Source organism: Pseudophryne corroboree, unplaced genomic scaffold (assembly GCF_028390025.1).
Source record: "Pseudophryne corroboree isolate aPseCor3 unplaced genomic scaffold, aPseCor3.hap2 scaffold_1760, whole genome shotgun sequence".
Taxonomy (NCBI): Eukaryota; Metazoa; Chordata; class Amphibia; order Anura; family Myobatrachidae; genus Pseudophryne; species Pseudophryne corroboree.
The window spans coordinates 13,365-85,453 of record NW_026968398.1 but is presented as its reverse complement, the minus strand read 5'-3'; the positions used below and the strand labels follow the sequence as shown (position 1 = coordinate 85,453).

The window sequence follows — 72,089 nt, the reverse complement described above, 5'->3', positions numbered from 1 at the left end:
AAGCTAAACACTGCAAGACTGTTTTACAGTCGAAGCAAGGATAAAATATAAATTCTAGTGATGAGACACTTGCTGTAATGACTTCTACCCCATATGGAACTTGGACCCCCTGTCTTAGGAGGGCAGTGACTTATCCATTATGCCAGTGGTGCTTACTGATGTTCTTATTTAAGACTGTTAGGTTTTTAATAGTCAATTATTTATTTTTGAGGAAAAAGTGAAGCTGTTTACTGTGTTCTTTGCATTACCAAGTCCAGCAAGAAATGTGCTGGTACTATCCAGAGCTGTCAGTATGGATTATCATGCTATATTGCAGAAAATCAATTTGATGCAACTGCTTTACCAACAGTATGTTAATCTTTTCCATTTCTGTTTTGTTGGCTGACTGAAGGAAGATATGCAGTGCATTTGAACCAAAGCAGATGTGTGCTGACAACTTAAATGCACAATCATGTTTGTGTTTTTTCTTTCTTTCTTCCATCCTTTGTAATATCATATTAAATATTAAGGTAGCAGTTTATAATCAATGACTACTAATGACATAAAAAAAGGAAAAAAAAACATTATACAAAGCTGCTCCAGGAGAGGCTTGAACTCACAACCTCGGTATTGCTCAACAGATACTGTATTATAAGTACCACGCACTGACCAATTGCGCCACTGGAGCACTTTGCAGCATTAATTGGTTATGCTAGATGTGGATTTTATTCAATACAATCAGTACAGTCATAAGAATTGAAAAAGAAAATCATTTTTGGTGATGAATGATGAGCAACAAAGGAACATGCATGCCAGATGGCACTTGAATAAGCTGTCCACTGTGATAGAAAAGGTTTAAAAAACAACAACAACAACAATGTTATCATAATTAATGTCATATTTTAGCTTCTGTGGTCATTTCTTACAAGCTAAACACTGCAAGACTGTTTTACAGTTGAAGCAAGGATAAAATATAAACTCTAGTGATGAGACACTTGCTGTAATGACTTCCAACTCAGACGGGACTTAAACCCACAACCACTGGCATAGGAGAACAGTGCCTTATCCATTATACCAGTGGTGCTTACTGATGTCCTTATTTAAGACTGATAGGGTTTTAATGGTCAATTATTTATTTTTGAAAAAAAATTGAAGCTGTTTACTGTGTTCTTTGCATTACCAAGTCCAGCAAGAAATGTGCTGGTACTATCCAGAGCTGTCAGTATGGATTATCATGCTATATTGCAGAAAATCAATTTGATGCAACTGCTTTACCAACAGTATGTTATTCTTTTCCATTGATGTTTTGTTGGCTGACTGAAGGAAGATATGCAGTGCATTTGAACCAAAGCAGATGTGTGCTGACAACTTAAATGCACAATCATGTTTGTGTGTTTTCTTTCTTTCTTCCATCCTTTGTAATATCATATTAAATATTAAGGCTACAAGTTTATAATCAATGACTAATGACATAAGAAAAGGAAAAAAAACAGTATACAAAGATGCTCCAGGTGAGGCTTGCACTCACAACCTCGGCATTGCTCAACAGATACTGTCTTATAAGTACCGCGTGCTGACCAACTGCGCCACTGGAGCGCTTTGCGACATTGATTGGTTATGCTAGATGTGGATTTTATTCAATGCAATCAGTACAGTCATAAGAATTGAAAAAGAAAATAATTTTTGGTGATGAATGATGAGCAACAAAGGAACATGCATGCCAGATGGTACTTAAATAAGATGTCCACAGTGATAGAAAATGTTTAAAAAAAACAACAACAACAATGTTATCATAATAAATGTCATATTTTAGCTTCTGTGGTCATTTTTTGCAAGCTAAACACTGCAAGACTGTTTTACAGTCGAAGCAAGGATACAACATCAATTCTAGTGATGAGACACTTGCTGTAATGACTTCCACCCCATATGGAACTTGGACCCCCTGTCTAAGGAGGGCAGTGACTTATCCATTATGCCAGTGGTGCTTACTGATGTTCTTATTTAAGACTGTTAGGTTTTTAATAGTCAATTATTTATTTTTGAGGAAAAAGTGAAGCTGTTTACTGTGTTCTTTGCATTACCAAGTCCAGCTAGAAATGTGCTGGTACTATCCAGAGCTGTCAGTATGGATTATCATGCTATATTGCAGTAAATCAATTTGATGCAACTGCTGTACCAACAGTATGTTAATCTTTTCCATTGCTGTTTTGTTGGCTGACTAAAGGAAGATATGCAGTGCATTTGAACCAAAGCAGATGTGTGCTGACAACTTAAATGCACAATCATGTTTGTGTTTTTTCTTTCTTTCTTCCATCCTTTGTAATATCATATTAAATATTAAGGTAGCAGTTTATAATCAATGAGTAATGACATAAAAAAAGGAAAAAAAAACATTATACAAAGCTGCTCCAGGAGAGGCTTGACCTCAAAACCTCGGCATTGCTCAACAGATACTGTATTATAAGTACCACGCGCTGACCAATTGCGCCACTGGAGCACTTTGCAGCATTAATTGGTTATGCTAGATGTGGATTTTATTCAATACAATCAGTACAGTCATAAGAATTGAAAAAGAAAATCATTTTTGGTGATGAATGATGAGCAACAAAGGAACATGCATGCCAGATGGCACTTGAATAAGCTGTCCACTGTGATAGAAAAGGTTTAAAAAACAACAACAACAACAATGTTATCATAATTAATGTCATATTTTAGCTTCTGTGGTCATTTTTTACAAGCTAAACACTGCAAGACTGTTTTACAGTTGAAGCAAGGATAAAATATAAACTCTAGTGATGAAACACTTGCTGTAATGACTTCCAACTTAGACGGGACTTAAACCCACAACCACTGGCTTAGGAGAACAGTGCCTTATCCATTATGCCAGTGGTGCTTACTGATGTCCTTATTTAAGACTGATAGGGTTTTAATAGTCAATTATTTATTTTTGAAAAAAAATTGAAGCTGTTTACTGTGTTCTTTGCATTACCAAGTCCAGCAAGAAATGTGCTGGTACTATCCAGAGCTGTCAGTATGGATTATCATGCTATATTGCAGAAAATCAATTTGATGCAACTGCTTTACCAACAGTATGTTATTGTTTTCCATTGCTGTTTTGTTGGCTGACTGAAGGAAGATATGCAGTGAATTTGAACCAAAGCAGATGTGTGCTGACAACTTAAATGCACAATCATGTTTGTGTGTTTTCTTTCTTCCATCCTTTGTAATATCATATTAAATATTAAGGCTACAAGTTTATAATCAATGACTAATGACATAAGAAAAGGAAAAAAAACAGTATACAAAGATGCTTCAGGTGAGGCTTGCACTCACAACCTCGGCATTGCTCAACAGATACTGTCTTATAAGTACCGCGTGCTGACCAACTACGCCACTGGAGCGCTTTGCGACATTTATTGGTTATGCTAGATGTGGATTTTATTCAATGCAATCAGTACAGTCATAAGAATTAAAAAAGAAAATCATTTTTGGTGATAAATGATGAGCAACAAAGGAACATGCATGCCAGATGGTACTTAAATAAGATGTCCACGGTGATAGAAAATGTTTTAAAAAAACAACAACAATGTTATCATAATAAATGTCATATTTTAGCTTCTGTGGTCATTTTTTGCAAGCTAAACACTGCAAGACTGTTTTACAGTTGAAGCAAGGATAAAATATCAACTCTAGTGATGAGACACTTGCTGTAATGACTTCCAACTCAGACGGGACTTAAACCTACAACCACTGGCTTAAGAGAACAGTGCCTTATCCATTATGCAAGTGGTGTTTACTGATGTCCTTATTTAAGACAGTTTGGTTTTTAATAGTCAATTATTTATTTTTGAAAAAAAGTGAAGCTGTTTACTGTGTTCTTTGCATTACCAAGTCCAGCAAGAAATGTGCTGGTACTATCCAGAGCTGTAAGTATGGATTATCATGCTATATTGCAGAAAATCAATTTGATGCAACTGCTTTACCAACAGTATGTTAATCTTTTCCATTGCTGTTTTGTTTGCTGACTGAAGGAAGATATGCAGTGCATTTGAACCAAAGCAGATGTGTGCTGACAACTTAAATGCACAATCATGTTTGTGTTTTTTCTTTCTTTCTTCAATCCTTTGTAATATCATATTAAATATTAAGGTAGCAGTTTATAACTAATGACATAAGAAAAGGAAAAAAAACAGTATACAAATATGCTCCAGGTGAGGCTTGACCTCACAACCTTGGCATTGCTCAACAGATACTGTCTTATAAGTTTTGCACGCTGACCAATTGCGCCAGTGGAGCACTTTGCAGCATTAATTGGTTATGCTAGATGTGGATTTTATTCAATACAATCAGTACATTCATAAGAATTGAAAAAGAAAATAATTTATGGTGATGAATGATGAGCAACAAAGGAACATGCATGCCAGATGGCACTTGAATAAGCTGTCCACGGTGATAGAAAAGGTTTAAAAAACAACAACAACAACAACAACAATGTTATCATAATTAATGTCATATTTTAGCTTCTGTGGTCATTTTTTACAAGCTAAACACTGCAAGACTGTTTTACAGTTGAAGCAAGGATAAAATATCAACTCTAGTGATGAGACACTTGCTGTAATGACTTCCAACTCAGACGGGACTTAAACCCACAACCACTGGCTTAGGAGAACAGTGCCTTATCCATTATGCCAGTGGTGCTTACTGATGTCCTTATTTAAGACTGTTAGGTTTTTAATAGTCAATTATTTATTTTTGAAAAAAAGTGAAGCTGTTTACTGTGTTCTTTGCATTACCAAGTCCAGCAAGAAATGTGCTGGTACTATCCAGAGCTGTCAGTATGGATTATCATGCTATATTGCAGAAAATCAATTTGATGCAACTGCTTTACCAACAGTATGTTAATCTTTTCCATTGCTGTTTTGTTGGCTGACTGAAGGAAGATATGCAGTGCATTTGAACCAAAGCAGATGTGTGCTGACAACTTAAATGCACAATCATGTTTGTGTTTTTTCTTTCTTTCTTCCATCCTTTGTAATATCATATTAAATATTAAGGTAACAGTTTATAATCAATGAGTAATGACAAAAAAAAGGAAAAAAAAACATTATACAAAGCTGCTCCAGGAGAGGCTTGACCTCACAACCTCGGCATTGCTCAACAGATACTGTATTATAAGTACCACGCGCTGACCAATTGCGCCACTGGAGCACTTTGCAGCATTAATTGGTTATGCTAGATGTGGATTTTATTCAATACAATCAGTACAGTCATAAGAATTGAAAAAGAAAATCATTTTTGGTGATGAATGATGAGCAACAAAGGAACATGCATGCCAGATGGCACTTGAATAAGCTGTCCACTGTGCTAGAAAAGGTTTAAAAAACAACAACAACAATGTTATCATAATTAATGTCATATTTTAGCTTCTGTGGTCATTTTTTACAAGCTAAACACTGCAAGACTGTTTTACAGTTGAAGCAAGGATAAAATATAAACTCTAGTGATGAGACACTTGCTGTAATGACTTCCAACTTAGACGGGACTTAAACCCACAACCACTGGCTTAGGAGAACAGTGCCTTATCCATTATGCCAGTGGTGCTTACTGATGTCCTTATTTAAGACTGATAGGGTTTTAATAGTTAATTATTTATTTTTGAAAAAAAATTGAAGCTGTTTACTGTGTTCTTTGCATTACCAAGTTCAGCAAGAAATGTGCTGGTACTATCCAGAGCTGTCAGTATAGATTATCATGCTATATTGCAGAAAATCAATTTGATGCAACTGCTTTACCAACAGTATGTTATTGTTTTCCATTGCTGTTTTGTTGGCTGACTGAAGGAAGATATGCAGTGAATTTGAACCAAAGCAGATGTGTGCTGACAACTTAAATGCACAATCATGTTTGTGTGTTTTCTTTCTTCCATCCTTTGTAATATCATATTAAATATTAAGGCTACAAGTTTATAATCAATGACTAATGACATAAGAAAAGGAAAAAAAACAGTATACAAAGATGCTCCAGGTGAGGCTTGCACTCACAACCTCGGCATTGCTCAACAGATACTGTCTTATAAGTACCGCGTGCTGACCAACTGCGCCACTGGAGCGCTTTGCGACATTTATTGGTTATGCTAGATGTGGATTTTATTCAATGCAATCAGTACAGTCATAAGAATTAAAAAAGAAAATAATTTTTGGTGATAAATGATGAGCAACAAAGGAACATGCATGCCAGATGGCACTTGAATAAGCTGTCCACTGTGATAGAAAATGTTTTAAAAAAACAACAACAATGTTATCATAATAAATGTCATATTTTAGCTTCTGTGGTCATTTTTTGCAAGCTAAACACTGCAAGACTGTTTTACAGTCGAAGCAAGGATAAAATATAAATTCTAGTGATGAGACACTTGCTGTAATGACTTCTACCCCATATGGAACTTGGACCCCCTGTCTTAGGAGGGCAGTGACTTATCCATTATGCCAGTGGTGCTTACTGATGTTCTTATTTAAGACTGTTAGGTTTTTAATAGTCAATTATTTATTTTTGAGGAAAAAGTGAAGCTGTTTACTGTGTTCTTTGCATTACCAAGTCCAGCAAGAAATGTGCTGGTACTATCCAGAGCTGTCAGTATGGATTATCATGCTATATTGCAGAAAATCAATTTGATGCAACTGCTTTACCAACAGTATGTTAATCTTTTCCATTTCTGTTTTGTTGGCTGACTGAAGGAAGATATGCAGTGCATTTGAACCAAAGCAGATGTGTGCTGACAACTTAAATGCACAATCATGTTTGTGTTTTTTCTTTCTTTCTTCCATCCTTTGTAATATCATATTAAATATTAAGGTAGCAGTTTATAATCAATGACTACTAATGACATAAAAAAAGGAAAAAAAAACATTATACAAAGCTGCTCCAGGAGAGGTTTGAACTCACAACCTCGGTATTGCTCAACAGATACTGTATTATAAGTACCACGCGCTGACCAATTGCGCCACTGGAGCACTTTGCAGCATTAATTGGTTATGCTAGATGTGGATTTTATTCAATACAATCAGTACAGTCATAAGAATTGAAAAAGAAAATCATTTTTGGTGATGAATGATGAGCAACAAAGGAACATGCATGCCAGATGGCACTTGAATAAGCTGTCCACTGTGATAGAAAAGGTTTAAAAAACAACAACAACAATGTTATCATAATTAATGTCATATTTTAGCTTCTGTGGTCATTTCTTACAAGCTAAACACTGCAAGACTGTTTTACAGTTGAAGCAAGGATAAAATATAAACTCTAGTGATGAGACACTTGCTGTAATGACTTCCAACTCAGACGGGACTTAAACCCACAACCACTGGCATAGGAGAACAGTGCCTTATCCATTATACCAGTGGTGCTTACTGATGTCCTTATTTAAGACTGATAGGGTTTTAATGGTCAATTATTTATTTTTGAAAAAAAATTGAAGCTGTTTACTGTGTTCTTTGCATTACCAAGTCCAGCAAGAAATGTGCTGGTACTATCCAGAGCTGTCAGTATGGATTATCATGCTATATTGCAGAAAATCAATTTGATTCAACTGCTTTACCAACAGTATGTTATTCTTTTCCATTGATGTTTTGTTGGCTGACTGAAGGAAGATATGCAGTGCATTTGAACCAAAGCAGATGTGTGCTGACAACTTAAATGCACAATCATGTTTGTGTGTTTTCTTTCTTTCTTCCATCCTTTGTAATATCATATTAAATATTAAGGCTACAAGTTTATAATCAATGACTAATGACATAAGAAAAGGAAAAAAAACAGTATACAAAGATGCTCCAGGTGAGGCTTGCACTCACAACCTCGGCATTGCTCAACAGATACTGTCTTATAAGTACCGCGTGCTGACCAACTGCGCCACTGGAGCGCTTTGCGACATTGATTGGTTATGCTAGATGTGGATTTTATTCAATGCAATCAGTACAGTCATAAGAATTGAAAAAGAAAATCATTTTTGGTGATGAATGATGAGCAACAAAGGAACATGCATGCCAGATGGTACTTAAATAAGATGTCCACAGTGATAGAAAATGTTTAAAAAAAACAACAACAACAATGTTATCATAATAAATGTCATATTTAATCTTCTGTGGTCATTTTTTGCAAGCTAAACACTGCAAGACTGTTTTACAGTCGAAGCAAGGATACAATATCAATTCTAGTGATGAGACACTTGCTGTAATGACTTCCACCCCATATGGAACTTGGACCCCCTGTCTAAGGAGGGCAGTGACTTATCCATTATGCCAGTGGTGCTTACTGATGTTCTTATTTAAGACTGTTAGGTTTTTAATAGTCAATTATTTATTTTTGAGGAAAAAGTGAAGCTGTTTACTGTGTTCTTTGCATTACCAAGTCCAGCAAGAAATGTGCTGGTACTATCCAGAGCTGTCAGTATGGATTATCATGCTATATTGCAGTAAATCAATTTGATGCAACTGCTGTACCAACAGTATGTTAATCTTTTCCATTGCTGTTTTGTTGGCTGACTGAAGGAAGATATGCAGTGCATTTGAACCAAAGCAGATGTGTGCTGACAACTTAAATGCACAATCATGTTTGTGTTTTTTCTTTCTTTCTTCCATCCTTTGTAATATCATATTAAATATTAAGGTAGCAGTTTATAATCAATGAGTAATGACATAAAAAAAGGAAAAAAAAACATTATACAAAGCTGCTCCAGGAGAGGCTTGACCTCACAACCTCGGCATTGCTCAACAGATACTGTATTATAAGTACCACGCGCTGACCAATTGCGCCACTGGAGCACTTTGCAGCATTAATTGGTTATGCTAGATGTGGATTTTATTCAATACAATCAGTACAGTCATAAGAATTGAAAAAGAAAATCATTTTTGGTGATGAATGATGAGCAACAAAGGAACATGCATGCCAGATGGCACTTGAATAAGCTGTCCACTGTGATAGAAAAGCTTTAAAAAACAACAACAACAATGTTATCATAATTAATGTCATATTTTAGCTTCTGTGGTCATTTTTTACAAGCTAAACACTGCAAGACTGTTTTACAGTTGAAGCAAGGATAAAATATAAACTCTAGTGATGAGACACTTGCTGTAATGACTTCCAACTTAGACGGGACTTAAACCCACAACCACTGGCTTAGGAGAACAGTGCCTTATCCATTATGCCAGTGGTGCTTACTGATGTCCTTATTTAAGACTGATAGGGTTTTAATAGTCAATTATTTATTTTTGAAAAAGAATTGAAGCTGTTTACTGTGTTCTTTGCATTACCAAGTCCAGCAAGAAATGTGCTGGTACTATCCAGAGCTGTCAGTATGGATTATCATGCTATATTGCAGAAAATCAATTTGATGCAACTGCTTTACCAACAGTATGTTATTGTTTTCCATTGCTGTTTTGTTGGCTGACTGAAGGAAGATATGCAGTGAATTTGAACCAAAGCAGATGTGTGCTGACAACTTAAATGCACAATCATGTTTGTGTGTTTTCTTTCTTCCATCCTTTGTAATATCATATTAAATATTAAGGCTACAAGTTTATAATCAATGACTAATGACATAAGAAAAGGAAAAAAAACAGTATACAAAGATGCTCCAGGTGAGGCTTGCACTCACAACCTCGGCATTGCTCAACAGATACTGTCTTATAAGTACCGCGTGCTGACCAACTGCGCCACTGGAGCGCTTTGCGACATTTATTGGTTATGCTAGATGTGGATTTTATTCAATGCAATCAGTACAGTCATAAGAATTAAAAAAGAAAATCATTTTTGGTGATAAATGATGAGCAACAAAGGAACATGCATGCCAGATGGTACTTAAATAAGATGTCCACGGTGATAGAAAATGTTTTAAAAAAACAACAACAATGTTATCATAATAAATGTCATATTTTAGCTTCTGTGGTCATTTTTTGCAAGCTAAACACTGCAAGACTGTTTTACAGTTGAAGCAAGGATAAAATATCAACTCTAGTGATGAGACACTTGCTGTAATGACTTCCAACTCAGACGGGACTTAAACCTACAACCACTGGCTTAAGAGAACAGTGCCTTATCCATTATGCAAGTGGTGTTTACTGATGTCCTTATTTAAGACAGTTAGGTTTTTAATAGTCAATTATTTATTTTTGAAAAAAAGTGAAGCTGTTTACTGTGTTCTTTGCATTACCAAGTCCAGCAAGAAATGTGCTGGTACTATCCAGAGCTGTAAGTATGGATTATCATGCTATATTGCAGAAAATCAATTTGATGCAACTGCTTTACCAACAGTATGTTAATCTTTTCCATTGCTGTTTTGTTGGCTGACTGAAGGAAGATATGCAGTGCATTTGAACCAAAGCAGATGTGTGCTGACAACTTAAATGCACAATCATGTTTGTGTTTTTTCTTTCTTTCTTCAATCCTTTGTAATATCATATTAAATATTAAGGTAGCAGTTTATAACTAATGACATAAGAAAAGGAAAAAAAACAGTATACAAATATGCTCCAGGTGAGGCTTGATCTCACAACCTTGGCATTGCTCAACAGATACTGTCTTATAAGTTTTGCACGCTGACCAATTGCGCCACTGGAGCACTTTGCAGCATTAATTGGTTATGCTAGATGTGGATTTTATTCAATACAATCAGTACATTCATAAGAATTGAAAAAGAAAATAATTTATGGTGATGAATGATGAGCAACAAAGGAACATGCATGCCAGATGGCACTTGAATAAGCTGTCCACGGTGATAGAAAAGGTTTAAAAAACAACAACAACAATGTTATCATAATTAATGTCATATTTTAGCTTCTGTGGTCATTTCTTACAAGCTAAACACTGCAAGACTGTTTTACAGTTGAAGCAAGGATAAAATATCAACTCTAGTGATGAGACACTTGCTGTAATGACTTCCAACTCAGACGGGACTTAAACCCACAACCACTGGTTTAGGAGAACAGTGCCTTATCCATTATGCCAGTGGTGCTTACTGATGTCCTTATTTAAGACTGATAGGTTTTTAATAGTCAATTATTTATTTTTGAAAAAAAGTGAAGCTGTTTACTGTGTTCTTTGCATTACCAAGTCCAGCAAGAAATGTGCTGGTACTATCCAGAGCTGTCAGTATGGATTATCATGCTATATTGCAGAAAATCAATTTGATGCAACTGCTTTACCAACAGTATGTTAATCTTTTCCATTGCTGTTTTGTTGGCTGACTGAAGGAAGATATGCAGTGCATTTGAACCAAAGCAGATGTGTGCTGACAACTTAAATGCACAATCATGTTTGTGTTTTTTCTTTCTTTCTTCCATCCTTTGTAATATCATATTAAATATTAAGGTAGCAGTTTATAATCAATGAGTAATGACATAAAAAAAGGAAAAAAAAACATTATACAAAGCTGCTCCACGAGAGGCTTGACCTCACAACCTCGGCATTGCTCAACAGATACTGTATTATAAGTACCACGCGCTGACCAATTGCGCCACTGGAGCACTTTGCAGCATTAATTGGTTATGCTAGATGTGGATTTTATTCAATACAATCAGTACAGTCATAAGAATTGAAAAAGAAAATCATTTTTGGTGATGAATGATGAGCAACAAAGGAACATGCATGCCAGATGGCACTTGAATAAGCTGTCCACTGTGATAGAAAAGGTTTAAAAAACAACAACAACAATGTTATCATAATTAATGTCATATTTTAGCTTCTGTGGTCATTTTTTACAAGCTAAACACTGCAAGACTGTTTTACAGTTGAAGCAAGGATAAAATATAAACTCTAGTGATGAGACACTTGCTGTAATGACTTCCAACTTAGACGGGACTTAAACCCACAACCACTGGCTTAGGAGAACAGTGCCTTATCCATTATGCCAGTGGTGCTTACTGATGTCCTTATTTAAGACTGATAGGGTTTTAATAGTCAATTATTTATTTTTGAAAAAAAATTTAAGCTGTTTACTGTGTTCTTTGCATTACCAAGTTCAGCAAGAAATGTGCTGGTACTATCCAGAGCTGTCAGTATGGATTATCATGCTATATTGCAGAAAATCAATTTGATGCAACTGCTTTACCAACAGTATGTTATTGTTTTCCATTGCTGTTTTGTTGGCTGACTGAAGGAAGATATGCAGTGCATTTGAACCAAAGCAGATGTGTGCTGACAACTTAAACGCACAATCATGTTTGTGTGTTTTCTTTCTTTCTTCCATCCTTTGTAATATCATATTAAATATTAAGGCTACAAGTTTATAATCAATGACTAATGACATAAGAAAAGGAAAAAAAAACAGTATATAAAGATGCTCCAGGTGAGGCTTGAACTCACAACCTCGGCATTGCTCAACAGATATTGTCTTATAAGTACCACGTGCTGACCAACTGCGCCACTGGAGCGCTTTGCGACATTGATTGGTTATGCTAGATGTGGATTTTATTCAATGCAATCAGTACAGTCATAAGAATTGAAAAAGAAAATCATTTTTGGTGATGAATGATGAGCAACAAAGGAACATGCATGCCAGATGGTACTTAAATAAGATGTCCACGGTGATAGAAAATGTTTAAAAAAACAACAACAATGTTATCATAATAAATGTCATACTTTAGCTTCTGTGGTCATTTTTTGCAAGCTAAACACTGCAAGACTGTTTTACAGTCGAAGCAAGGATAAAATATCAATTCTAGTGATGAGACACTTGCTGTAATGACTTCCACCCCATATGGAACTTGGACCCCCTGTCTTAGGAGGGCAGTGACTTATCCATTATGCCAGTGGTGCTTACTGATGTTCTTATTTAAGACTGTTAGGTTTTTAATAGTCAATTATTTATTTTTGAGGAAAAAGTGAAGCTGTTTACTGTGTTCTTTGCATTACCAAGTCCAGCAAGAAATGTGCTGGTACTATCCAGAGCTGTCAGTATGGATTATCATGCTATATTGCAGAAAATCAATTTGATGCAACTGCTTTACCAACAGTATGTTATTCTTTTCCATTGCTGTTTTGTTGGCTGACTGAAGGAAGATATGCAGTGCATTTGAACCAAAGCAGATGTGTGCTGACAACTTAAATGCACAATCATGTTTGTGTTTTTTCTTTCTTTCTTCCATCCTTTGTAATATCATATTAAATATTAAGGTAGCAGTTTATAATCAATGACTAATGACATAAAAAAAGGAAAGAAAACAATTATACAAAGCTGCTCCAAGTGAGGCTTGAACTCACAACCTCGGCATTGCTCAACAGATACTGTCTTATAAGTACCGCGCGCTGACCAATTGCGCCACTGGAGCACTTTGCAGCATTCATTGGTTATGCTAGATGTGGATTTTATTCAATACAATCAGTACAGTCATAAGAATTGAAAAAGAAAATCATTTTTGGTGATGAATGATGAGCAACAAAGGAACATGCATGCCAGATGGCACTTGAATAAGCTGTCCACTGTGATAGAAAAGGTTTAAAACAACAACAACAACAATGTTATCCTAATTAATGTCATATTTTAGCTTCTGTGGTCATTTTTTACAAGCTAAACACTGCAAGACTGTTTTACAGTTGAAGCAAGGATAAAATATCAACTCTAGTGATGAGACACTTGCTGTAATGACTTCCAACTCAGACGGGACTTAAACCCACAACCACTGGCTTAGGAGAACAGTGCCTTATCCATTATGCCAGTGGTGCTTACTGACGTCCTTATTTAAGACTGATAGGTTTTTAATAGTCAATTATTTATTTTTTAAAAAAAGTGAAGCTGTTTACTGTGTTCTTTGCATTACCAAGTCCAGCAAGAAATGTGCTGGTACTATCCAGAGCTGTCAGTATGGATTATCATGCTATATTGCAGAAAATCAATTTGATGCAACTGCTTTACCAACAGTATGTTAATCTTTTCCATTGCTGTTTTGTTGGCTGACTGAAGGAAGATATACAGTGCATTTGAACCAAAGCAGATGTGTGCTGACAACTTAAATGCACAATCATGTTTGTGTGTTTTCTTTCTTTCTTCCATCCTTTGTAATATCATATTAAATATTAAGGTAGCAGTTTATAATCAATGACTAATGACATGAAAAAAGGAAAAAAAACATTATACAAAGCTCCTCCAGGAGAGGCTTTCACTCACAACCTCGGCATTGCTCAACAGATACTGTATTATAAGTACCACGCGCTGACCAATTGCGCCACTGGAGCACTTTGCAGCATTAATTGGTTATGCTAGATGTGGATTTTATTCAATACAATCAGTACAGTCATAAGAATTGAAAAAGAAAATCATTTTTGGTGATGAATGATGAGCAACAAAGGAACATGCATGCCAGATGGCACTTGAATAAGCTGTCCACTGTGATAGAAAAGGTTTAAAAAACAACAACAACAATGTTATCATAATTAATGTCATATTTTAGAATGTCATATTTTAGCTTCTGTGGTCATTTTTTACAAGCTAAACACTGCAAGACTGTTTTACAGTTGAAGCAAGGATAAAATATAAACTCTAGTGATGAGACACTTGCTGTAATGACTTCCAACTCAGACGGGACTTAAACCCACAACCACTGGCTTAGGAGAACAGTGCCTTATCCATTATGCCAGTGGTGCTTACTGATGTCCTTATTTAAGACTGATAGGTTTTTAATAGTCAATTATTTATTTTTGAAAAAAAGTGAAGCTGTTTACTGTGTTCTTTGCATTACCAAGTCCAGCAAGAAATGTGCTGGTACTATCCAGAGCTGTCAGTATGGATTATCATGCTATATTGCAGAAAATCAATTTGATGCAACTGCTTTACCAACAGTATGTTAATCTTTTCCATTGCTGTTTTGTTGGCTGACTGAAGGAAGATATGCAGTGCATTTGAACCAAAGCAGATGTGTGCTGACAACTTAAATGCACAATCATGTTTGTGTTTTTTCTTTCTTTCTTCCATCCTTTGTAATATCATATTAAATATTAAGGTAGCAGTTTATAATCAATGACTAATGACATAAAAAAAGGAAAAAAAACATAATACAAAGCTGCTCCAGGAGAGGCTTGAACTCACAACCTCGGCATTGCTCAACAGATACTGTATTATAAGTACCACGCGCTGACCAATTGCGCCACTGGAGCACTTTGCAGCATCAATTGGTTATGCTAGATGTGGATTTTATTCAATATAATCAGTACAGTCAAAAGAATTGAAAAAGAAAATCATTTTTGGTGATGAATGATGAGCAACAAAGGAACATGCATGCCAGATGGCACTTGAATAAGCTGTCCACTGTGATAGAAAAGGTTTAAAAAAACAACAACAACAATGTTATCATAATTAATGTCATATTTTAGCTTCTGTGGTCATTTTTTACAAGCTAAACACTGCAAGACTGTTTTACAGTAGAAGCAAGGATAAAATATCAACTCTAGTGATGAGACACTTGCTGTAATGACTTCCAACTCAGACGGGACTTAAACCTACAACCACTGGCTTAGGAGAACAGTGCCTTATCCATTATGCCAGTGGTGCTTACTGATGTCCTTATTTAAGACAGTTAGGTTTTTAATAGTCAATTATTTATTTTTTGAAAAAAAGTGAAGCTGTTTACTGTGTTCTTTGCATTACCAAGTCCAGCAAGAAATGTGCTGGTACTATCCAGAGCTGTCAGTATGGATTATCATGCTATATTGCAGAAAATCAATTTGATGCAACTGCTTTACCAACAGTATGTTAATCTTTTCCATTGCTGTTTTGTTGGCTGACTGAAGGAAGATATGCAGTGCATTTGAACCAAAGCAGATGTGTGCTGACAACTTAAATGCACAATCATGTTTGTGTTTTTTCTTTCTTTCTTTCTTCCATCCTTTGTAATATCATATTAAATATTAAGGTAGCAGTTTATAATCAATGACTAATGACATAAAAAAAGGAAAAAAAAACATTATACAAAGCTGCTCATGGAGAGGCTTTCACTCACAACCTCGGCATTGCTCAACAGATACTGTATTATAAGTACCACGCGCTGACCAATTGCGCCACTGGAGCACTTTGCAGCATTAATTGGTTATGCTAGATGTGGATTTTATTCAATACAATCAGTACAGTCATAAGAATTGAAAAAGAAAATCATTTTTGGTGATGAATGATGAGCAACAAAGGAACATGCATGCCAGATGGCACTTGAATAAGCTGTCCACTGTGATAGAAAAGGTTTAAAAAACAACAACAACAATGTTATCCTAATTAATGTCATATTTTAGCTTCTGTGGTCATTTTTTACAAGCTAAACACTGCAAGACTGTTTTACAGTTGAAGCAAGGATAAAATATAAACTCTAGTGATGAGACACTTGCTGTAATGACTTCCAACTCAGACGGGACTTAAACCCACAACCACTGGCTTAGGAGAACAGTGCCTTATCCATTATGCCAGTGGTGCTTACTGATGTCCTTATTTAAGACTGATAGGTTTTTAATAGTCAATAATTTATTTTTGAAAAAAAGTGAAGCTGTTTACTGTGTTCTTTGCATTACCAAGTCCAGCAAGAAATGTGCTGGTACTATCCAGAGCTGTCAGTATGGATTATCATGCTATATTGCAGAAAATCAATTTGATGCAACTGCTTTACCAACAGTATGTTAATCTTTTCCATTGCTGTTTTGTTGGCTGACTGAAGGAAGATATGCAGTGCATTTGAACCGAAGCAGATGTTTGCTGACAACTTAAATGCACAATCATGTTTGTGTTTTTTCTTTCTTTCTTCCATCCTTTGTAATATCATATTAAATATTAAGGTAGCAGTTTATAATCGATGACTAATGACATAAAAAAAGGAAAAAAAAACATTATACAAAGCTGCTCCAGGTGAGGCTTGAACTCACAACCGCGGCATTGCTCAACAGACACTGTATTATAAGTACCACGCGCTGAGCAATTGCGCCACTGGAGCACTTTGCAGCATTAATTGGTTATGCTAGATGTGGATTTTATTCAATACAATCAGTACAGTCATAAGAATTGAAAAAGAAAATCATTTTTGGTGATGAATGATGAGCAACAAAGGAACATGCATGCCAGATGGCACTTGAATAAGCTGTCCACTGTGATAGAAAAGGTTTAAAAAACAACAACAACAATGTTATCATAATTAATGTCATATTTTAGCTTCTGTGGTCATTTTTTACAAGCTAAACATTGCAAGATTGTTTTACAGTTGAAGCAAGGATAAAATATAAACTCTAGTGATGAGACACTTGCTGTAATGACTTCCAACTCAGACGGGACTTAAACCCACAACCACTGGCTTAGGAGAACAGTGCCTTATCCATTATGCCAGTGGTGCTTACTGATGTCCTTATTTAAGACTGATAGGGTTTTAATAGTCAATTACTTATTTTTGAAAAAAAATTGAAGCTGTTTACTGTGTTCTTTGCATTACCAAGTCCAGCAAGAAATGTGCTGGTACTATCCAGAGCTGTCAGTATGGATTATCATGCTATATTGCAGAAAATCAATTTGATGCAACTGCTTTACCAACAGTATGTTATTCTTTTCCATTGCTGTTTTGTTGGCTGACTGAAGGAAGATATGCAGTGCATTTGAACCAAAGCAGATGTGTGCTGACAACTTAAATGCACAATCATGTTTGTGTGTTTTCTTTCTTTCTTCCATCCTTTGTAATATCATATTAAATATTAAGGCTACAAGTTTATAATCAATGACTAATGACATAAGAAAAGGAAAAAAAAACAGTATACAAAGCTGCTCCAGGTGAGGCTTGAACTCACAACCTCGGCATTGCTCAACAGATACTGTCTTATAAGTACCGCGTGCTGACCAACTGCGCCACTGGAGCGCTTTGCAACATTGTTTGGTTATGCTAGATGTGGATTTTATTCAATGCAATCAGTACAGTCATAAGAATTGAAAAAGAAAATCATTTTTGGTGATGAATGATGAGCAACAAAGGAACATGCATGCCAGATGGTACTTAAATAAGATGTCCACGGTGATAGAAAATGTTTAAAAAAAACAACAACAATGTTATCATAATAAATGTCATATTTTAGCTTCTGTGGTCATTTTTTGCAAGCTAAACACTGCAAGACTGTTTTACAGTCGAAGCAAGGATAAAATATCAATTCTAGTGATGAGACACTTGCTGTAATGACTTCCACCCCATATGGAACTTGGACCCCCTGTCTTAGGAGGGCAGTGACTTATCCATTATGCCAGTGGTGCTTACTGATGTTCTTATTTAAGACTGTTAGGTTTTTAATAGTCAATTATTTATTTTTGAAGAAAAAGTGAAGCTGTTTACTGTGTTCTTTGCATTACCAAGTCCAGCAAGAAATGTGCTGGTACTATCCAGAGCTGTCAGTATGGATTATCATGCTATATTGCAGAAAATCAATTTGATGCAACTGCTTTACCAACAGTATGTTAATCTTTTCCATTGCTGTTTTGTTGGCTGACTGAAGGAAGATATGCAGTGCATTTGAACCAAAGCAGATGTGTGCTGACAACTTAAATGCACAATCATGTTTGTGTTTTTTCTTTCTTTCTTCCATCCTTTGTAATATCATATTAAATATTAAGGTAGCAGTTTATAATCAATGACTAATGACATAAAAAAAGGAAAAAAAAAACATTATTCAAAGCTGCTCTAAGTGAGGCTTGAACTCACAACATCGGCATTGCTCAACAGATACTGTCTTATAAGTACCGCGCGCTGACCAATTACGCCACTGGAGCACTTTGCAGCATTAATTGGTTATGCTAGATGTGGATTTTATTCAATACAATCAGTACAGTCATAAGAATTGAAAAAGAAAAACATTTTTGGTGATGAATGATGAGCAACAAAGGAACATGCATGCCAGATGGCACTTGAATAAGCTGTCCACTGTGATAGAAAAGGTTTAAAAAACAACAACAACAATGTTATCCTAATTAATGTCATATTTTAGCTTCTGTGGTCATTTTTTACAAGCTAAACACTGCAAGACTGTTTTACAGTTGAAGCAAGGATAAAATATAAACTCTAGTGATGAGACACTTGCTGTAATGACTTCCAACTCAGACGGGACTTAAACCCACAACCACTGGCTTAGGAGAACAGTGCCTTATCCATTATGCCAGTGGTGCTTACTGATGTCCTTATTTAAGACTGTTAGGTTTTTAATAGTCAATTATTTATTTTTGAAAAAAGTGAAGCTGTTTACTGTGTTCTTTGCATTACCAAGTCCAGCAAGAAATGTGCTGGTACTATCCAGAGCTGTCAGTATGGATTATCATGCTATATTGCAGAAAATCTATTTGATGCAACTGCTTTACCAACAGTATGTTAATCTTTTCCATTGCTGTTTTGTTGGCTGACTGAAGGAAGATATGCAGTGCATTTGAACCAAAGCAGATGTGTGCTGACAACTTAAATGCACAATCATGTTTGTGTGTTTTCTTTCTTTCTTCCATCCTTTGTAATATCATATTAAATATTAAGGTAGCAGTTTATAATCAATGACTAATGACATAAAAAAAGGAAAAAAAAACATTATACAAAGCTGCTCTAGGTGAGGCTTGAACGCACAACCTCGGCATTACTCAACAGATACTGTATTATAAGTACCACACGCTGACCATTTGCACCACTGGAGCACTTTGCAGCATTAGTTGGTTATGCTAGATGTGGATTTTATTCAATACAATCAGTACAGTCATAAGAATTGAAAAAGAAAATCATTTTTGGTGATGAATGATGAGCAACAAAGGAACATGCATGCCAGATGGCACTTGAATAAGCTGTCCACTGTGATAGAAATGGTTTAAAAAACAACAACAACAACAACAACAACAATGTTATCCTAATTAATGTCATATTTTAGCTTCTGTGGTCATTTTTTACAAGCTAAACACTGCAAGACTGTTTTACAGTTGAAGCAAGGATAAAATATCAACTCTAGTGATGAGATACTTGCTGTAATGACTTCCAACTCAGACGGGACTTAAACCCACTACCACTGGCTTAGGAGAACAGTGCCTTATCCATTATGCCAGTGGTGCTTACTGATGTCCTTATTTAAGACTGTTAGGTTTTTAATAGTCAATTATTTATTTTTGAAAAAAAGTGAAGCTGTTTACTGTGTTCTTTGCATTACCAAGTCCAGCAAGAAATGTGCTGGTACTATCCAGAGCTGTAAGTATGGATTATCATGCTATATTGCAGAAAATCAATTTGATGCAACTGCTTTACCAACAGTATGTTAATCTTTTCCATTGCTGTTTTGTTGGCTGACTGAAGGAAGATATGCAGTGCATTTGAACCAAAGCAGATGTGTGCTGACAACTTAAATGCACAATCATGTTTGTGTTTTTTCTTTCTTTCTTCCATCCTTTGTATTATCATATTAAATATTAAGGTAGCAGTTTATAATCAATGACTAATGACATAAAAAAAGGAAAAAAAAAACATTATTCAAAGCTGCTCCAAGTGAGGCTTGAACTCACAACATCGGCATTGCTCAACAGATACTGTCTTATAAGTACCGCGCGCTGACCAATTACGCCACTGGAGCACTTTGCAGCATTAATTGGTTATGCTAGATGTGGATTTTATTCAATACAATCAGTACAGTCATAAGAATTGAAAAAGAAAAACATTTTTGGTGATGAATGATGAGCAACAAAGGAACATGCATGCCAGATGGCACTTGAATAAGCTGTCCACTGTGATAGAAAAGGTTTAAAAAACAACAACAACAATGTTATCCTAATTAATGTCATATTTTAGCTTCTGTGGTCATTTTTTACAAGCTAAACACTGCAAGACTGTTTTACAGTTGAAGCAAGGATAAAATATCAACTCTAGTGATGAGACACTTACTGTAATGACTTCGAACTCAGACGGGACTTAAACCCACCACCACTGGCTTAGGAGAACAGTGCCTTATCCATTATGCCAGTAGTGCTTACTGATGTCCTTATTTAAGACTGATAGGTTTTTAATAGTCAATTATTTATTTTTGAAAAAAAGTGAAGCTGTTTACTGTGTTCTTTGCATTACCAAGTCCAGCAAGAAATGTGCTGGTACTATCCAGAGCTGTCAGTATGGATTATCATGCTATATTGCAGAAAATCAATTTGATGCAACTGCTTTACCAACAGTATGTTAATCTTTTCCATTGCTGTTTTGTTGGCTGATTGAAGGAAGATATGCAGTGCATTTGAACCAAAGCAGATGTGTGCTGACAACTTAAAAGCACAATCATGTTTGTGTTTTTTCTTTCTTTCTTCCATCCTTTGTAATATCATATTAAATATTAAGGTAGCGGTTTATAATCAATGACTAATGACATAAAAAAAGGAAAAAAAAACATTATACAGAGCTGCTCTAGGTGAGGCTTGAACTCACAACCTAGGCATTGCTCAACAGATACTGTATTATAAGTACCACATGCTGACCAATTGCACCACTGGAGCACTTTGCAGCATTAATTGGTTATGCTAGATGTGGATTTTATTCAATACAATCAGTACAGTCATAAGAATTGAAAAAGAAAATCATTTTTGGTGATGAATGATGAGCAACAAAGGAATATGCATGCCAGATGGCACTTGAATAAGCTGTCCACTGTGATAGAAAAGGTTTAAAAAACAACAACAACAATGTTATCCTAATTAATGTCATATTTTAGCTTCTGTGGTCATTTTTTACAAGCTAAACACTGCAAGACTGTTTTACAGTTGAAGCAAGGATAAAATATCAACTCTAGTGATGAGACACTTGCTGTAATGACTTCCAACTCAGACGGGACTTAAACCCACTACCACTGGCTTAGGAGAACAGTGCCTTATCCATTATGCCAGTGGTACTTACTGTTGTCCTTATTTAAGACTGTTAGATTTTTAATAGTCAATTATTTATTTTTGAAAAAAAGTGAAGCTGTTTACTGTGTTCTTTGCATTACCAAGTCCAGCAAGAAATGTGCTGGTACTATCCAGAGCTGTAAGTATTTATTATCATGCTATATTGCAGAAAATCAATTTGATGCAACTGCTTTACCAACAGTATGTTAATCTTTTCCATTGCTGTTTTGTTGGCTGACTGAAGGAAGATATGCAGTGCATTTGAACCAAAGCAGATGTGTGCTGACAACTTAAATGCACAATCATGTTTGTGTTTTTTCTTTCTTTCTTTCTTTCTTCCATCCTTTGTAATATCATATTAAATATTAAGGTAGCAGTTTATAATCAATGACTAATGACATAAAAAAAGGAAAAAAAAAACATTATACAAAGCTGCTCCAGGAGAGGCTTTCACTCACAACCTCGGCATTGCTCAACAGATACTGTATTATAAGTACCACGCGCTGACCAATTGCGCCACTGGAGCACTTTGCAGCATTAATAGGTTATGCTAGATGTGGATTTTATTCAATACAATCAGTACAGTCATAAGAATTGAAAAAGAAAATCATTTTTGGTGATGAATGATGAGCAACAAAGGAACATGCATGCCAGATGGCACTTGAATAAGCTGTCCACTGTGATAGAAAAGGTTTAAAAAACAACAACAACAATGTTATCCTAATTAATGTCATATTTTAGCTTCTGTGGTCATTTTTTTACAAGCTAAACACTGCAAGACTGTTTTACAGTTGAAGCAAGGATAAACTATAAACTCTAGTGATGAGACACTTGCTGTAATGACTTCCAACTCAGACGGGACTTAAACCCACAACCACTGGCTTAAGAGAACAGTGCCTTATCCATTATGCCAGTGGTGCTTACTGATGTCCTTATTTAAGATTGATAGGTTTTTAATAGTCAATAATTTATTTTTGAAAAAAAGTGAAGCTGTTTACTGTGTTCTTTGCATTACCAAGTCCAGCAAGAAATGTGCTGGTACTATCCAGAGCTGTCAGTATGGATTATCATGCTATATTGCAGAAAATCAATTTGATGCAACTGCTTTACCAACAGTATGTTAATCTTTTCCATTGCTGTTTTGTTGGCTGACTGAAGGAAGATATGCAGTGCATTTGAACCGAAGCAGATGTGTGCTGACAACTTAAATGCACAATCATGTTTGTGTTTTTTCTTTCTTTCTTCCATCCTTTGTAATATCATATTAAATATTAAGGTAGCAGTTTATAATAGATGACTAATGACATAAAAAAAGGAAAAAAAAACATTACACAAAGCTGCTCCAGGTGAGGCTTGAACTCACAACCTCGGCATTGCTCAACAGACACTGTATTATAAGTACCACGCGCTGAGCAATTGCGCCACTGGAGCACTTTGCAGCATTAATTGGTTATGCTAGATATGGATTTTATTCAATACAATCAGTACAGTCATAAGAATTGAAAAAGAAAATCATTTTTGGTGATGAATGATGAGCAACAAAGGAACATGCATGCCAGATGGCACTTGAATAAGCTGTCCACTGTGATAGAAAAGGTTTAAAAAACAACAACAACAATGTTATCATAATTAATGTCATATTTTAGCTTCTGTGGTCATTTTTTACAAGCTAAACATTGCAAGATTGTTTTACAGTTGAAGCAAGGATAAAATATAAACTCTAGTGATGAGACACTTGCTGTAATGACTTCCAACTCAGACGGGACTTAAACCCACAACCACTGGCTTAGGAGAACAGTGCCTTATCCATTATGCCAGTGGTGCTTACTGATGTCCTTATTTAAGACTGATAGGGTTTTAATAGTCAATTATTTATTTTTGAAAAAAAATTGAAGCTGTTTACTGTGTTCTTTGCATTACCAAGTCCAGCAAGAAATGTGCTGGTACTATCCAGAGCTGTCAGTATGGATTATCATGCTATATTGCAGAAAATCAATTTGATGCAACTGCTTTACCAACAGTATGTTATTCTTTTCCATTGCTGTTTTGTTGGCTGACTGAAGGAAGATATGCAGTGCATTTGAACCAAAGCAGATGTGTGCTGACAACTTAAATGCACAATCATGTTTGTGTGTTTTCTTTCTTTCTTCCATCCTTTGTAATATCATATTAAATATTAAGGCTACAAGTTTATAATCAATGACTAATGACATAAGAAAAGGAAAAAAAACAGTATACAAAGATGCTCCAGGTGAGGCTTGAACTCACAACCTCGGCATTGCTCAACAGATACTGTCTTATAAGTACCGCGTGCTGACCAACTGCGCCACTGGAGCGCTTTGAGACATTGATTGGTTATGCTAGATGTGGATTTTATTCAATGCAATCAGTACAGTCATAAGTATTGAAAAAGAAAATCATTTTTGGTGATGAATGATGAGCAACAAAGGAACATGCATGCCATATGGTACTTAAATAAGATGTCCACGGTGATAGAAAATGTTTAAAAAAAACAACAACAATGTTATCATAATAAATGTCATATTTTAGCTTCTGTGGTCATTTTTTGCAAGCTAAACACTGCAAGACTGTTTTACAGTCGAAGCAAGGATAAAATATAAATTCTAGTGATGAGACACTTGCTGTAATGACTTCCACCCCATATGGAACTTGGACCCCCTGTCTTAGGAGGGCAGTGACTTATCCATTATGCCAGTGGTGCTTACTGATGTTCTTATTTAAGACTGTTAGGTTTTTAATAGTCAATTATTTATTTTTAAGAAAAAGTGAAGCTGTTTACTGTGTTCTTTGCATTACCAAGTCCAGCAAGAAATGTGCTGGTACTATCCAGAGCTGTCAGTATGGATTATCATGCTATATTGCAGAAAATCAATTTGATGCAACTGCTTTACCAACAGTATGTTAATCTTTTCCATTGCTGTTTTGTTGGCTGACTGAAGGAAGATATGCAGTGCATTTGAACCAAAGCAGATGTGTGCTGACAACTTAAATGCACAATCATGTTTGTGTTTTTTCTTTCTTTCTTCCATCCTTTGTAATATCATATTAAATATTAAGGTAGCAGTTTATAATCAATGACTAATGACATAAAAAAAGGAAAAAAAAAACATTATTCAAAGCTGCTCCAAGTGAGGCTTGAACTCACAATATCGGCATTGCTCAACAGATACTGTCTTATAAGTACCGCGCGCTGACCAATTACGCCACTGGAGCACTTTGCAGCATTAATTGGTTATGCTAGATGTGGATTTTATTCAATACAATCAGTACAGTCATAAGAATTGAAAAAGAAAAACATTTTTGGTGATGAATGATGAGCAACAAAAGAACATGCATGCCAGATGGCACTTGAATAAGCTGTCCACTGTGATAGAAAAGGTTTAAAAAACAACAACAATGTTATCCTAATTAATGTCATATTTTAGCTTCTGTGGTCATTTTTTACAAGCTAAACACTGCAAGACTGTTTTACAGTTGAAGCAAGGATAAAATATAAACTCTAGTGATGAGACACTTGCTGTAATGACTTCCAACTCAGACGGGACTTAAACCCACAACCACTGGCTTAGGAGAACAGTGCCTTATCCATTATGCCAGTGGTGCTTACTGATGTCCTTATTTAAGACTGTTAGGTTTTTAATAGTCAATTATTTATTTTTGAAAAAAGTGAAGCTGTTTACTGTGTTCTTTGCATTACCAAGTCCAGCAAGAAATGTGCTGGTACTATCCAGAGCTGTAAGTATGGATTATTATGCTATATTGCAGAAAATCAATTTGATGCAACTGCTTTACCAACAGTACAGTATGTTAATCTTTTCCATTGCTGTTTTGTTGGCTGACTGAAGGAAGATATGCAGTGCATTTGAACCAAAGCAGATGTGTGCTGACAACTTAAATGCACAATCATGTTTGTGTTTTTTCTTTCTTTCTTCCATCCTTTGTAATATCATATTAAATATTAAGGTAGCAGTTTATAATCAATGACTAATGACATAAGAAAAGGAAAAAAAAAAAACATTATACAAAGCTGCTCTAGGTGAGGCTTGAACTCACAACCTAGGCATTGCTCAACAGATACTGTATTATAAGTACCACATGCTGACCAATTGCACCACTGGAGCACTTTGCAGCATTAATTGGTTATGCTAGATGTGGATTTTATTCAATACAATCAGTACAGTCATAAGAATTGAAAAAGAAAATCATTTTTGGTGATGAATGATGAGCAACAAAGGAACATGCATGCCAGATGGCACTTGAATAAGCTGTCCACTGTGATAGAAAAGGTTTAAAAAACAACAACAACAATGTTATCCTAATTAATGTCATATTTTAGCTTCTGTGGTCATTTTTTACAAGCTAAACACTGCAAGACTGTTTTACAGTTGAAGCAAGGATAAAATATCAACTCTAGTGATGAGACACTTGCTGTAATGACTTCCAACTCAGACGGGACTTAAACCCACTACCACTGGCTTAGGAGAACAGTGCCTTATCCATTATGCCAGTGGTACTTACTGTTGTCCTTATTTAAGACTGTTAGATTTTTAATAGTCAATTATTTATTTTTGAAAAAAAGTGAAGCTGTTTACTGTGTTCTTTGCATTACCAAGTCCAGCAAGAAATGTGCTGGTACTATCCAGAGCTGTAAGTATTTATTATCATGCTATATTGCAGAAAATCAATTTGATGCAACTGCTTTACCAACAGTATGTTAATCTTTTCCATTGCTGTTTTGTTGGCTGACTGAAGGAAGATATGCAGTGCATTTGAACCAAAGCAGATGTGTGCTGACAACTTAAATGCACAATCATGTTTGTGTTTTTTCTTTCTTTCTTTCTTCCATCCTTTGTAATATCATATTAAATATTAAGGTAGCAGTTTATAATCAATGACTAATGACATAAAAAAAGGAAAAAAAAAACATTATACAAAGCTGCTCCAGGAGAGGCTTTCACTCACAACCTCGGCATTGCTCAACAGATACTGTATTATAAGTACCACGCGCTGACCAATTGCGCCACTGGAGCACTTTGCAGCATTAATAGGTTATGCTAGATGTGGATTTTATTCAATACAATCAGTACAGTCATAAGAATTGAAAAAGAAAATCATTTTTGGTGATGAATGATGAGCAACAAAGGAACATGCATGCCAGATGGCACTTGAATAAGCTGTCCACTGTGATAGAAAAGGTTTAAAAAACAACAACAACAATGTTATCCTAATTAATGTCATATTTTAGCTTCTGTGGTCATTTTTTTACAAGCTAAACACTGCAAGACTGTTTTACAGTTGAAGCAAGGATAAACTATAAACTCTAGTGATGAGACACTTGCTGTAATGACTTCCAACTCAGACGGGACTTAAACCCACAACCACTGGCTTAAGAGAACAGTGCCTTATCCATTATGCCAGTGGTGCTTACTGATGTCCTTATTTAAGATTGATAGGTTTTTAATAGTCAATAATTTATTTTTGAAAAAAAGTGAAGCTGTTTACTGTGTTCTTTGCATTACCAAGTCCAGCAAGAAATGTGCTGGTACTATCCAGAGCTGTCAGTATGGATTATCATGCTATATTGCAGAAAATCAATTTGATGCAACTGCTTTACCAACAGTATGTTAATCTTTTCCATTGCTGTTTTGTTGGCTGACTGAAGGAAGATATGCAGTGCATTTGAACCGAAGCAGATGTGTGCTGACAACTTAAATGCACAATCATGTTTGTGTTTTTTCTTTCTTTCTTCCATCCTTTGTAATATCATATTAAATATTAAGGTAGCAGTTTATAATAGATGACTAATGACATAAGAAAAGGAAAAAAAACAGTATACAAAGATGCTCCAGGTGAGGCTTGAACTCACAACCTCGGCATTGCTCAACAGATACTGTCTTATAAGTACCGCGTGCTGACCAACTGCGCCACTGGAGCGCTTTGAGACATTGATTGGTTATGCTAGATGTGGATTTTATTCAATGCAATCAGTACAGTCATAAGTATTGAAAAAGAAAATCATTTTTGGTGATGAATGATGAGCAACAAAGGAACATGCATGCCATATGGTACTTAAATAAGATGTCCACGGTGATAGAAAATGTTTAAAAAAAACAACAACAATGTTATCATAATAAATGTCATATTTTAGCTTCTGTGGTCATTTTTTGCAAGCTAAACACTGCAAGACTGTTTTACAGTCGAAGCAAGGATAAAATATAAATTCTAGTGATGAGACACTTGCTGTAATGACTTCCACCCCATATGGAACTTGGACCCCCTGTCTTAGGAGGGCAGTGACTTATCCATTATGCCAGTGGTGCTTACTGATGTTCTTATTTAAGACTGTTAGGTTTTTAATAGTCAATTATTTATTTTTAAGAAAAAGTGAAGCTGTTTACTGTGTTCTTTGCATTACCAAGTCCAGCAAGAAATGTGCTGGTACTATCCAGAGCTGTCAGTATGGATTATCATGCTATATTGCAGAAAATCAATTTGATGCAACTGCTTTACCAACAGTATGTTAATCTTTTCCATTGCTGTTTTGTTGGCTGACTGAAGGAAGATATGCAGTGCATTTGAACCAAAGCAGATGTGTGCTGACAACTTAAATGCACAATCATGTTTGTGTTTTTTCTTTCTTTCTTCCATCCTTTGTAATATCATATTAAATATTAAGGTAGCAGTTTATAATCAATGACTAATGACATAAAAAAAGGAAAAAAAAAACATTATTCAAAGCTGCTCCAAGTGAGGCTTGAACTCACAATATCGGCATTGCTCAACAGATACTGTCTTATAAGTACCGCGCGCTGACCAATTACGCCACTGGAGCACTTTGCAGCATTAATTGGTTATGCTAGATGTGGATTTTATTCAATACAATCAGTACAGTCATAAGAATTGAAAAAGAAAAACATTTTTGGTGATGAATGATGAGCAACAAAAGAACATGCATGCCAGATGGCACTTGAATAAGCTGTCCACTGTGATAGAAAAGGTTTAAAAAACAACAACAACAATGTTATCCTAATTAATGTCATATTTTAGCTTCTGTGGTCATTTTTTACAAGCTAAACACTGCAAGACTGTTTTACAGTTGAAGCAAGGATAAAATATAAACTCTAGTGATGAGACACTTGCTGTAATGACTTCCAACTCAGACGGGACTTAAACCCACAACCACTGGCTTAGGAGAACAGTGCCTTATCCATTATGCCAGTGGTGCTTACTGATGTCCTTATTTAAGACTGTTAGGTTTTTAATAGTCAATTATTTATTTTTGAAAAAAGTGAAGCTGTTTACTGTGTTCTTTGCATTACCAAGTCCAGCAAGAAATGTGCTGGTACTATCCAGAGCTGTAAGTATGGATTATTATGCTATATTGCAGAAAATCAATTTGATGCAACTGCTTTACCAACAGTACAGTATGTTAATCTTTTCCATTGCTGTTTTGTTGGCTGACTGAAGGAAGATATGCAGTGCATTTGAACCAAAGCAGATGTGTGCTGACAACTTAAATGCACAATCATGTTTGTGTTTTTTCTTTCTTTCTTCCATCCTTTGTAATATCATATTAAATATTAAGGTAGCAGTTTATAATCAATGACTAATGACATAAGAAAAGGAAAAAAAAAAAACATTATACAAAGCTGCTCTAGGTGAGGCTTGAACTCACAACCTAGGCATTGCTCAACAGATACTGTATTATAAGTACCACATGCTGACCAATTGCACCACTGGAGCACTTTGCAGCATTAATTGGTTATGCTAGATGTGGATTTTATTCAATACAATCAGTACAGTCATAAGAATTGAAAAAGAAAATCATTTTTGGTGATGAATGATGAGCAACAAAGGAACATGCATGCCAGATGGCACTTGAATAAGCTGTCCACGGTGATAGAAAAGGTTTAAAAAACAACAACAACAATGTTATCCTAATTAATGTCATATGTTAGCTTCTGTGGTCATTTTTTACAAGCTAAACACTGCAAGACTGTTTTACAGTTGAAGCAAGGATAAAATATCAACTCTAGTGATGAGACACTTGCTGTAATGACTTCCAACTCAGACGGGACTTAAACCCACTACCACTGGCTTAGGAGAACAGTGCCTTATCCATTATGCCAGTGGTGCTTACTGATGTCCTTATTTAAGACTGTTAGGTTTTTAATAGTCAATTATTTATTTTTGAAAAAAAGTGAAGCTGTTTACTGTGTTCTTTGCATTACCAAGTCCAGCAAGAAATGTGCTGGTACTATCCAGAGCTGTCAGTATGGATTATCATGCTATATTGCAGAAAATCAATTTGATGCAACTGCTTTACCAACAGTATGTTAATCTTTTCCATTGCTGTTTTGTTGGCTGACTGAAGGAAGATATGCAGTGCATTTGAACCAAAGCAGATGTGTGCTGACAACTTAAATGCACAATCATGTTTGTGTTTTTTCTTTCTTTCTTCCATCCTTTGTAATATCATATTAAATACTAAGGTAGCAGTTTATAATCAATGACTAATGACATAAGTAAAGGAAAAAAAACATTATACAAAGATGCTCCAGGTGAGGCTTGAACTCTCAACCTTGGCATTGCTCAACAGATACTGTCTTATAAGTTTTGCGCGCTGACCAATTGCGCCACTGGAGCACTTTGCAGCATTAATTGGTTATGCTAGATGTGGATTTTATTCAATACAATCAGTACATTCATAAGACTTGAAAAAGAAAATCATTTTCGGTGATGAATGATGAGCAACAAAGGAACATGCATGCCAGATGGCACTTGAATAAGCTGTCCACGGTGATAGAAAAGGTTTAAAAAACAACAACAACAACAACAACAACAACAACAATGTTATCATAATAAATGTCATATTTTAGCTTCTGTGGTCATTTTTTACAAGCTAAACACTGCAAGACTGTTTTACAGTTGAAGCAAGGATAAAATATCAACTCTAGTGATGAGACACTTGCTGTAATGACTTCGAACTCAGACGGGACTTAAACCCACCACCACTGGCTTAGGAGAACAGTGCCTTATCCATTATGCCAGTGGTGCTTACTGATGTCCTTATTTAAGACTGATAGGTTTTTAATAGTCAATTATTTATTTTTGAAAAAAAGTGAAGCTGTTTACTGTGTTCTTTGCATTACCAAGTCCAGCAAGAAATGTGCTGGTACTATCTAGAGCTGTCAGTATGGATTATCATGCTATATTGCAGAAAATCAATTTGATGCAACTGCTTTACCAACAGTATGTTAATCTTTTCCATTGCTGTTTTGTTGGCTGACTGAAGGAAGATATGCAGTGCATTTGAACCAAAGCAGATGTGTGCTGACAACTTAAATGCACAATCATGTTTGTGTTTTTTCTTTCTTTCTTCCATCCTTTGTAATATCATATTAAATATTAAGGTAGCAGTTTATAATCAATGACTAATGACATAAGAAAAGGAAAAAAAAACAGTATACAAAGATGCTCCAGGTGAGGCTTGAACTCATAACCTCGGCATTGCTCAACAGATACTGTCTTATAAGTACCGCAAGATGACCAATTGCGCCACTGGAGCTCTTTGCAGCTTTAACTGGTTATGCTAGATGTGGATTTTATTCAATACAATCAGTACAGTCATAAGAATTGAAAAAGAAAATCATTTTTGGTGATGAATGATGAGCAACAAAGGAACATGCATGCCAGATGGCACTTGAATAAGCTGTCCACAGTGATAGAAAAGGTTTAGTCCACAGTGATAGAAAAGGTTTAAAAAACAACAACAACAATGTTATCATAATTAATGTCATATTTTAGCTTCTGTGGTCACTTTTTACAAGCTAAACACTGCAAGACTGTTTTACAGTTGAAGCAAGGATAAAATATCAATTCTACTGATGAGACACTTGCTGTAACGACTTCCAACTCAGATGGGACTTAAACCCACAACCACTGGCTTACGAGAACAGTGCCTTATCCATTATGCCAGTGGTGCTTACTGATGTCCTTGTTTAAGACTGATAGGTTTTTAATAGTCAATTATTTATTTTTTGAAAAAATATGAAGCTGTTTACTGTGTTCTTTGCTTTACCAAGTCCAGCAAGAAATGTGCTGGTACTATCCAGAGCTGTCAGTATGGATTATCATGCTATATTGCAGAAAATCAATTTGATGCAACTGCTTTACCAACAGTATGTTATTCTTTTCCATTGCTGTTTTGTTGGCTGACTGAAGGAAGATATGCAGTGCATTTGAACCAAAGCAGATGTGTGCTGACAACTTAAATGCACAATCATGTTTGTGTGTTTTCTTTCTTTCTTCCATCCTTTGTAATATCATATTAAATATTAAGGCTACAAGTTTATAATCAATGACTAATGACATAAGAAAAGGAAAAAAAAACAGTATACAAAGATGCTCCAGGTGAGGCTTGAACTCACAACCTCAGCATTGCTCAACAGATACTGTCTTATAAGTACCGCGCGATGACCAATTGCGCCACTGGAGCGCTTTGCAACATTGATTGGTTATGCTAGATGTGGATTTTATTCAATGCAATCAGTACAGTCATAAGAATTGAAAAAGAAAATCATTTTTGGTGATGAATGATGAGCAACAAAGGAACATGCATGCCAGATGGTACTTAAATAAGATGTCCACGGTGATAGAAAATGTTTAAAAAAAACAACAACAATGTTATCATAATAAATGTCATATTTTAGCTTCTGTGGTCATTTTTTGCAAGCTAAACACTGCAAGACTGTTTTACAGTCGAAGCAAGGATAAAATATCAATTCTAGTGATGAGACACTTGCTGTAATGACTTCCACCCCATATGGAACTTGGACCCCTGTCTTAGGAGGGCAGTGACTTATCCATTATGCCAGTGGTGCTTACTGATGCTCATATTTAAGACTGTTAGGTTTTTAATAGTCAATTATTTATTTTTGAGGAAAAAGTGAAGCTGTTTACTGTGTTCTTTGCATTACCAAGTCCAGCAAGAAATGTGCTGGTACTATCCAGAGCTGTCAGTATGGATTATCATGCTATATTGCAGAAAATCAATTTGATGCAACTGCTTTACCAACAGTATGTTAATCTTTTCCATTGCTGTTTTGTTGGCTGACTGAAGGAAGATATGCAGTGCATTTGAACCAAAGCAGATGTGTGCTGACAACTTAAATGCACAATCATGTTTGTGTTTTTTCTTTCTTTCTTCCATCCTTTGTAATATCATATTAAATATTAAGGTAGCAGTTTATAATCAATGACTAATGACATAAGAAAAGGAAAAAAAAAACAGTACACAAAGATGCTCCAAGTGAGGCTTGAACTCACAACCTTGGGATTGCTCAACAGATACTGTCTTATAAGTTTCGCGCGCTGACCAAATGCGCCAGTGGAGCATTTTGCAGCATTAATTGGTTATGCTAGATGTGGATTTTATTCAATACAATCAGTACATTCATAAGAATTGAAAAAGAAAATCATTTTCAGTGATGAATGATGAGCAACAAAGGAACATGCATGCCAGATGGCACTAGAATAAGCTGTCCACGGTGATAGAAAAGGTTTAAAAAACAACAACAACAATGTTATCATAATAAATGTCATATTTTAGCTTATGTGGTCATTTTTTACAAGCTAAACACTGCAAGACAGTTTTACAGTTGAAGCAAAGATAAAATATCAACTCTAGTGATGAGACACTTGCTGTAATGACTTCCAACTCAGACGGGACTTAAACCCACAACCACTGGCTTAGGAGAACAGTGCCTTATCCATTATGCCAGTGGTGCTTACTGATGTCATTATTTAAGACTGATAGGTTTTTAATAGTCAATTATTTATTTTTGAAAAAAAGTGAAGCTGTTTACTGTGTTCTTTGCATTACCAAGTCCAGCAAGAAATGTGCTGGTACTATCCAGAGCTGTCAGTATGGATTATCATGCTATATTGCAGAAAATCAATTTGATGCAACTGCTTTACCAACAGTATATTAATCTTTTCCATTGCTGTTTTGTTGGCTGACTGAAGGAAGATATGCAGTGCATTTGAACCAAAGCAGATGTGTGCTGACAACTTAAATGCACAATCATGTTTGTGTTTTTTCTTTCTTTCTTCCATCCTTTGTAATATCATATTAAATATTAAGGTAGCAGTTTATAATCAATGACTAATGACATAAAAAAAGGAAAAAAAAAACATTGTACAAAGCTGCTCCAAGTGAGGATTGAACTCACCACCTTGGCATTGCTCAACAGATACTGTCTTATAAGTACTGCGCGCTGACCAATTGCGCCACTGGAGCACTTCGCAGCATTATTTGGTTATGCTAGATGTGGATTTTATTCAATACAATCAGTACATTCATAAGAATTGAAAAAGAAAATCATTTTCAGTGATGAATGATGAGCAACAAAGGAACATGCATGCCAGATGGCACTTAAATAAGCTGTCCACGGTGATAGAAAAGGTTTAAAAAACAACAACAACAATGTTATCATAATAAATGTCATATTTTAGCTTATGTGGTCATTTTTTACAAGCTAAACACTGCAAGACTGTTTTACAGTTGAAGCAAAGATAAAATATCAACTCTAGTGATGAGACACTTGCTGTAATGACTTCCAAATCAGACGGGACTTAAACCCACAACCACTGGCTTAGGAGAACAGTGCCTTATCCATTATGCCAGTGGTGCTTACTGATGTCATTATTTAAGACTGATAGGTTTTTAATAGTCAATTATTTATTTTTGGAAAAAAGTGAAGCTGTTTACTGTGTTCTTTGCATTACCAAGTCCAGCAAGAAATGTGCTGGTACTATCCAGAGCTGTCAGTATGGATTATCATGCTATATTGCAGAAAATCAATTTGATGCAACTGCTTTACCAACAGTATATTAATCTTTTCCATTGCTGTTTTGTTGGCTGACTGAAGGAAGATATGCAGTGCATTTGAACCAAAGCAGATGTGTGCTGACAACTTAAATGCACAATCATGTTTGTGTTTTTTCTTTCTTTCTTCCATCCTTTGTAATATCATATTAAATATTAAGGTAGCAGTTTATAATCAATGACTAATGACATAAAAAAAGGAAAAAAATAACATTATATAAAGCTGCTCCAAGTGAGGATTGAACTCACCACCTCGGCATTGCTCAACAGATACTGTCTTATAAGTACCGCGCGCTGACCAATTGCGCCACTGGAGCACTTTGCAGCATTAATTGGTTATGCTAGATGTGGATTTTATTCAATACAATCAGTACATTCATAAGAATTGAAAAAGAAAATAATTTTCAGTGATGAATGATGAGCAACAAAGGAACATGCATGCCAGATGGCACTTGAATAAGCTGTCCACGGTGATAGAAAAGGTTTAAAAAACAACAACAACAATGTTATCATAATAAATGTCATATTTTAGCTTATGTGGTCATTTTTTACAAGCTAAACACTGCAAGACTGTTTTACAGTTGAAGCAAAGATAAAATATCAACTCTAGTGATGAGACACTTGCTGTAATGACTTCCAACTCAGACGGGACTTAAACCCACAACCACTGGCTTAGGAGAACAGTGCCTTATCCATTATGCCAGTGGTGCTTACTGATGTCATTATTTAAGACTGATAGGTTTTTAATAGTCAATTATTTATTTTTGAAAAAAAGTGAAGCTGTTTACTGTGTTCTTTGCATTACCAAGTCCAGCAAGAAATGTGCTGGTACTATCCAGAGCTGTCAGTATGGATTATCATGCTATATTGCAGAAAATCAATTTGATGCAACTGCTTTACCAACAATATATTAATCTTTTCCATTGCTGTTTTGTTGGCTGACTGAAGGAAGATATGCAGTGCATTTGAACCAAAGCAGATGTGTGCTGACAACTTAAATGCACAATCATGTTTGTGTTTTTTCTTTCTTTCTTCCATCCTTTGTAATATCATATTAAATATTAAGCTAGCAGTTTATAATCAATGACTAATGACATAAAAAAAGGAAAAAAAAACATTATACAAAGCTGCTCCAAGTAAGGGTTGAACTCACCACCTCAGCATTGCTCAACAGATACTGTCTTATAAGTACCGCGCGCTGACCAATTGCGCCACTGGAGCACTTTGCAGCATTAATTGGTTATGCTAGATGTGGATTTTATTCAATACAATCAGTACATTCATAAGAATTGAAAAAGAAAATAATTTTCAGTGATGAATTATGAGCAACAAAGGAACATGCATGCCAGATGGCACTTGAATAAGCTGTCCACGGTGATAGAAAAGGTTTAAAAAACAAAAACAACAATGTTATCATAATAAATGTCATATTTTAGCTTATGTGGTCATTTTTTACAAGCTAAACACTGCAAGACTGTTTTACAGTTGAAGCAAAGATAAAATATCAACTCTAGTGATGAGACACTTGCTGTAATGACTTCCAACTCAGACGGGACTTAAACCCACAACCACTGGCTTAGGAGAACAGTGCCTTATCCATTATGCCAGTGGTGCTTACTGATGTCATTATTTAAGACTGATAGGTTTTTAATAGTCAATTATTTATTTTTGAAAAAAAGTGAAGCTGTTTACTGTGTTCTTTGCATTACCAAGTCCAGCAAGAAATGTGCTGGTACAATCCAGAGCTGTCAGTATGGATTATCATGCTATATTGCAGAAAATCAATTTGATGCATCTGCTTTACCAACAGTATATTAATCTTTTCCATTGCTGTTTTGTTGGCTGACTGAAGGAAGATATGCAGTGCATTTGAACCAAAGCAGATGTGTGCTGACAACTTAAATGCACAATCATGTTTGTGTTTTTTCTTTCTTTCTTCCATCCTTTGTAATATCATATTAAATACTAAGGTAGCAGTTTATAATCAATGACTAATGACATAAGTAAAGGAAAAAAAACATTATACAAAGATGCTCCAGGTGAGGCTTGAACTCTCAACCTTGGCATTGCTCAACAGATACTGTCTTATAAGTTTCGCGCGCTGACCAATTGCGCCACTGGAGCACTTTGCAGCATTAATTGGTTATGCTAGATGTGGATTTTATTCAATACAATCAGTACATTCATAAGAATTGAAAAAGAAAATCATTTTCGGTGATGAATGATGAGCAACAAAGGAACATGCATGCCAGATGGCACTTGAATAAGCTGTCCACGGTGATAGAAAAGGTTTAAAAAACAACAACAACAACAACAACAACAACAACAACAACAATGTTATCATAATAAATGTCATATTTTAGCTTCTGTGGTCATTTTTTACAAGCTAAACACTGCAAGACTGTTTTACAGTTGAAGCAAGGATAAAATATCAACTCTAGTGATGAGACACTTGCTGTAATGACTTCGAACTCAGACGGGACTTAAACCCACCACCACTGGCTTAGGAGAACAGTGCCTTATCCATTATGCCAGTGGTGCTTACTGATGTCCTTATTTAAGACTGATAGGTTTTTAATAGTCAATTATTTATTTTTGAAAAAAAGTGAAGCTGTTTACTGTGTTCTTTGCATTACCAAGTCCAGCAAGAAATGTGCTGGTACTATCTAGAGCTGTCAGTATGGATTATCATGCTATATTGCAGAAAATCAATTTGATGCAACTGCTTTACCAACAGTATGTTAATCTTTTCCATTGCTGTTTTGTTGGCTGACTGAAGGAAGATATGCAGTGCATTTGAACCAAAGCAGATGTGTGCTGACAACTTAAATGCACAATCATGTTTGTGTTTTTTCTTTCTTTCTTCCATCCTTTGTAATATCATATTAAATATTAAGGTAGCAGTTTATAATCAATGACTAATGACATAAGAAAATGAAAAAAAACAGTATACAAAGATGCTCCAGGTGAGGCTTGAACTCATAACCTCGGCATTGCTCAACAGATACTGTCTTATAAGTACCGCAAGATGACCAATTGCGCCACTGGAGCTCTTTGCAGCTTTAACTGGTTATGCTAGATGTGGATTTTATTCAATACAATCAGTACAGTCATAAGAATTGAAAAAGAAAATCATTTTTGGTGATGAATGATGAGCAACAAAGGAACATGCATGCCAGATGGCACTTGAATAAGCTGTCCACAGTGATAGAAAAGGTTTAGTCCACAGTGATAGAAAAGGTTTAAAAAACAACAACAACAATGTTATCATAATTAATGTCATATTTTAGCTTCTGTGGTCACTTTTTACAAGCTAAACACTGCAAGACTGTTTTACAGTTGAAGCAAGGATAAAATATCAATTCTACTGATGAGACACTTGCTGTAACGACTTCCAACTCAGATGGGACTTAAACCCACAACCACTGGCTTACGAGAACAGTGCCTTATCCATTATGCCAGTGGTGCTTACTGATGTCCTTGTTTAAGACTGATAGGTTTTTAATAGTCAATTATTTATTTTTTGAAAAAATATGAAGCTGTTTACTGTGTTCTTTGCTTTACCAAGTCCAGCAAGAAATGTGCTGGTACTATCCAGAGCTGTCAGTATGGATTATCATGCTATATTGCAGAAAATCAATTTGATGCAACTGCTTTACCAACAGTATGTTATTCTTTTCCATTGCTGTTTTGTTGGCTGACTGAAGGAAGATATGCAGTGCATTTGAACCAAAGCAGATGTGTGCTGACAACTTAAATGCACAATCATGTTTGTGTGTTTTCTTTCTTTCTTCCATCCTTTGTAATATCATATTAAATATTAAGGCTACAAGTTTATAATCAATGACTAATGACATAAGAAAAGGAAAAAAAAACAGTATACAAAGATGCTCCAGGTGAGGCTTGAACTCACAACCTCAGCATTGCTCAACAGATACTGTCTTATAAGTACCGCGCGATGACCAATTGTGCCACTGGAGCGCTTTGCAACATTGATTGGTTATGCTAGATGTGGATTTTATTCAATGCAATCAGTACAGTCATAAGAATTGAAAAAGAAAATCATTTTTGGTGATGAATGATGAGCAACAAAGGAACATGCATGCCAGATGGTACTTAAATAAGATGTCCACGGTGATAGAAAATGTTTAAAAAAAACAACAACAATGTTATCATAATAAATGTCATATTTTAGCTTCTGTGGTCATTTTTTGCAAGCTAAACACTGCAAGACTGTTTTACAGTCGAAGCAAGGATAAAATATCAATTCTAGTGATGAGACACTTGCTGTAATGACTTCCACCCCATATGGAACTTGGACCCCCTGTCTTAGGAGGGCAGTGACTTATCCATTATGCCAGTGGTGCTTACTGATGTTCTTATTTAAGACTGTTAGGTTTTTAATAGTCAATTATTTATTTTTGAGGAAAAAGTGAAGCTGTTTACTGTGTTCTTTGCATTACCAAGTCCAGCAAGAAATGTGCTGGTACTATCCAGAGCTGTCAGTATGGATTATCATGCTATATTGCAGAAAATCAATTTGATGCAACTGCTTTACCAACAGTATGTTATTCTTTTCCATTGCTGTTTTGTTGGCTGACTGAAGGAAGATATGCAGTGCATTTGAACCAAAGCAGATGTGTGCTGACAACTTAAATGCACAATCATGTTTGTGTTTTTTCTTTCTTTCTTCCATCCTTTGTAATATCATATTAAATATTAAGGTAGCAGTTTATAATCAATGACTAATGACATAAAAAAAGGAAAGAAAAAAATTATACAAAGCTGCTCCAAGTGAGGCTTGAACTCACAACCTCGGCATTGCTCAACAGATACTGTCTTATAAGTACCGCGCGCTGACCAATTGCGCCACTGGAGCACTTTGCAGCATTCATTGGTTATGCTAGATGTGGATTTTATTCAATACAATCAGTACAGTCATAAGAATTGAAAAAGAAAATCATTTTTGGTGATGAATGATGAGCAACAAAGGAACATGCATGCCAGATGGCACTTGAATAAGCTGTCCACTGTGATAGAAAAGGTTTAAAAAACAACAACAACAATGTTATCCTAATTAATGTCATATTTTAGCTTCTGTGGTCATTTTTTACAAGCTAAACACTGCAAGACTGTTTTACAGTTGAAGCAAGGATAAAATATCAACTCTAGTGATGAGACACTTGCTGTAATGACTTCCAACTCAGACGGGACTTAAACCCACAACCACTGGCTTAGGAGAACAGTGCCTTATCCATTATGCCAGTGGTGCTTACTGACGTCCTTATTTAAGACTGATAGGTTTTTAATAGTCAATTATTTATTTTTTTAAAAAAGTGAAGCTGTTTACTGTGTTCTTTGCATTACCAAGTCCAGCAAGAAATGTGCTGGTACTATCCAGAGCTGTCAGTATGGATTATCATGCTATATTGCAGAAAATCAATTTGATGCAACTGCTTTACCAACAGTATGTTAATCTTTTCCATTGCTGTTTTGTTGGCTGACTGAAGGAAGATATGCAGTGCATTTGAACCAAAGCAGATGTGTGCTGACAACTTAAATGCACAATCATGTTTGTGTGTTTTCTTTCTTTCTTCCATCCTTTGTAATATCATATTAAATATTAAGGTAGCAGTTTATAATCAATGACTAATGACATGAAAAAAGGAAAAAAAACATTATACAAAGCTCCTCCAGGAGAGGCTTTCACTCACAACCTCGGCATTGCTCAACAGATACTGTATTATAAGTACCACGCGCTGACCAATTGCGCCACTGGAGCACTTTGCAGCATTAATTGGTTATGCTAGATGTGGATTTTATTCAATACAATCAGTACAGTCATAAGAATTGAAAAAGAAAATCATTTTTGGTGATGAATGATGAGCAACAAAGGAACATGCATGCCAGATGGCACTTGAATAAGCTGTCCACTGTGATAGAAAAGGTTTAAAAAACAACAACAACAATGTTATCATAATTAATGTCATATTTTAGAATGTCATATTTTAGCTTCTGTGGTCATTTTTTACAAGCTAAACACTGCAAGACTGTTTTACAGTTGAAGCAAGGATAAAATATAAACTCTAGTGATGAGACACTTGCTGTAATGACTTCCAACTCAGACGGGACTTAAACCCACAACCACTGGCTTAGGAGAACAGTGCCTTATCCATTATGCCAGTGGTGCTTACTGATGTCCTTATTTAAGACTGATAGGTTTTTAATAGTCAATTATTTATTTTTGAAAAAAAGTGAAGCTGTTTACTGTGTTCTTTGCATTACCAAGTCCAGCAAGAAATGTGCTGGTACTATCCAGAGCTGTCAGTATGGATTATCATGCTATATTGCAGAAAATCAATTTGATGCAACTGCTTTACCAACAGTATGTTAATCTTTTCCATTGCTGTTTTCTTGGCTGACTGAAGGAAGATATGCAGTGCATTTGAACCAAAGCAGATGTGTGCTGACAACTTAAATGCACAATCATGTTTGTGTTTTTTCTTTCTTTCTTCCATCCTTTGTAATATCATATTAAATATTAAGGTAGCAGTTTATAATCAATGACTAATGACATAAAAAAAGGAAAAAAAAACATAATACAAAGCTGCTCCAGGAGAGGCTTGAACTCACAACCTCGGCATTGCTCAACAGATACTGTATTATAAGTACCACGCGCTGACCAATTGCGCCACTGGAGCACTTTGCAGCATCAATTGGTTATGCTAGATGTGGATTTTATTCAATATAATCAGTACAGTCAAAAGAATTGAAAAAGAAAATCATTTTTGGTGATGAATGATGAGCAACAAAGGAACATGCATGCCAGATGGCACTTGAATAAGCTGTCCACTGTGATAGAAAAGGTTTAAAAAAACAACAACAACAATGTTATCATAATTAATGTCATATTTTAGCTTCTGTGGTCATTTTTTACAAGCTAAACACTGCAAGACTGTTTTACAGTAGAAGCAAGGATAAAATATCAACTCTAGTGATGAGACACTTGCTGTAATGACTTCCAACTCAGACGGGACTTAAACCTACAACCACTGGCTTAGGAGAACAGTGCCTTATCCATTATGCCAGTGGTGCTTACTGATGTCCTTATTTAAGACAGTTAGGTTTTTAATAGTCAATTATTTATTTTTTGAAAAAAAGTGAAGCTGTTTACTGTGTTCTTTGCATTACCAAGTCCAGCAAGAAATGTGCTGGTACTATCCAGAGCTGTCAGTATGGATTATCATGCTATATTGCAGAAAATCAATTTGATGCAACTGCTTTACCAACAGTATGTTAATCTTTTCCATTGCTGTTTTGTTGGCTGACTGAAGGAAGATATGCAGTGCATTTGAACCAAAGCAGATGTGTGCTGACAACTTAAATGCACAATCATGTTTGTGTTTTTTCTTTCTTTCTTTCTTCCATCCTTTGTAATATCATATTAAATATTAAGGTAGCAGTTTATAATCAATGACTAATGACATAAAAAAAGGAAAAAAAAACATTATACAAAGCTGCTCATGGAGAGGCTTTCACTCACAACCTCGGCATTGCTCAACAGATACTGTATTATAAGTACCACGCGCTGACCAATTGCGCCACTGGAGCACTTTGCAGCATTAATTGGTTATGCTAGATGTGGATTTTATTCAATACAATCAGTACAGTCATAAGAATTGAAAAAGAAAATCATTTTTGGTGATGAATGATGAGCAACAAAGGAACATGCATGCCAGATGGCACTTGAATAAGCTGTCCACTGTGATAGAAAAGGTTTAAAAAACAACAACAACAATGTTATCCTAATTAATGTCATATTTTAGCTTCTGTGGTCATTTTTTACAAGCTAAACACTGCAAGACTGTTTTACAGTTGAAGCAAGGATAAAATATAAACTCTAGTGATGAGACACTTGCTGTAATGACTTCCAACTCAGACGGGACTTAAACCCACAACCACTGGCTTAGGAGAACAGTGCCTTATCCATTATGCCAGTGGTGCTTACTGATGTCCTTATTTAAGACTGATAGGTTTTTAATAGTCAATAATTTATTTTTGAAAAAAAGTGAAGCTGTTTACTGTGTTCTTTGCATTACCAAGTCCAGCAAGAAATGTGCTGGTACTATCCAGAGCTGTCAGTATGGATTATCATGCTATATTGCAGAAAATCAATTTGATGCAACTGCTTTACCAACAGTATGTTAATCTTTTCCATTGCTGTTTTGTTGGCTGACTGAAGGAAGATATGCAGTGCATTTGAACCGAAGCAGATGTTTGCTGACAACTTAAATGCACAATCATGTTTGTGTTTTTTCTTTCTTTCTTCCATCCTTTGTAATATCATATTAAATATTAAGGTAGCAGTTTATAATCGATGACTAATGACATAAAAAAAGGAAAAAAAAACATTATACAAAGCTGCTCCAGGTGAGGCTTGAACTCACAACCGCGGCATTGCTCAACAGACACTGTATTATAAGTACCACGCACTGAGCAATTGCGCCACTGGAGCACTTTGCAGCATTAATTGGTTATGCTAGATGTGGATTTTATTCAATACAATCAGTACAGTCATAAGAATTGAAAAAGAAAATCATTTTTGGTGATGAATGATGAGCAACAAAGGAACATGCATGCCAGATGGCACTTGAATAAGCTGTCCACTGTGATAGAAAAGGTTTAAAAAACAACAACAACAATGTTATCATAATTAATGTCATATTTTAGCTTCTGTGGTCATTTTTTACAAGCTAAACATTGCAAGATTGTTTTACAGTTGAAGCAAGGATAAAATATAAACTCTAGTGATGAGACACTTGCTGTAATGACTTCCAACTCAGACGGGACTTAAACCCACAACCACTGGCTTAGGAGAACAGTGCCTTATCCATTATGCCAGTGGTGCTTACTGATGTCCTTATTTAAGACTGATAGGGTTTTAATAGTCAATTACTTATTTTTGAAAAAAAATTGAAGCTGTTTACTGTGTTCTTTGCATTACCAAGTCCAGCAAGAAATGTGCTGGTACTATCCAGAGCTGTCAGTATGGATTATCATGCTATATTGCAGAAAATCAATTTGATGCAACTGCTTTACCAACAGTATGTTATTCTTTTCCATTGCTGTTTTGTTGGCTGACTGAAGGAAGATATGCAGTGCATTTGAACCAAAGCAGATGTGTGCTGACAACTTAAATGCACAATCATGTTTGTGTGTTTTCTTTCTTTCTTCCATCCTTTGTAATATCATATTAAATATTAAGGCTACAAGTTTATAATCAATGACTAATGACATAAGAAAAGGAAAAAAAAACAGTATACAAAGCTGCTCCAGGTGAGGCTTGAACTCACAACCTCGGCATTGCTCAACAGATACTGTCTTATAAGTACCGCGTGCTGACCAACTGCGCCACTGGAGCGCTTTGCAACATTGTTTGGTTATGCTAGATGTGGATTTTATTCAATGCAATCAGTACAGTCATAAGAATTGAAAAAGAAAATCATTTTTGGTGATGAATGATGAGCAACAAAGGAACATGCATGCCAGATGGTACTTAAATAAGATGTCCACGGTGATAGAAAATGTTTAAAAAAAACAACAACAATGTTATCATAATAAATGTCATATTTTAGCTTCTGTGGTCATTTTTTGCAAGCTAAACACTGCAAGACTGTTTTACAGTCGAAGCAAGGATAAAATATCAATTCTAGTGATGAGACACTTGCTGTAATGACTTCCACCCCATATGGAACTTGGACCCCCTGTCTTAGGAGGGCAGTGACTTATCCATTATGCCAGTGGTGCTTACTGATGTTCTTATTTAAGACTGTTAGGTTTTTAATAGTCAATTATTTATTTTTGAAGAAAAAGTGAAGCTGTTTACTGTGTTCTTTGCATTACCAAGTCCAGCAAGAAATGTGCTGGTACTATCCAGAGCTGTCAGTATGGATTATCATGCTATATTGCAGAAAATCAATTTGATGCAACTGCTTTACCAACAGTATGTTAATCTTTTCCATTGCTGTTTTGTTGGCTGACTGAAGGAAGATATGCAGTGCATTTGAACCAAAGCAGATGTGTGCTGACAACTTAAATGCACAATCATGTTTGTGTTTTTTCTTTCTTTCTTCCATCCTTTGTAATATCATATTAAATATTAAGGTAGCAGTTTATAATCAATGACTAATGACATAAAAAAAGGAAAAAAAAAACATTATTCAAAGCTGCTCCAAGTGAGGCTTGAACTCACAACATCGGCATTGCTCAACAAATACTGTCTTATAAGTACCGCGCGCTGACCAATTACGCCACTGGAGCACTTTGCAGCATTAATTGGTTATGCTAGATGTGGATTTTATTCAATACAATCAGTACAGTCATAAGAATTGAAAAAGAAAAACATTTTTGGTGATGAATGATGAGCAACAAAGGAACATGCATGCCAGATGGCACTTGAATAAGCTGTCCACTGTGATAGAAAAGGTTTAAAAAACAACAACAACAATGTTATCCTAATTAATGTCATATTTTAGCTTCTGTGGTCATTTGTTACAAGCTAAACACTGCAAGACTGTTTTACAGTTGAAGCAAGGATAAAATATAAACTCTAGTGATGAGACACTTGCTGTAATGACTTCCAACTCAGACGGGACTTAAACCCACAACCACTGGCTTAGGAGAACAGTGCCTTATCCATTATGCCAGTGGTGCTTACTGATGTCCTTATTTAAGACTGTTAGGTTTTTAATAGTCAATTATTTATTTTTGAAAAAAGTGAAGCTGTTTACTGTGTTCTTTGCATTACCAAGTCCAGCAAGAAATGTGCTGGTACTATCCAGAGCTGTCAGTATGGATTATCATGCTATATTGCAGAAAATCTATTTGATGCAACTGCTTTACCAACAGTATGTTAATCTTTTCCATTGCTGTTTTGTTGGCTGACTGAAGGAAGATATGCAGTGCATTTGAACCAAAGCAGATGTGTGCTGACAACTTAAATGCACAATCATGTTTGTGTGTTTTCTTTCTTTCTTCCATCCTTTGTAATATCATATTAAATATTAAGGTAGCAGTTTATAATCAATGACTAATGACATAAAAAAAGGAAAAAAAAACATTATACAAAGCTGCTCTAGGTGAGGCTTGAACTCACAACCTCGGCATTACTCAACAGATACTGTATTATAAGTACCACACGCTGACCATTTGCACCACTGGAGCACTTTGCAGCATTAGTTGGTTATGCTAGATGTGGATTTTATTCAATACAATCAGTACAGTCATAAGAATTGAAAAAGAAAATCATTTTTGGTGATGAATGATGAGCAACAAAGGAACATGCATGCCAGATGGCACTTGAATAAGCTGTCCACTGTGATAGAAATGGTTTAAAAAACAACAACAACAACAACAACAACAACAATGTTATCCTAATTAATGTCATATTTTAGCTTCTGTGGTCATTTTTTACAAGCTAAACACTGCAAGACTGTTTTACAGTTGAAGCAAGGATAAAATATCAACTCTAGTGATGAGATACTTGCTGTAATGACTTCCAACTCAGACGGGACTTAAACCCACTACCACTGGCTTAGGAGAACAGTGCCTTATCCATTATGCCAGTGGTGCTTACTGATGTCCTTATTTAAGACTGTTAGGTTTTTAATAGTCAATTATTTATTTTTGAAAAAAAGTGAAGCTGTTTACTGTGTTCTTTGCATTACCAAGTCCAGCAAGAAATGTGCTGGTACTATCCAGAGCTGTAAGTATGGATTATCATGCTATATTGCAGAAAATCAATTTGATGCAACTGCTTTACCAACAGTATGTTAATCTTTTCCATTGCTGTTTTGTTGGCTGACTGAAGGAAGATATGCAGTGCATTTGAACCAAAGCAGATGTGTGCTGACAACTTAAATGCACAATCATGTTTGTGTTTTTTCTTTCTTTCTTCCATCCTTTGTATTATCATATTAAATATTAAGGTAGCAGTTTATAATCAATGACTAATGACATAAAAAAAGGAAAAAAAAAACATTATTCAAAGCTGCTCCAAGTGAGGCTTGAACTCACAACATCGGCATTGCTCAACAGATACTGTCTTATAAGTACCGCGCGCTGACCAATTACGCCACTGGAGCACTTTGCAGCATTAATTGGTTATGCTAGATGTGGATTTTATTCAATACAATCAGTACAGTCATAAGAATTGAAAAAGAAAAACATTTTTGGTGATGAATGATGAGCAACAAAGGAACATGCATGCCAGATGGCACTTGAATAAGCTGTCCACGGTGATAGAAAAGGTTTAAAAAACAACAACAACAACAACAACAACAACAACAACAACAACAATGTTATCATAATAAATGTCATATTTTAGCTTCTGTGGTCATTTTTTACAAGCTAAACACTGCAAGACTGTTTTACAGTTGAAGCAAGGATAAAATATCAACTCTAGTGATGAGACACTTGCTGTAATGACTTCGAACTCAGACGGGACTTAAACCCACCACCACTGGCTTAGGAGAACAGTGCCTTATCCATTATGCCAGTGGTGCTTACTGATGTCCTTATTTAAGACTGATAGGTTTTTAATAGTCAATTATTTATTTTTGAAAAAAAGTGAAGCTGTTTACTGTGTTCTTTGCATTACCAAGTCCAGCAAGAAATGTGCTGGTACTATCTAGAGCTGTCAGTATGGATTATCATGCTATATTGCAGAAAATCAATTTGATGCAACTGCTTTACCAACAGTATGTTAATCTTTTCCATTGCTGTTTTGTTGGCTGACTGAAGGAAGATATGCAGTGCATTTGAACCAAAGCAGATGTGTGCTGACAACTTAAATGCACAATCATGTTTGTGTTTTTTCTTTCTTTCTTCCATCCTTTGTAATATCATATTAAATATTAAGGTAGCAGTTTATAATCAATGACTAATGACATAAGAAAAGGAAAAAAAAACAGTATACAAAGATGCTCCAGGTGAGGCTTGAACTCATAACCTCGGCATTGCTCAACAGATACTGTCTTATAAGTACCGCAAGATGACCAATTGCGCCACTGGAGCTCTTTGCAGCTTTAACTGGTTATGCTAGATGTGGATTTTATTCAATACAATCAGTACAGTCATAAGAATTGAAAAAGAAAATCATTTTTGGTGATGAATGATGAGCAACAAAGGAACATGCATGCCAGATGGCACTTGAATAAGCTGTCCACAGTGATAGAAAAGGTTTAGTCCACAGTGATAGAAAAGGTTTAAAAAACAACAACAACAATGTTATCATAATTAATGTCATATTTTAGCTTCTGTGGTCACTTTTTACAAGCTAAACACTGCAAGACTGTTTTACAGTTGAAGCAAGGATAAAATATCAATTCTACTGATGAGACACTTGCTGTAACGACTTCCAACTCAGATGGGACTTAAACCCACAACCACTGGCTTACGAGAACAGTGCCTTATCCATTATGCCAGTGGTGCTTACTGATGTCCTTGTTTAAGACTGATAGGTTTTTAATAGTCAATTATTTATTTTTTGAAAAAATATGAAGCTGTTTACTGTGTTCTTTGCTTTACCAAGTCCAGCAAGAAATGTGCTGGTACTATCCAGAGCTGTCAGTATGGATTATCATGCTATATTGCAGAAAATCAATTTGATGCAACTGCTTTACCAACAGTATGTTATTCTTTTCCATTGCTGTTTTGTTGGCTGACTGAAGGAAGATATGCAGTGCATTTGAACCAAAGCAGATGTGTGCTGACAACTTAAATGCACTATCATGTTTGTGTGTTTTCTTTCTTTCTTCCATCCTTTGTAATATCATATTAAATATTAAGGCTACAAGTTTATAATCAATGACTAATGACATAAGAAAAGGAAAAAAAAACAGTATACAAAGATGCTCCAGGTGAGGCTTGAACTCACAACCTCAGCATTGCTCAACAGATACTGTCTTATAAGTACCGCGCGATGACCAATTGTGCCACTGGAGCGCTTTGCAACATTGATTGGTTATGCTAGATGTGGATTTTATTCAATGCAATCAGTACAGTCATAAGAATTGAAAAAGAAAATCATTTTTGGTGATGAATGATGAGCAACAAAGGAACATGCATGCCAGATGGTACTTAAATAAGATGTCCACGGTGATAGAAAATGTTTAAAAAAAACAACAACAATGTTATCATAATAAATGTCATATTTTAGCTTCTGTGGTCATTTTTTGCAAGCTAAACACTGCAAGACTGTTTTACAGTCGAAGCAAGGATAAAATATCAATTCTAGTGATGAGACACTTGCTGTAATGACTTCCACCCCATATGGAACTTGGACCCCCTGTCTTAGGAGGGCAGTGACTTATCCATTATGCCAGTGGTGCTTACTGATGTTCTTATTTAAGACTGTTAGGTTTTTAATAGTCAATTATTTATTTTTGAGGAAAAAGTGAAGCTGTTTACTGTGTTCTTTGCATTACCAAGTCCAGCAAGAAATGTGCTGGTACTATCCAGAGCTGTCAGTATGGATTATCATGCTATATTGCAGAAAATCAATTTGATGCAACTGCTTTACCAACAGTATGTTAATCTTTTCCATTGCTGTTTTGCTGGCTGACTGAAGGAAGATATGCAGTGCATTTGAACCAAAGCAGATGTGTGCTGACAACTTAAATGCACAATCATGTTTGTGTTTTTTCTTTCTTTCTTCCATCCTTTGTAATATCATATTAAATATTAAGGTAGCAGTTTATAATCAATGACTAATGACATAAAAAAAGGAAAGAAAAAAATTATACAAAGCTGCTCCAAGTGAGGCTTGAACTCACAACCTCGGCATTGCTCAACAGATACTGTCTTATAAGTACCGCGCGCTGACCAATTGCGCCACTGGAGCACTTTGCAGCATTCATTGGTTATGCTAGATGTGGATTTTATTCAATACAATCAGTACAGTCATAAGAATTGAAAAAGAAAATCATTTTTGGTGATGAATGATGAGCAACAAAGGAACATGCATGCCAGATGGCACTTGAATAAGCTGTCCACTGTGATAGAAAAGGTTTAAAAAACAACAACAACAATGTTATCCTAATTAATGTCATATTTTAGCTTCTGTGGTCATTTTTTACAAGCTAAACACTGCAAGACTGTTTTACAGTTGAAGCAAGGATAAAATATCAACTCTAGTGATGAGACACTTGCTGTAATGACTTCCAACTCAGACGGGACTTAAACCCACAACCACTGGCTTAGGAGAACAGTGCCTTATCCATTATGCCAGTGGTGCTTACTGACGTCCTTATTTAAGACTGATAGGTTTTTAATAGTCAATTATTTATTTTTTAAAAAAAGTGAAGCTGTTTACTGTGTTCTTTGCATTACCAAGTCCAGCAAGAAATGTGCTGGTACTATCCAGAGCTGTCAGTATGGATTATCATGCTATATTGCAGAAAATCAATTTGATGCAACTGCTTTACCAACAGTATGTTAATCTTTTCCATTGCTGTTTTGTTGGCTGACTGAAGGAAGATATGCAGTGCATTTGAACCAAAGCAGATGTGTGCTGACAACTTAAATGCACAATCATGTTTGTGTGTTTTCTTTCTTTCTTCCATCCTTTGTAATATCATATTAAATATTAAGGTAGCAGTTTATAATCAATGACTAATGACATGAAAAAAGGAAAAAAAACATTATACAAAGCTCCTCCAGGAGAGGCTTTCACTCACAACCTCGGCATTGCTCAACAGATACTGTATTATAAGTACCACGCGCTGACCAATTGCGCCACTGGAGCACTTTGCAGCATTAATTGGTTATGCTAGATGTGGATTTTATTCAATACAATCAGTACAGTCATAAGAATTGAAAAAGAAAATCATTTTTGGTGATGAATGATGAGCAACAAAGGAACATGCATGCCAGATGGCACTTGAATAAGCTGTCCACTGTGATAGAAAAGGTTTAAAAAACAACAACAACAATGTTATCATAATTAATGTCATATTTTAGAATGTCATATTTTAGCTTCTGTGGTCATTTTTTACAAGCTAAACACTGCAAGACTGTTTTACAGTTGAAGCAAGGATAAAATATAAACTCTAGTGATGAGACACTTGCTGTAATGACTTCCAACTCAGACGGGACTTAAACCCACAACCACTGGCTTAGGAGAACAGTGCCTTATCCATTATGCCAGTGGTGCTTACTGATGTCCTTATTTAAGACTGATAGGTTTTTAATAGTCAATTATTTATTTTTGAAAAAAAGTGAAGCTGTTTACTGTGTTCTTTGCATTACCAAGTCCAGCAAGAAATGTGCTGGTACTATCCAGAGCTGTCAGTATGGATTATCATGCTATATTGCAGAAAATCAATTTGATGCAACTGCTTTACCAACAGTATGTTAATCTTTTCCATTGCTGTTTTGTTGGCTGACTGAAGGAAGATATGCAGTGCATTTGAACCAAAGCAGATGTGTGCTGACAACTTAAATGCACAATCATGTTTGTGTTTTTTCTTTCTTTCTTCCATCCTTTGTAATATCATATTAAATATTAAGGTAGCAGTTTATAATCAATGACTAATGACATAAAAAAAGGAAAAAAAAACATAATACAAAGCTGCTCCAGGAGAGGCTTGAACTCACAACCTCGGCATTGCTCAACAGATACTGTATTATAAGTACCACGCGCTGACCAATTGCGCCACTGGAGCACTTTGCAGCATCAATTGGTTATGCTAGATGTGGATTTTATTCAATATAATCAGTACAGTCAAAAGAATTGAAAAAGAAAATCATTTTTGGTGATGAATGATGAGCAACAAAGGAACATGCATGCCAGATGGCACTTGAATAAGCTGTCCACTGTGATAGAAAAGGTTTAAAAAAACAACAACAACAATGTTATCATAATTAATGTCATATTTTAGCTTCTGTGGTCATTTTTTACAAGCTAAACACTGCAAGACTGTTTTACAGTAGAAGCAAGGATAAAATATCAACTCTAGTGATGAGACACTTGCTGTAATGACTTCCAACTCAGACGGGACTTAAACCTACAACCACTGGCTTAGGAGAACAGTGCCTTATCCATTATGCCAGTGGTGCTTACTGATGTCCTTATTTAAGACAGTTAGGTTTTTAATAGTCAATTATTTATTTTTTGAAAAAAAGTGAAGCTGTTTACTGTGTTCTTTGCATTACCAAGTCCAGCAAGAAATGTGCTGGTACTATCCAGAGCTGTCAGTATGGATTATCATGCTATATTGCAGAAAATCAATTTGATGCAACTGCTTTACCAACAGTATGTTAATCTTTTCCATTGCTGTTTTGTTGGCTGACTGAAGGAAGATATGCAGTGCATTTGAACCAAAGCAGATGTGTGCTGACAACTTAAATGCACAATCATGTTTGTGTTTTTTCTTTCTTTCTTTCTTCCATCCTTTGTAATATCATATTAAATATTAAGGTAGCAGTTTATAATCAATGACTAATGACATAAAAAAAGGAAAAAAAAACATTATACAAAGCTGCTCATGGAGAGGCTTTCACTCACAACCTCGGCATTGCTCAACAGATACTGTATTATAAGTACCACGCGCTGACCAATTGCGCCACTGGAGCACTTTGCAGCATTAATTGGTTATGCTAGATGTGGATTTTATTCAATACAATCAGTATAGTCATAAGAATTGAAAAAGAAAATCATTTTTGGTGATGAATGATGAGCAACAAAGGAACATGCATGCCAGATGGCACTTGAATAAGCTGTCCACTGTGATAGAAAAGGTTTAAAAAACAACAACAACAATGTTATCCTAATTAATGTCATATTTTAGCTTCTGTGGTCATTTTTTACAAGCTAAACACTGCAAGACTGTTTTACAGTTGAAGCAAGGATAAAATATAAACTCTAGTGATGAGACACTTGCTGTAATGACTTCCAACTCAGACGGGACTTAAACCCACAACCACTGGCTTAGGAGAACAGTGCCTTATCCATTATGCCAGTGGTGCTTACTGATGTCCTTATTTAAGACTGATAGGTTTTTAATAGTCAATAATTTATTTTTGAAAAAAAGTGAAGCTGTTTACTGTGTTCTTTGCATTACCAAGTCCAGCAAGAAATGTGCTGGTACTATCCAGAGCTGTCAGTATGGATTATCATGCTATATTGCAGAAAATCAATTTGATGCAACTGCTTTACCAACAGTATGTTAATCTTTTCCATTGCTGTTTTGTTGGCTGACTGAAGGAAGATATGCAGTGCATTTGAACCGAAGCAGATGTTTGCTGACAACTTAAATGCACAATCATGTTTGTGTTTTTTCTTTCTTTCTTCCATCCTTTGTAATATCATATTAAATATTAAGGTAGCAGTTTATAATCGATGACTAATGACATAAAAAAAGGAAAAAAAAACATTATACAAAGCTGCTCCAGGTGAGGCTTGAACTCACAACCGCGGCATTGCTCAACAGACACTGTATTATAAGTACCACGCGCTGAGCAATTGCGCCACTGGAGCACTTTGCAGCATTAATTGGTTATGCTAGATGTGGATTTTATTCAATACAATCAGTACAGTCATAAGAATTGAAAAAGAAAATCATTTTTGGTGATGAATGATGAGCAACAAAGGAACATGCATGCCAGATGGCACTTGAATAAGCTGTCCACTGTGATAGAAAAGGTTTAAAAAACAACAACAACAATGTTATCATAATTAATGTCATATTTTAGCTTCTGTGGTCATTTTTTACAAGCTAAACATTGCAAGATTGTTTTACAGTTGAAGCAAGGATAAAATATAAACTCTAGTGATGAGACACTTGCTGTAATGACTTCCAACTCAGACGGGACTTAAACCCACAACCACTGGCTTAGGAGAACAGTGCCTTATCCATTATGCCAGTGGTGCTTACTGATGTCCTTATTTAAGACTGATAGGGTTTTAATAGTCAATTACTTATTTTTGAAAAAAAATTGAAGCTGTTTACTGTGTTCTTTGCATTACCAAGTCCAGCAAGAAATGTGCTGGTACTATCCAGAGCTGTCAGTATGGATTATCATGCTATATTGCAGAAAATCAATTTGATGCAACTGCTTTACCAACAGTATGTTATTCTTTTCCATTGCTGTTTTGTTGGCTGACTGAAGGAAGATATGCAGTGCATTTGAACCAAAGCAGATGTGTGCTGACAACTTAAATGCACAATCATGTTTGTGTGTTTTCTTTCTTTCTTCCATCCTTTGTAATATCATATTAAATATTAAGGCTACAAGTTTATAATCAATGACTAATGACATAAGAAAAGGAAAAAAAAACAGTATACAAAGCTGCTCCAGGTGAGGCTTGAACTCACAACCTCGGCATTGCTCAACAGATACTGTCTTATAAGTACCGCGTGCCGACCAACTGCGCCACTGGAGCGCTTTGCAACATTGTTTGGTTATGCTAGATGTGGATTTTATTCAATGCAATCAGTACAGTCATAAGAATTGAAAAAGAAAATCATTTTTGGTGATGAATGATGAGCAACAAAGGAACATGCATGCCAGATGGTACTTAAATAAGATGTCCACGGTGATAGAAAATGTTTAAAAAAAACAACAACAATGTTATCATAATAAATGTCATATTTTAGCTTCTGTGGTCATTTTTTGCAAGCTAAACACTGCAAGACTGTTTTACAGTCGAAGCAAGGATAAAATATCAATTCTAGTGATGAGACACTTGCTGTAATGACTTCCACCCCATATGGAACTTGGACCCCCTGTCTTAGGAGGGCAGTGACTTATCCATTATGCCAGTGGTGCTTACTGATGTTCTTATTTAAGACTGTTAGGTTTTTAATAGTCAATTATTTATTTTTGAAGAAAAAGTGAAGCTGTTTACTGTGTTCTTTGCATTACCAAGTCCAGCAAGAAATGTGCTGGTACTATCCAGAGCTGTCAGTATGGATTATCATGCTATATTGCAGAAAATCAATTTGATGCAACTGCTTTACCAACAGTATGTTAATCTTTTCCATTGCTGTTTTGTTGGCTGACTGAAGGAAGATATGCAGTGCATTTGAACCAAAGCAGATGTGTGCTGACAACTTAAATGCACAATCATGTTTGTGTGTTTTCTTTCTTTCTTCCATCCTTTGTAATATCATATTAAATATTAAGGTAGCAGTTTATAATCAATGACTAATGACATAAAAAAAGGAAAAAAAAACATTATACAAAGCTGCTCTAGGTGAGGCTTGAACTCACAACCTCGGCATTACTCAACAGATACTGTATTATAAGTACCACACGCTGACCATTTGCACCACTGGAGCACTTTGCAGCATTCGTTGGTTATGCTAGATGTGGATTTTATTCAATACAATCAGTACAGTCATAAGAATTGAAAAAGAAAATCATTTTTGGTGATGAATGATGAGCAACAAAGGAACATGCATGCCAGATGGCACTTGAATAAGCTGTCCACTGTGATAGAAATGGTTTAAAAAACAACAACAACAACAACAACAATGTTATCCTAATTAATGTCATATTTTAGCTTCTGTGGTCATTTTTTACAAGCTAAACACTGCAAGACTGTTTTACAGTTGAAGCAAGGATAAAATATCAACTCTAGTGATGAGATACTTGCTGTAATGACTTCCAACTCAGACGGGACTTAAACCCACTACCACTGGCTTAGGAGAACAGTGCCTTATCCATTATGCCAGTGGTGCTTACTGATGTCCTTATTTAAGACTGTTAGGTTTTTAATAGTCAATTATTTATTTTTGAAAAAAAGTGAAGCTGTTTACTGTGTTCTTTGCATTACCAAGTCCAGCAAGAAATGTGCTGGTACTATCCAGAGCTGTAAGTATGGATTATCATGCTATATTGCAGAAAATCAATTTGATGCAACTGCTTTACCAACAGTATGTTAATCTTTTCCATTGCTGTTTTGTTGGCTGACTGAAGGAAGATATGCAGTGCATTTGAACCAAAGCAGATGTGTGCTGACAACTTAAATGCACAATCATGTTTGTGTTTTTTCTTTCTTTCTTCCATCCTTTGTATTATCATATTAAATATTAAGGTAGCAGTTTATAATCAATGACTAATGACATAAAAAAAGGAAAAAAAAAACATTATTCAAAGCTGCTCCAAGTGAGGCTTGAACTCACAACATCGGCATTGCTCAACAGATACTGTCTTATAAGTACCGCGCGCTGACCAATTACGCCACTGGAGCACTTTGCAGCATTAATTGGTTATGCTAGATGTGGATTTTATTCAATACAATCAGTACAGTCATAAGAATTGAAAAAGAAAAACATTTTTGGTGATGAATGATGAGCAACAAAGGAACATGCATGCCAGATGGCACTTGAATAAGCTGTCCACTGTGATAGAAAAGGTTTAAAAAACAACAACAACAATGTTATCCTAATTAATGTCATATTTTAGCTTCTGTGGTCATTTTTTACAAGCTAAACACTGCAAGACTGTTTTACAGTTGAAGCAAGGATAAAATATCAACTCTAGTGATGAGACACTTACTGTAATGACTTCGAACTCAGACGGGACTTAAACCCACCACCACTGGCTTAGGAGAACAGTGCCTTATCCATTATGCCAGTAGTGCTTACTGATGTCCTTATTTAAGACTGATAGGTTTTTAATAGTCAATTATTTATTTTTGAAAAAAAGTGAAGCTGTTTACTGTGTTCTTTGCATTACCAAGTCCAGCAAGAAATGTGCTGGTACTATCCAGAGCTGTCAGTATGGATTATCATGCTATATTGCAGAAAATCAATTTGATGCAACTGCTTTACCAACAGTATGTTAATCTTTTCCATTGCTGTTTTGTTGGCTGATTGAAGGAAGATATGCAGTGCATTTGAACCAAAGCAGATGTGTGCTGACAACTTAAAAGCACAATCATGTTTGTATTTTTTCTTTCTTTCTTCCATCCTTTGTAATATCATATTAAATATTAAGGTAGCGGTTTATAATCAATGACTAATGACATAAAAAAAGGAAAAAAAAACATTATACAGAGCTGCTCTAGGTGAGGCTTGAACTCACAACCTAGGCATTGCTCAACAGATACTGTATTATAAGTACCACATGCTGACCAATTGCACCACTGGAGCACTTTGCAGCATTAATTGGTTATGCTAGATGTGGATTTTATTCAATACAATCAGTACAGTCATAAGAATTGAAAAAGAAAATCATTTTTGGTGATGAATGATGAGCAACAAAGGAATATGCATGCCAGATGGCACTTGAATAAGCTGTCCACTGTGATAGAAAAGGTTTAAAAAACAACAACAACAATGTTATCCTAATTAATGTCATATTTTAGCTTCTGTGGTCATTTTTTACAAGCTAAACACTGCAAGACTGTTTTACAGTTGAAGCAAGGATAAAATATCAACTCTAGTGATGAGACACTTGCTGTAATGACTTCCAACTCAGACGGGACTTAAACCCACTACCACTGGCTTAGGAGAACAGTGCCTTATCCATTATGCCAGTGGTACTTACTGTTGTCCTTATTTAAGACTGTTAGATTTTTAATAGTCAATTATTTATTTTTGAAAAAAAGTGAAGCTGTTTACTGTGTTCTTTGCATTACCAAGTCCAGCAAGAAATGTGCTGGTACTATCCAGAGCTGTAAGTATTTATTATCATGCTATATTGCAGAAAATCAATTTGATGCAACTGCTTTACCAACAGTATGTTAATCTTTTCCATTGCTGTTTTGTTGGCTGACTGAAGGAAGATATGCAGTGCATTTGAACCAAAGCAGATGTGTGCTGACAACTTAAATGCACAATCATGTTTGTGTTTTTTCTTTCTTTCTTTCTTCCATCCTTTGTAATATCATATTAAATATTAAGGCTACAAGTTTATAATCAATGACTAATGACATAAGAAAAGGAAAAAAAACAGTATACAAAGATGCTCCAGGTGAGGCTTGAACTCACAACCTCGGCATTGCTCAACAGATACTGTCTTATAAGTACCGCGTGCTGACCAACTGCGCCACTGGAGCGCTTTGAGACATTGATTGGTTATGCTAGATGTGGATTTTATTCAATGCAATCAGTACAGTCATAAGTATTGAAAAAGAAAATCATTTTTGGTGATGAATGATGAGCAACAAAGGAACATGCATGCCATATGGTACTTAAATAAGATGTCCACGGTGATAGAAAATGTTTAAAAAAAACAACAACAATGTTATCATAATAAATGTCATATTTTAGCTTCTGTGGTCATTTTTTGCAAGCTAAACACTGCAAGACTGTTTTACAGTCGAAGCAAGGATAAAATATAAATTCTAGTGATGAGACACTTGCTGTAATGACTTCCACCCCATATGGAACTTGGACCCCCTGTCTTAGGAGGGCAGTGACTTATCCATTATGCCAGTGGTGCTTACTGATGTTCTTATTTAAGACTGTTAGGTTTTTAATAGTCAATTATTTATTTTTAAGAAAAAGTGAAGCTGTTTACTGTGTTCTTTGCATTACCAAGTCCAGCAAGAAATGTGCTGGTACTATCCAGAGCTGTCAGTATGGATTATCATGCTATATTGCAGAAAATCAATTTGATGCAACTGCTTTACCAACAGTATGTTAATCTTTTCCATTGCTGTTTTGTTGGCTGACTGAAGGAAGATATGCAGTGCATTTGAACCAAAGCAGATGTGTGCTGACAACTTAAATGCACAATCATGTTTGTGTTTTTTCTTTCTTTCTTCCATCCTTTGTAATATCATATTAAATATTAAGGTAGCAGTTTATAATCAATGACTAATGACATAAAAAAAGGAAAAAAAAAACATTATTCAAAGCTGCTCCAAGTGAGGCTTGAACTCACAATATCGGCATTGCTCAACAGATACTGTCTTATAAGTACCGCGCGCTGACCAATTACGCCACTGGAGCACTTTGCAGCATTAATTGGTTATGCTAGATGTGGATTTTATTCAATACAATCAGTACAGTCATAAGAATTGAAAAAGAAAAACATTTTTGGTGATGAATGATGAGCAACAAAAGAACATGCATGCCAGATGGCACTTGAATAAGCTGTCCACTGTGATAGAAAAGGTTTAAAAAACAACAACAACAATGTTATCCTAATTAATGTCATATTTTAGCTTCTGTGGTCATTTTTTACAAGCTAAACACTGCAAGACTGTTTTACAGTTGAAGCAAGGATAAAATATAAACTCTAGTGATGAGACACTTGCTGTAATGACTTCCAACTCAGACGGGACTTAAACCCACAACCACTGGCTTAGGAGAACAGTGCCTTATCCATTATGCCAGTGGTGCTTACTGATGTCCTTATTTAAGACTGTTAGGTTTTTAATAGTCAATTATTTATTTTTGAAAAAAGTGAAGCTGTTTACTGTGTTCTTTGCATTACCAAGTCCAGCAAGAAATGTGCTGGTACTATCCAGAGCTGTAAGTATGGATTATTATGCTATATTGCAGAAAATCAATTTGATGCAACTGCTTTACCAACAGTACAGTATGTTAATCTTTTCCATTGCTGTTTTGTTGGCTGACTGAAGGAAGATATGCAGTGCATTTGAACCAAAGCAGATGTGTGCTGACAACTTAAATGCACAATCATGTTTGTGTTTTTTCTTTCTTTCTTCCATCCTTTGTAATATCATATTAAATATTAAGGTAGCAGTTTATAATCAATGACTAATGACATAAGAAAAGGAAAAAAAAAAAACATTATACAAAGCTGCTCTAGGTGAGGCTTGAACTCACAACCTAGGCATTGCTCAACAGATACTGTATTATAAGTACCACATGCTGACCAATTGCACCACTGGAGCACTTTGCAGCATTAATTGGTTATGCTAGATGTGGATTTTATTCAATACAATCAGTACAGTCATAAGAATTGAAAAAGAAAATCATTTTTGGTGATGAATGATGAGCAACAAAGGAACATGCATGCCAGATGGCACTTGAATAAGCTGTCCACTGTGATAGAAAAGGTTTAAAAAACAACAACAACAATGTTATCCTAATTAATGTCATATTTTAGCTTCTGTGGTCATTTTTTACAAGCTAAACACTGCAAGACTGTTTTACAGTTGAAGCAAGGATAAAATATCAACTCTAGTGATGAGACACTTGCTGTAATGACTTCCAACTCAGACGGGACTTAAACCCACTACCACTGGCTTAGGAGAACAGTGCCTTATCCATTATGCCAGTGGTACTTACTGTTGTCCTTATTTAAGACTGTTAGATTTTTAATAGTCAATTATTTATTTTTGAAAAAAAGTGAAGCTGTTTACTGTGTTCTTTGCATTACCAAGTCCAGCAAGAAATGTGCTGGTACTATCCAGAGCTGTAAGTATTTATTATCATGCTATATTGCAGAAAATCAATTTGATGCAACTGCTTTACCAACAGTATGTTAATCTTTTCCATTGCTGTTTTGTTGGCTGACTGAAGGAAGATATGCAGTGCATTTGAACCAAAGCAGATGTGTGCTGACAACTTAAATGCACAATCATGTTTGTGTTTTTTCTTTCTTTCTTTCTTCCATCCTTTGTAATATCATATTAAATATTAAGGTAGCAGTTTATAATCAATGACTAATGACATAAAAAAAGGAAAAAAAAAACATTATACAAAGCTGCTCCAGGAGAGGCTTTCACTCACAACCTCGGCATTGCTCAACAGATACTGTATTATAAGTACCACGCGCTGACCAATTGCGCCACTGGAGCACTTTGCAGCATTAATAGGTTATGCTAGATGTGGATTTTATTCAATACAATCAGTACAGTCATAAGAATTGAAAAAGAAAATCATTTTTGGTGATGAATGATGAGCAACAAAGGAACATGCATGCCAGATGGCACTTGAATAAGCTGTCCACTGTGATAGAAAAGGTTTAAAAAACAACAACAACAATGTTATCCTAATTAATGTCATATTTTAGCTTCTGTGGTCATTTTTTTACAAGCTAAACACTGCAAGACTGTTTTACAGTTGAAGCAAGGATAAACTATAAACTCTAGTGATGAGACACTTGCTGTAATGACTTCCAACTCAGACGGGACTTAAACCCACAACCACTGGCTTAAGAGAACAGTGCCTTATCCATTATGCCAGTGGTGCTTACTGATGTCCTTATTTAAGATTGATAGGTTTTTAATAGTCAATAATTTATTTTTGAAAAAAAGTGAAGCTGTTTACTGTGTTCTTTGCATTACCAAGTCCAGCAAGAAATGTGCTGGTACTATCCAGAGCTGTCAGTATGGATTATCATGCTATATTGCAGAAAATCAATTTGATGCAACTGCTTTACCAACAGTATGTTAATCTTTTCCATTGCTGTTTTGTTGGCTGACTGAAGGAAGATATGCAGTGCATTTGAACCGAAGCAGATGTGTGCTGACAACTTAAATGCACAATCATGTTTGTGTTTTTTCTTTCTTTCTTCCATCCTTTGTAATATCATATTAAATATTAAGGTAGCAGTTTATAATAGATGACTAATGACATAAAAAAAGGAAAAAAAAACATTACACAAAGCTGCTCCAGGTGAGGCTTGAACTCACAACCTCGGCATTGCTCAACAGACACTGTATTATAAGTACCACGCGCTGAGCAATTGCGCCACTGGAGCACTTTGCAGCATTAATTGGTTATGCTAGATATGGATTTTATTCAATACAATCAGTACAGTCATAAGAATTGAAAAAGAAAATCATTTTTGGTGATGAATGATGAGCAACAAAGGAACATGCATGCCAGATGGCACTTGAATAAGCTGTCCACTGTGATAGAAAAGGTTTAAAAAACAACAACAACAATGTTATCATAATTAATGTCATATTTTAGCTTCTGTGGTCATTTTTTACAAGCTAAACATTGCAAGATTGTTTTACAGTTGAAGCAAGGATAAAATATAAACTCTAGTGATGAGACACTTGCTGTAATGACTTCCAACTCAGACGGGACTTAAACCCACAACCACTGGCTTAGGAGAACAGTGCCTTATCCATTATGCCAGTGGTGCTTACTGATGTCCTTATTTAAGACTGATAGGGTTTTAATAGTCAATTATTTATTTTTGAAAAAAAATTGAAGCTGTTTACTGTGTTCTTTGCATTACCAAGTCCAGCAAGAAATGTGCTGGTACTATCCAGAGCTGTCAGTATGGATTATCATGCTATATTGCAGAAAATCAATTTGATGCAACTGCTTTACCAACAGTATGTTATTCTTTTCCATTGCTGTTTTGTTGGCTGACTGAAGGAAGATATGCAGTGCATTTGAACCAAAGCAGATGTGTGCTGACAACTTAAATGCACAATCATGTTTGTGTGTTTTCTTTCTTTCTTCCATCCTTTGTAATATCATATTAAATATTAAGGCTACAAGTTTATAATCAATGACTAATGACATAAGAAAAGGAAAAAAAACAGTATACAAAGATGCTCCAGGTGAGGCTTGAACTCACAACCTCGGCATTGCTCAACAGATACTGTCTTATAAGTACCGCGTGCTGACCAACTGCGCCACTGGAGCGCTTTGAGACATTGATTGGTTATGCTAGATGTGGATTTTATTCAATGCAATCAGTACAGTCATAAGTATTGAAAAAGAAAATCATTTTTGGTGATGAATGATGAGCAACAAAGGAACATGCATGCCATATGGTACTTAAATAAGATGTCCACGGTGATAGAAAATGTTTAAAAAAAACAACAACAATGTTATCATAATAAATGTCATATTTTAGCTTCTGTGGTCATTTTTTGCAAGCTAAACACTGCAAGACTGTTTTACAGTCGAAGCAAGGATAAAATATAAATTCTAGTGATGAGACACTTGCTGTAATGACTTCCACCCCATATGGAACTTGGACCCCCTGTCTTAGGAGGGCAGTGACTTATCCATTATGCCAGTGGTGCTTACTGATGTTCTTATTTAAGACTGTTAGGTTTTTAATAGTCAATTATTTATTTTTAAGAAAAAGTGAAGCTGTTTACTGTGTTCTTTGCATTACCAAGTCCAGCAAGAAATGTGCTGGTACTATCCAGAGCTGTCAGTATGGATTATCATGCTATATTGCAGAAAATCAATTTGATGCAACTGCTTTACCAACAGTATGTTAATCTTTTCCATTGCTGTTTTGTTGGCTGACTGAAGGAAGATATGCAGTGCATTTGAACCAAAGCAGATGTGTGCTGACAACTTAAATGCACAATCATGTTTGTGTTTTTTCTTTCTTTCTTCCATCCTTTGTAATATCATATTAAATATTAAGGTAGCAGTTTATAATCAATGACTAATGACATAAAAAAAGGAAAAAAAAAACATTATTCAAAGCTGCTCCAAGTGAGGCTTGAACTCACAATATCGGCATTGCTCAACAGATACTGTCTTATAAGTACCGCGCGCTGACCAATTACGCCACTGGAGCACTTTGCAGCATTAATTGGTTATGCTAGATGTGGATTTTATTCAATACAATCAGTACAGTCATAAGAATTGAAAAAGAAAAACATTTTTGGTGATGAATGATGAGCAACAAAAGAACATGCATGCCAGATGGCACTTGAATAAGCTGTCCACTGTGATAGAAAAGGTTTAAAAAACAACAACAACAATGTTATCCTAATTAATGTCATATTTTAGCTTCTGTGGTCATTTTTTACAAGCTAAACACTGCAAGACTGTTTTACAGTTGAAGCAAGGATAAAATATAAACTCTAGTGATGAGACACTTGCTGTAATGACTTCCAACTCAGACGGGACTTAAACCCACAACCACTGGCTTAGGAGAACAGTGCCTTATCCATTATGCCAGTGGTGCTTACTGATGTCCTTATTTAAGACTGTTAGGTTTTTAATAGTCAATTATTTATTTTTGAAAAAAGTGAAGCTGTTTACCGTGTTCTTTGCATTACCAAGTCCAGCAAGAAATGTGCTGGTACTATCCAGAGCTGTAAGTATGGATTATTATGCTATATTGCAGAAAATCAATTTGATGCAACTGCTTTACCAACAGTACAGTATGTTAATCTTTTCCATTGCTGTTTTGTTGGCTGACTGAAGGAAGATATGCAGTGCATTTGAACCAAAGCAGATGTGTGCTGACAACTTAAATGCACAATCATGTTTGTGTTTTTTCTTTCTTTCTTCCATCCTTTGTAATATCATATTAAATATTAAGGTAGCAGTTTATAATCAATGACTAATGACATAAGAAAAGGAAAAAAAAAAAACATTATACAAAGCTGCTCTAGGTGAGGCTTGAACTCACAACCTAGGCATTGCTCAACAGATACTGTATTATAAGTACCACATGCTGACCAATTGCACCACTGGAGCACTTTGCAGCATTAATTGGTTATGCTAGATGTGGATTTTATTCAATACAATCAGTACAGTCATAAGAATTGAAAAAGAAAATCATTTTTGGTGATGAATGATGAGCAACAAAGGAACATGCATGCCAGATGGCACTTGAATAAGCTGTCCACGGTGATAGAAAAGGTTTAAAAAACAACAACAACAATGTTATCCTAATTAATGTCATATGTTAGCTTCTGTGGTCATTTTTTACAAGCTAAACACTGCAAGACTGTTTTACAGTTGAAGCAAGGATAAAATATCAACTCTAGTGATGAGACACTTGCTGTAATGACTTCCAACTCAGACGGGACTTAAACCCACTACCACTGGCTTAGGAGAACAGTGCCTTATCCATTATGCCAGTGGTGCTTACTGATGTCCTTATTTAAGACTGTTAGGTTTTTAATAGTCAATTATTTATTTTTGAAAAAAAGTGAAGCTGTTTACTGTGTTCTTTGCATTACCAAGTCCAGCAAGAAATGTGCTGGTACTATCCAGAGCTGTAAGTATGGATTATCATGCTATATTGCAGAAAATCAATTTGATGCAACTGCTTTACCAACAGTATGTTAATCTTTTCCATTGCTGTTTTGTTGGCTGACTGAAGGAAGATATGCAGTGCATTTGAACCAAAGCAGATGTGTGCTGACAACTTAAATGCACAATCATGTTTGTGTTTTTTCTTTCTTTCTTCCATCCTTTGTAATATCATATTAAATATTATGGTAGCAGTTTATAATCAATGACTAATGACATAAGAAAAGGGAAAAAAAAACAGTATACAAAGAAGCTCCAGGTGAGGCTTGAACTCACAACCTCGGCATTGCTCAACAGATACTGTCTTATAAGTACCGCGCGCTGACCAATTGCGCCACTGGAGCTCTATGCAGCATTAATTGGTTATGCTAGATGTGGATTTTATTCAATACAATCAGTACAGTCATAAGAATTGAAAAAGAAAATCATTTTTGGTGATGAATGATGAGCAACAAAGGAACATGCATGCCAGATGGCACTTGAATAAGCTGTCCACGGTGACAGAAAAGGTTTAAAAAACAACAACAACAATGTTATCATAATAAATGTCACATTTTAGCTTCTGTGGTCATTTTTTACAAGCTAAACACTGCAAGACTGTTTTACAGTTGAAGCAAGGATAAAATATCAACTCTAGTGATGAGACACTTGCTGTAATGACTTCCAACTCAGACGGGACTTAAACCCACAACCACTGGCTTAAGAGAACAGTGCCTTATCCATTATGCCAGTGGTGCTTACTGATGTCCTTATTTAAGACTGATAGGTTTTTAATAGTCAATAATTTATTTTTGAAAAAAAGTGAAGCTGTTTACTGTGTTCTTTGCATTACCAAGTCCAGCAAGAAATGTGCTGGTACTATCCAGAGCTGTCAGTATGGATTATCATGCTATATTGCAGAAAATCAATTTGATGCAACTGCTTTACCAACAGTATGTTAATCTTTTCCATTGCTGTTTTGTTGGCTGACTGAAGGAAGATATGCAGTGCATTTGAACCAAAGCAGATGTGTGCTGACAACTTAAATGCACAATCATGTTTGTGTTTTTTCTTTCTTTCTTCCATCCTTTGTAATATCATATTAAATACTAAGGTAGCAGTTTATAATCAATGACTAATGACATAAGTAAAGGAAAAAAAACATCATACAAAGATGCTCCAGGTGAGGCTTGAACTCTCAACCTTGGCATTGCTCAACAGATACTGTCTTATAAGTTTTGCGCGCTGACCAATTGCGCCACTGGAGCACTTTGCAGCATTAATTGGTTATGCTAGATGTGGATTTTATTCAATACAATCAGTACATTCATAAGACTTGAAAAAGAAAATCATTTTCGGTGATGAATGATGAGCAACAAAGGAACATGCATGCCAGATGGCACTTGAATAAGCTGTCCACGGTGATAGAAAAGGTTTAAAAAACAACAACAACAACAACAACAACAACAACAACAACAACAATGTTATCATAATAAATGTCATATTTTAGCTTCTGTGGTCATTTTTTACAAGCTAAACACTGCAAGACTGTTTTACAGTTGAAGCAAGGATAAAATATCAACTCTAGTGATGAGACACTTACTGTAATGACTTCGAACTCAGACGGGACTTAAACCCACAACCACTGGCTTAGGAGAACAGTGCCTTATCCATTATGCCAGTGGTGCTTACTAATGTCCTTATTTAAGACTGATAGGTTTTTAATAGTCAATAATTTATTTTTGAAAAAAAGTGAAGCTGTTTACTGTGTTCTTTGCATTACCAAGTCCAGCAAGAAATGTGCTGGTACTATCCAGAGCTGTCAGTATGGATTATCATGCTATATTGCAGAAAATCAATTTGATGCAACTGCTTTACCAACAGTATGTTAATCTTTTCTATTGCTGTTTTGTTGGCTGACTGAAGGAAGATATGCAGTGCATTTGAACCAAAGCAGATGTGTGCTGACAACTTAAATGCACAATCATGTTTGTGTTTTTTCTTTCTTTCTTCCATCCTTTGTAATATCATATTAAATACTAAGGTAGCAGTTTATAATCAATGACTAATGACATAAGTAAAGGAAAAAAAACATTATACAAAGATGCTCCAGGTGAGGCTTGAACTCTCAACCTTGGCATTGCTCAACAGATACTGTCTTATAAGTTTCGCGCGCTGACCAATTGCGCCACTGGAGCACTTTGCAGCATTAATTGGTTATGCTAGATGTGGATTTTATTCAATACAATCAGTACATTCATAAGAATTGAAAAAGAAAATCATTTTCGGTGATGAATGATGAGCAACAAAGGAACATGCATGCCAGATGGCACTTGAATAAGCTGTCCACGGAGATAGAAAAGGTTTAAAAAACAACAACAACAACAACAACAACAACAACAATGTTATCATAATAAATGTCATATTTTAGCTTCTGTGGTCATTTTTTACAAGCTAAACACTGCAAGACTGTTTTACAGTTGAAGCAAGGATAAAATATCAACTCTAGTGATGAGACACTTGCTGTAATGACTTCGAACTCAGACGGGACTTAAACCCACCACCACTGGCTTAGGAGAACAGTGCCTTATCCATTATGCCAGTGGTGCTTACTGATGTCCTTATTTAAGACTGATAGGTTTTTAATAGTCAATTATTTATTTTTGAAAAAAAGTGAAGCTGTTTACTGTGTTCTTTGCATTACCAAGTCCAGCAAGAAATGTGCTGGTACTATCTAGAGCTGTCAGTATGGATTATCATGCTATATTGCAGAAAATCAATTTGATGCAACTGCTTTACCAACAGTATGTTAATCTTTTCCATTGCTGTTTTGTTGGCTGACTGAAGGAAGATATGCAGTGCATTTGAACCAAAGCAGATGTGTGCTGACAACTTAAATGCACAATCATGTTTGTGTTTTTTCTTTCTTTCTTCCATCCTTTGCAATATCATATTAAATATTAAGGTAGCAGTTTATAATCAATGACTAATGACATAAGAAAAGGAAAAAAAAACAGTATACAAAGATGCTCCAGGTGAGGCTTGAACTCATAACCTCGGCATTGCTCAACAGATACTGTCTTATAAGTACCGCAAGATGACCAATTGCGCCACTGGAGCTCTTTGCAGCTTTAACTGGTTATGCTAGATGTGGATTTTATTCAATACAATCAGTACAGTCATAAGAATTGAAAAAGAAAATCATTTTTGGTGATGAATGATGAGCAACAAAGGAACATGCATGCCAGATGGCACTTGAATAAGCTGTCCACAGTGATAGAAAAGGTTTAGTCCACAGTGATAGAAAAGGTTTAAAAAACAACAACAACAATGTTATCATAATTAATGTCATATTTTAGCTTCTGTGGTCACTTTTTACAAGCTAAACACTGCAAGACTGTTTTACAGTTGAAGCAAGGATAAAATATCAATTCTACTGATGAGACACTTGCTGTAACGACTTCCAACTCAGATGGGACTTAAACCCACAACCACTGGCTTACGAGAACAGTGCCTTATCCATTATGCCAGTGGTGCTTACTGATGTCCTTGTTTAAGACTGATAGGTTTTTAATAGTCAATTATTTATTTTTTGAAAAAATATGAAGCTGTTTACTGTGTTCTTTGCTTTACCAAGTCCAGCAAGAAATGTGCTGGTACTATCCAGAGCTGTCAGTATGGATTATCATGCTATATTGCAGAAAATCAATTTGATGCAACTGCTTTACCAACAGTATGTTATTCTTTTCCATTGCTGTTTTGTTGGCTGACTGAAGGAAGATATGCAGTGCATTTGAACCAAAGCAGATGTGTGCTGACAACTTAAATGCACAATCATGTTTGTGTGTTTTCTTTCTTTCTTCCATCCTTTGTAATATCATATTAAATATTAAGGCTACAAGTTTATAATCAATGACTAATGACATAAGAAAAGGAAAAAAAAACAGTATACAAAGATGCTCCAGGTGAGGCTTGAACTCACAACCTCAGCATTGCTCAACAGATACTGTCTTATAAGTACCGCGCGATGACCAATTGCGCCACTGGAGCGCTTTGCAACATTGATTGGTTATGCTAGATGTGGATTTTATTCAATGCAATCAGTACAGTCATAAGAATTGAAAAAGAAAATCATTTTTGGTGATGAATGATGAGCAACAAAGGAACATGCATGCCAGATGGTACTTAAATAAGATGTCCACGGTGATAGAAAATGTTTAAAAAAAACAACAACAATGTTATCATAATAAATGTCATATTTTAGCTTCTGTGGTCATTTTTTGCAAGCTAAACACTGCAAGACTGTTTTACAGTCGAAGCAAGGATAAAATATCAATTCTAGTGATGAGACACTTGCTGTAATGACTTCCACCCCATATGGAACTTGGACCCCTGTCTTAGGAGGGCAGTGACTTATCCATTATGCCAGTGGTGCTTACTGATGCTCATATTTAAGACTGTTAGGTTTTTAATAGTCAATTATTTATTTTTGAGGAAAAAGTGAAGCTGTTTACTGTGTTCTTTGCATTACCAAGTCCAGCAAGAAATGTGCTGGTACTATCCAGAGCTGTCAGTATGGATTATCATGCTATATTGCAGAAAATCAATTTGATGCAACTGCTTTACCAACAGTATGTTAATCTTTTCCATTGCTGTTTTGTTGGCTGACTGAAGGAAGATATGCAGTGCATTTGAACCAAAGCAGATGTGTGCTGACAACTTAAATGCACAATCATGTTTGTGTTTTTTCTTTCTTTCTTCCATCCTTTGTAATATCATATTAAATATTAAGGTAGCAGTTTATAATCAATGACTAATGACATAAGAAAAGGAAAAAAAAAACAGTACACAAAGATGCTCCAAGTGAGGCTTGAACTCACAACCTTGGGATTGCTCAACAGATACTGTCTTATAAGTTTCGCGCGCTGACCAAATGCGCCAGTGGAGCATTTTGCAGCATTAATTGGTTATGCTAGATGTGGATTTTATTCAATACAATCAGTACATTCATAAGAATTGAAAAAGAAAATCATTTTCAGTGATGAATGATGAGCAACAAAGGAACATGCATGCCAGATGGCACTAGAATAAGCTGTCCACGGTGATAGAAAAGGTTTAAAAAACAACAACAACAATGTTATCATAATAAATGTCATATTTTAGCTTATGTGGTCATTTTTTACAAGCTAAACACTGCAAGACAGTTTTACAGTTGAAGCAAAGATAAAATATCAACTCTAGTGATGAGACACTTGCTGTAATGACTTCCAACTCAGACGGGACTTAAACCCACAACCACTGGCTTAGGAGAACAGTGCCTTATCCATTATGCCAGTGGTGCTTACTGATGTCATTATTTAAGACTGATAGGTTTTTAATAGTCAATTATTTATTTTTGAAAAAAAGTGAAGCTGTTTACTGTGTTCTTTGCATTACCAAGTCCAGCAAGAAATGTGCTGGTACTATCCAGAGCTGTCAGTATGGATTATCATGCTATATTGCAGAAAATCAATTTGATGCAACTGCTTTACCAACAGTATATTAATCTTTTCCATTGCTGTTTTGTTGGCTGACTGAAGGAAGATATGCAGTGCATTTGAACCAAAGCAGATGTGTGCTGACAACTTAAATGCACAATCATGTTTGTGTTTTTTCTTTCTTTCTTCCATCCTTTGTAATATCATATTAAATATTAAGGTAGCAGTTTATAATCAATGACTAATGACATAAAAAAAGGAAAAAAAAACATTGTACAAAGCTGCTCCAAGTGAGGATTGAACTCACCACCTTGGCATTGCTCAACAGATACTGTCTTATAAGTACTGCGCGCTGACCAATTGCGCCACTGGAGCACTTCGCAGCATTATTTGGTTATGCTAGATGTGGATTTTATTCAATACAATCAGTACATTCATAAGAATTGAAAAAGAAAATCATTTTCAGTGATGAATGATGAGCAACAAAGGAACATGCATGCCAGATGGCACTTAAATAAGCTGTCCACGGTGATAGAAAAGGTTTAAAAAACAACAACAACAATGTTATCATAATAAATGTCATATTTTAGCTTATGTGGTCATTTTTTACAAGCTAAACACTGCAAGACTGTTTTACAGTTGAAGCAAAGATAAAATATCAACTCTAGTGATGAGACACTTGCTGTAATGACTTCCAAATCAGACGGGACTTAAACCCACAACCACTGGCTTAGGAGAACAGTGCCTTATCCATTATGCCAGTGGTGCTTACTGATGTCATTATTTAAGACTGATAGGTTTTTAATAGTCAATTATTTATTTTTGGAAAAAAGTGAAGCTGTTTACTGTGTTCTTTGCATTACCAAGTCCAGCAAGAAATGTGCTGGTACTATCCAGAGCTGTCAGTATGGATTATCATGCTATATTGCAGAAAATCAATTTGATGCAACTGCTTTACCAACAGTATATTAATCTTTTACATTGCTGTTTTGTTGGCTGACTGAAGGAAGATATGCAGTGCATTTGAACCAAAGCAGATGTGTGCTGACAACTTAAATGCACAATCATGTTTGTGTTTTTTCTTTCTTTCTTCCATCCTTTGTAATATCATATTAAATATTAAGGTAGCAGTTTATAATCAATGACTAATGACATAAAAAAAGGAAAAAAATAACATTATATAAAGCTGCTCCAAGTGAGGATTGAACTCACCACCTCGGCATTGCTCAACAGATACTGTCTTATAAGTACCGCGCGCTGACCAATTGCGCCACTGGAGCACTTTGCAGCATTAATTGGTTATGCTAGATGTGGATTTTATTCAATACAATCAGTACATTCATAAGAATTGAAAAAGAAAATAATTTTCAGTGATGAATGATGAGCAACAAAGGAACATGCATGCCAGATGGCACTTGAATAAGCTGTCCACGGTGATAGAAAAGGTTTAAAAAACAACAACAACAATGTTATCATAATAAATGTCATATTTTAGCTTATGTGGTCATTTTTTACAAGCTAAACACTGCAAGACTGTTTTACAGTTGAAGCAAAGATAAAATATCAACTCTAGTGATGAGACACTTGCTGTAATGACTTCCAACTCAGACGGGACTTAAACCCACAACCACTGGCTTAGGAGAACAGTGCCTTATCCATTATGCCAGTGGTGCTTACTGATGTCATTATTTAAGACTGATAGGTTTTTAATAGTCAATTATTTATTTTTGAAAAAAAGTGAAGCTGTTTACTGTGTTCTTTGCATTACCAAGTCCAGCAAGAAATGTGCTGGTACTATCCAGAGCTGTCAGTATGGATTATCATGCTATATTGCAGAAAATCAATTTGATGCAACTGCTTTACCAACAATATATTAATCTTTTCCATTGCTGTTTTGTTGGCTGACT

At 35.5% G+C, this 72,089-nt stretch overlaps 16 non-coding genes across 16 annotated transcripts; all 16 read right to left on the bottom strand.

Annotated features, from left to right (window-relative positions):
- Positions 1 to 12,308: 12,308 nt before the first annotated feature.
- On the bottom strand, positions 12,309 to 12,401 carry TRNAI-UAU (transfer RNA isoleucine (anticodon UAU)). Its single transcript is given in 2 exon segments — positions 12,309 to 12,344; positions 12,364 to 12,401. It is a non-coding gene; the product is annotated as a tRNA-Ile (tRNA).
- An 804-nt stretch (positions 12,402 to 13,205) lies between these two features.
- Positions 13,206 to 13,298, bottom strand: TRNAI-UAU (transfer RNA isoleucine (anticodon UAU)). Its single transcript is given in 2 exon segments — positions 13,206 to 13,241; positions 13,261 to 13,298. It is a non-coding gene; the product is annotated as a tRNA-Ile (tRNA).
- A 1,729-nt stretch (positions 13,299 to 15,027) lies between these two features.
- Positions 15,028 to 15,120, bottom strand: TRNAI-UAU (transfer RNA isoleucine (anticodon UAU)). Its single transcript is given in 2 exon segments — positions 15,028 to 15,063; positions 15,083 to 15,120. It is a non-coding gene; the product is annotated as a tRNA-Ile (tRNA).
- Positions 15,121 to 17,747: 2,627 nt separating this feature from the next.
- Positions 17,748 to 17,840, bottom strand: TRNAI-UAU (transfer RNA isoleucine (anticodon UAU)). Its single transcript is given in 2 exon segments — positions 17,748 to 17,783; positions 17,803 to 17,840. It is a non-coding gene; the product is annotated as a tRNA-Ile (tRNA).
- A 6,253-nt stretch (positions 17,841 to 24,093) lies between these two features.
- Positions 24,094 to 24,186, bottom strand: TRNAI-UAU (transfer RNA isoleucine (anticodon UAU)). Its single transcript is given in 2 exon segments — positions 24,094 to 24,129; positions 24,149 to 24,186. It is a non-coding gene; the product is annotated as a tRNA-Ile (tRNA).
- Positions 24,187 to 27,712: 3,526 nt separating this feature from the next.
- On the bottom strand, positions 27,713 to 27,805 carry TRNAI-UAU (transfer RNA isoleucine (anticodon UAU)). Its single transcript is given in 2 exon segments — positions 27,713 to 27,748; positions 27,768 to 27,805. It is a non-coding gene; the product is annotated as a tRNA-Ile (tRNA).
- Positions 27,806 to 34,984: 7,179 nt separating this feature from the next.
- On the bottom strand, positions 34,985 to 35,077 carry TRNAI-UAU (transfer RNA isoleucine (anticodon UAU)). The gene is given in 2 exon segments: positions 34,985 to 35,020; positions 35,040 to 35,077. It is a non-coding gene; the product is annotated as a tRNA-Ile (tRNA).
- Positions 35,078 to 39,546: 4,469 nt separating this feature from the next.
- TRNAI-UAU (transfer RNA isoleucine (anticodon UAU)) lies at positions 39,547 to 39,639 on the bottom strand. Its single transcript is given in 2 exon segments — positions 39,547 to 39,582; positions 39,602 to 39,639. It is a non-coding gene; the product is annotated as a tRNA-Ile (tRNA).
- A 1,729-nt stretch (positions 39,640 to 41,368) lies between these two features.
- TRNAI-UAU (transfer RNA isoleucine (anticodon UAU)) lies at positions 41,369 to 41,461 on the bottom strand. Its single transcript is given in 2 exon segments — positions 41,369 to 41,404; positions 41,424 to 41,461. It is a non-coding gene; the product is annotated as a tRNA-Ile (tRNA).
- A 2,627-nt stretch (positions 41,462 to 44,088) lies between these two features.
- Positions 44,089 to 44,181, bottom strand: TRNAI-UAU (transfer RNA isoleucine (anticodon UAU)). The gene is given in 2 exon segments: positions 44,089 to 44,124; positions 44,144 to 44,181. It is a non-coding gene; the product is annotated as a tRNA-Ile (tRNA).
- A 5,388-nt stretch (positions 44,182 to 49,569) lies between these two features.
- TRNAI-UAU (transfer RNA isoleucine (anticodon UAU)) lies at positions 49,570 to 49,662 on the bottom strand. The gene is given in 2 exon segments: positions 49,570 to 49,605; positions 49,625 to 49,662. It is a non-coding gene; the product is annotated as a tRNA-Ile (tRNA).
- A 1,729-nt stretch (positions 49,663 to 51,391) lies between these two features.
- On the bottom strand, positions 51,392 to 51,484 carry TRNAI-UAU (transfer RNA isoleucine (anticodon UAU)). Its single transcript is given in 2 exon segments — positions 51,392 to 51,427; positions 51,447 to 51,484. It is a non-coding gene; the product is annotated as a tRNA-Ile (tRNA).
- Positions 51,485 to 57,735: 6,251 nt separating this feature from the next.
- On the bottom strand, positions 57,736 to 57,828 carry TRNAI-UAU (transfer RNA isoleucine (anticodon UAU)). The gene is given in 2 exon segments: positions 57,736 to 57,771; positions 57,791 to 57,828. It is a non-coding gene; the product is annotated as a tRNA-Ile (tRNA).
- Positions 57,829 to 62,263: 4,435 nt separating this feature from the next.
- Positions 62,264 to 62,356, bottom strand: TRNAI-UAU (transfer RNA isoleucine (anticodon UAU)). Its single transcript is given in 2 exon segments — positions 62,264 to 62,299; positions 62,319 to 62,356. It is a non-coding gene; the product is annotated as a tRNA-Ile (tRNA).
- A 2,621-nt stretch (positions 62,357 to 64,977) lies between these two features.
- Positions 64,978 to 65,070, bottom strand: TRNAI-UAU (transfer RNA isoleucine (anticodon UAU)). Its single transcript is given in 2 exon segments — positions 64,978 to 65,013; positions 65,033 to 65,070. It is a non-coding gene; the product is annotated as a tRNA-Ile (tRNA).
- A 6,299-nt stretch (positions 65,071 to 71,369) lies between these two features.
- Positions 71,370 to 71,462, bottom strand: TRNAI-UAU (transfer RNA isoleucine (anticodon UAU)). The gene is given in 2 exon segments: positions 71,370 to 71,405; positions 71,425 to 71,462. It is a non-coding gene; the product is annotated as a tRNA-Ile (tRNA).
- Positions 71,463 to 72,089: the final 627 nt, after the last annotated feature.